Here is a 72,089-nt window from a genome sequence, read left to right on the forward strand (position 1 = left end):
AAACCAGGGCTTGTTAAAAAAGGAGCAAAGTGCGTTGCTCACCACCTGCTTCTACAAGGATTAAGTAGCAACCCACTGCATTTGCCCACCAACAGTGCACCCTGATGGGAATTCAGGGTGAAAACAAGGATGAGGCACAGTGTGCTTTAGATAGATGGTCCCTAGATAGTTAGATGCATATCTCAGGAAGAATTTCCATGACAGCTGATTCTTGCTTCTTCCCACAAGAGAAAGCACTAACATAATTAGCTTGAGATATTGGTTCTTTGTGATGAGCAGTAATGGAAGCAGATAGGTTGGGGGTCCTTGAAGGAAGGGGACCAGGCATGGCTTTCTTGACATGAGAAGCCATTTTGGCTTAAGCCATTTTGTGATCTAAGCCTGGCCACAATGCTTGCCCTTGAACAGGCCTCAGTGATCAATGATCTTAAGAGAATGAAGGAATGTAGCAGCAACTTAAAAAAAAAAAAAAAAAAAAAAGCACAACCTGAAAGTTGACAGTTAAATTTTGGGAGTGAATTAGGACTTGAGCCTGGCAGACAGCATCTCAGGTAGCCCTAAGAAACTGCTCAAGAAGGAGGCGAGGGGGGAAGCTAGGGTATATGAATTTTTGCAACAAAGGGAAGGTGACAGGAAGGAAAGATTTGCAGATAACCAGATTTATGGAAAAAGATTTATGGAAAACCAGTTTCTATGGGAAGATGTGAAGGTCTGGGCTTAGTGGAATCACTCCTTTGATGTGCACCTCAGCTGTGGGCCAGCTTTCTTTGTTTCTTTCCTGAGTTCCCTCAGGGCTCACTGGCCTACCCTTGGGAGTGGCTGTTCTCAGAGAGGATCGTGACATCTTTTGCTTTGTCCACTTAACTGCAGCCCAGGAGGCAGTATTTTAGAGCTATCTGAAATACTGCCCCAAAGAGGAAAGGGGGACTATTAAGATAAAAGTCATAAAGGTGAAGGAGGAGGACCATGCAGCCATGCTTGTATTTTACAGAAGTTTGCTGCTGGTCTCATGAAGGTTACTACTAGTCACGAGATGCAGACACCACCATGAAGGATATTAGTGTTTTTCTGGATATGAGGAGATGCAAAAGTGAGCTCATAAAATCTGCTAAAAACATCTAACTATCTGAAGACCTGCTCTTCCAGTTTTCCCAGAGCACAGAGTGCCTCACTCCTGGTCTCCACCCTGAATTCAACTCAGGGGGTGTTGTGGGTTGGCAGCATCAGTGGCATATGATTTAATCCATGTAGAGTCAGATGGCAAGTGCCAAAACCTAGTTCATAGTAGGAACAGAGAAAAGCCAGTCAAAGAATAATAGAGTGATAAAGAAGAATCCTAGTTCCTTCTCAAGGGATATGCATAATAATAGACCTTGATTTCTGCAGGAACTAAGCCTCTCCCCTTGCTCCCAATGCATCCTCCCCCCCCCCCCCATGGACAACTGAAAGATTATATTGACTCTTTTGACTTGGACTTGGATTCTGAAGCTTGAATTCTGTTGTCCTTGGCCCCAATTCTAAGCTGAATTCTCCTCTGCTCAAGACCCTTCATGAATATGAATATGAATGAATCCTTAGCTTAAAACTTCCCCAGTCTTTCTGTTGGGGGGACACTGCTTTTGGAAGGATTGCTGGTTGTCTCCTTACGGAAACCAGGCAGGACCCTACGGAGCTCCTGGGCACAAAAAACATTTTGTGTTCCCCATCGCTTGTTTGTGGAGGTAACAAACAAGTTACTCCTCATTCTGTGTCCCCCCATTACTTGTTTGTAGGAGTAACAAACAAGTTACTCCTCATTCAGCATCCATGACCTTCCCTGAGCTCTAAAGGGCAGGTTCAAACAGTTTCTAATCAGGGAAGGGAGAGGATGCAGAGACACTGGGAGAAGTCCGGAAACAACAGTGCAGCCTGGGGAAAGTGTCCTGGTTCCTCCTCAAGGGATATGCTAAACAATATCTTTGAACTCTTCTGAAGACATAAAACTCCCAAGAAATGGAAGATGCTAACAATGTGATGAAGACTTCTTCATTCCAGGACAACCAGAACCTGTCCCAGAGCCTCTAAACATCAACTTTGAAGAAGAACGAAAGCTTGCATCTACCCTGAACCTTATCTGTGGCCCTATTTTCCACTCTCAAAACCATAAAATCACCTCCTAATCTCTCCCAAAGTAGGGAAGGGGTGTGTACAACCTTTAATGCATTAGCCTGCTATAAGCTCCTTTGCCAGGCAAAGGAAGAAAACTATTTTATTTCTCTTTTGCCCCAAACTCTGTCTCTGCATTTCTATTCAGCACAGGAGGATAGAGGCTGAGTTTTGGAAGCATTGCTTGTTGCAAATAGTAAATCCTGCCTTCTCTGAATCTTTGGCTCAACACCCTCCAAGAGGTGAACCCAGTTTTTGGGTAACAGTAATTTTTTACCAGGATGAATTCTTAACAGCACATATTCCCTGGCCAAGAAATTCATATATATCTCAGGTCCTCCCCTACATTTTTGGCAGTTCCCTGGAGCTAATGAGTGGCTGTCTCCTGGGCTGTAGACTTCAGTAAGACCCTGAATAGAACTGAATGTCAAAGCTGTCATGTTGTATGTTTTTATTTCCATAAACACTTGTTTCACATGAGTCCCCTCAGTGTTAATCTCCTATAAGAAAGAAGGTCTTTCAGCAGTAAACCCAACTGGCAGGATCTGGATTGAAATCTCTTCTTGACTTTCTCAAATTCTCAGCTCATTGGTTTGCTCATTTAAAAAAAAATGCAGGAGTCCCTATCGTGGCTCAGTGGTTAACGAATCTGACTAGGAACCATGAGGTTGCAGGTTTGTTCCCTGACCTTGCTCAGTGGGTTAAGGATCCAGCATTGTCGTGAGCTGTGGTGTAGGTCACAGACAGGGCTTGGATCCTGAGTTCCTGTGGCTCTGGTGTAGGCCAGTGGCTATAGCTCTGATTCGATCCCTAGCCTGGGAACCTCCATATGCCGTGGGAGTAGCCCTAGAAAAGGCAAAAAGACAAAAAAAAAAAAAAATGCAAATAATAACAAACTGTCCTACAAGATTATTAAGGAAGAAAACTAAAAAATTCTTAGACCAAGGCCAAAGCCACTTAGGTGCTTATTATGACTTTTTTTTGGTCTTTTAAAAAATTATTATTTTAGGGCTGCCCCTGTGGCATATGGAATTTCCCTGGCTAGGGGTCCAATCAGACCCCTAGCTGGCCTATACCACAGCCTCAGCAACACAAAATGCAAGTCATGTCTGCAACTTATACTACAGCTCATAGCAATGCTGGATCTTTAACCTATTGAGAGAGGCCAGGGATTGAACCTGCATCCTCATGGATACTAGTCACCTTAACCTGCGGAACCACAGTGGGAACTCTGAGTGCTTATTGTAATTACAGGAATCCCTACCCTTCTCTGACCCCTGGCTTTCCCACTTCCAGGAGGAGCAAGTCATTGTGGGGCAGGGTCTCCATGGCCTCTCCCTCCCACAGGGGTGTGTTCAGTTGAACTGCATCACTGAGCCTCTACTGCAGGTAAGCGGAGATGGGGGTTGTGGGCACAGGAGGGACAAGCCAGGTCCTCTGGGTTGGTACTTGGTTCTCTGCTAGTGAATCCAAACTCAAGTGTGGCTTATTTTAGAACATATATTGTAGTTTCGAGGCCCTCCCTCGAAGAGTGTTGTCCAGAATTGCCTGAAATGTTTGCTAAAACACCAACAAAGTCAGTAGGTCTAAGAAAGAAATGGAAAATTTTATTCAAGCTGAATTGAGGATTATAATCCAGGAATGGTCTCTCAGAAAGCCCCAAGAACTGCTCTGATAGTTAGAAGTCAAAGCACAGTTATATAAGTTTTTGAGACAGAGGGCTGTATATTAAATGATGTATAACTGACATTCTGCACAATCCAGATCTGTAAGTACAATGTGGTGGGCCATTGTGGCCCCATACAAGATCAAGAATGAATACTATCTTTTAAAGATTTGTCTTGTTGGTGCCAGGAAAATGGTGCTGTTTATGGTTGAGCAGGTATTTCTGCCAGGTGAGGAGGCCTGGTGGATGCATAGTATAAATATGCCATGCACAGTAGAGGGGAGAGAGGAGGCCAATGGGCATAGAAAATGTTTGATGTTTAAAACTTTTCATGTCTTTCCATAAAATATGAATTTTAAGTCACATCTGGCAGGTCCCCTTTCTGATGTAATTTATAATTTATATAAATATAATTTATAATTGCAGATTTCCCCTACAAATGAGCCTGCTGCATCTTGACTACCTTCAACTCAAATACCTCATATGCTTAGAAGGCATATTTGGGGGTGCCATGTTCCAACCCCTTCAGGATGTAAAATAAATCCCCCCATGTTACTTGGACAGATGACCGAGTATGAGTTCTAATTTACAGGTGGCACATCTGTCCTTTAGCCTATGCCCTTTCTACAGGCACAGTTGGGTAGCTGTTAAGTTGATGGGATATGGGATTTTGGTTCCAAGTGTGTGGGTATAGATCAGCACAGGTAAAGGCAGGAGAATAAAAGATTGAGGTTATTCTGTGTTCAGCTGGCCTATAGCAGTGAGTAGGACCAGCTGAACTAAAGGTTTTTTTTTTTTTTTTTAGGAAGAAATACCTTTGCATCCACAGCAACTAATGATTTGAGGCAACAGCTGTTCTCTTGACTACTAAACCTCCTTAGTTTGGCTTCATTTCTCTGAGCTTCCAGATACTGGAGGAGTAGTTTGTCCAACTGAGCTGTAGACCACTGACTGCAGACCATGGGAAGGGCTCCTCTTGGCAGCTAGAATTAAAAGCTCTGAAGACTCAACAGAACTTTATGAGGACTGAGGTCCCAGGGTGCACCTGCACTCAGGGCAGAGACCCTGCAGCCCGGCCTCCAGAGAAACTTGGCTCAGTGCAGCCCCAGTGGCAGTGGCCATGGCCTTGGCTGGATTCCAGGCAGAAGCCATGTGTCCCATCTGTCTGGAAGGCCTGAGAGTCCCTGTCACCATCAAATGTGGGCACAACTTCTGCAGCTGCATCCAGTGGACCTGGGTTCACCTGGAAGACAAGTTCTTTTGTCCCGTGTGCCATCATCTGTTCCAAGAGCCGCAGATGAGGAGCAACACCCAGCTGGGCTAGATGATTGAGGTGGCGGGGCTGTTCCATTAACAGCAGGAGCAACAGGAAGAGGAGCCAGCAGCCTCACCTGTGTGAGTGGCACCACCAAGTCCTGAGTCTATTTTTTTTCTTTTTTCTTGTTTGACTACACCCATAGCATATGGAAGTTCCCACTCCAGGGACTGAATCTCAGCCACAGCTGTGATTTATGCCATATCTGCAGCAACACTGAATCCTTAACCCACTGTGCTAGGATGGAGAGAGAACTGGTGCCTCCACAGAGACAAGCTGGATCATTAGCCTACTGTGCCATAGTGGTAACTCCCTAAACCTCTCTGGGAGAATGATCAGAAAGTTCTGTGTCCCCTGTTCCCATAGACCCCTAAGGCCATGTGGTAAGGCCCCTCGCCAAGGCCACCACTGACCATTGGCAGAGGCTGTGTGGTTATGTGGAACCTTTGAAGAGGCATGTGGCAGAAGCCCCAAGCTTGCTTGTCATGCAGGACAGAAAGCTGATGGAGCTGTGGAAGTAGGTGCAGCATCAGTGGCTGGAGCTGGCCTTGGAGTTCGGGGTGCTAAGCTGTGGACCATGCGCAGGAGGTGGTCTTGGCCAGATGGTCCAGGAAGAGAAACATCTAGAAGCAGCTGGGTGCCAACACTGCCACCTTTTCAGACCACATTTCCACACTGAAAGGCCTAATTAAGGAAGTATAGAACTGCGCATTGTCCGGAGTGGAAATGATATCTCAAATTGACAGTCACTACAGGTAGAATGTGAAGATTAGAGGACCCCATCAATCTTTTCCATTGATAAAGAGAATCTGCAGCTTCCTTCTCAGTATTCTGCTTTCAGAAAATTCTAAGTAGCTAGAATTCTAGAGCCTGAAATAGTATATCCTAACCTAATCGAATATTAAAATGTATGAGATTTACAGAGACAAAATTCCTGATTTTTCTAAAAGAATTACAGTGGCAACAACAACAAAAAATTTACAGTCAACACTGTTGTCCTGGGTTTTCCATATTTTCATTTTGCAGGCAGTTCTGGGAGACAAGTCTGATTGGGCTGTTGGATTCTGCAAAGACTTCCCACAAAGGCTGGGGACCCCTCAGCCCAGCAGGGATATTTGAGGTTCAGCTGCAGGAATATGATCATGATGCACCTGATTTTTAGAAAGAAAAAATTTTATTGCAAGATCAACCAGCAAGGAGATCTCAATTTTCCCCATGTCTGCTCTTTCTTAGAAAATAACAAGCCTAAAATAATTTGCCAAAGACCCATATTTTGGAGTGACATAAATATGTCTCCTGACCCGGAGTTTGGTCATCTTTTATCAGTTAGGGGAGGAGGGCTGGTGTGCAGAGCTGCTGACAGACAGGTTCCCTTGGAGGGCTTTGGAACAGGGCCCTTTACAGTAAGGTAGGGAAAGGGGCTTCAGCACCAGATCTACTGGGAGACGGGCATTCGGGTGCCTGCTGTGTCTTGGTTCCTAGCAGGAACCCTAATTTCAGGTATGATTAAAGGTTGAAATTTTCTCTTCTGTGCATGTTTCAGCTGCATGACTTGCAGTTCATTCTGCTGTCTCTGAAAAACAGCTTGGTATCTTGTTAAAAACAGGATAGGGCCAGTTTGGACTTGTTCTGAGTTACACTGACCCTTTTATTGAATCCTTATGCCTTATTTCCACATAGGATTCAAAACCTCTCAGAATTGGGAGTTCCCATTATGGCTCAGGGGTAACGAATGCGACTAGTATCCATGAGGGCTCCAGTTCAATCCCTGGCTTCTCTCAGTGGGTTAAGGATCTGGTGCTGCTGTGAGCTGTGGTGTAGGTTTCAGAAGTAGCTCAGATCCCCTGTTGCTGTGGCCGTGGCATAGGCTATCAGCTGAAGCTCCGATTTGACCCCTAGCCTAGCCTGGGGACCTCCATATGCTGTACATATATGCTCCCCCCCACCAAAAAAAAAGATAAAAAAACCTCTCAGAATCCATACAGGAAGAGATTATGACTAAAAACTCCCTGTTAGGCTGGAATATTTTAATAGTTTGGTGGGTAGGCATTGCAATAATATACCCGTAAATTTTCCTTTTTTTTTTTTTTTTTTTGCTATTTCTTGGGCCGCTCCCGCGGCATATGGAGGTTCCCAGGCTAGGGGTCCAATTGGAGCTGTAGCCACCAGCCTATGCCAGAGACACAGCAACTCGGGAACGGAGCCGCATCTGCAACCTATACCACAGCTCACAGCAACGCCGGATCATCAACCCACTGAGCAAGGGCAGGGACCGAACCCTCAACCTCATGGTTCCTAGTCGGATTCGTTAACCACTGCGTCACGATGGGAACTCCAAGAAGAAATTTTCATTTTGTTTCAACCACTGTCTAGAAAAGGCTGCTAGTAATGACCCTCTCCAGGAATGTCCCAGAGGATTGCTGGGAATGAGGGTAGTTGTTGGAAAGTGCGGATGAGTCTCTTTTTTCTTTTGGGATGGTGGGCTTGTCTGCACCCACGGCTTATGGAAATTCCTGGGCCAGGAACTGAATCCTTGCCACATCAGGGACAAGAACTGGCTGCAGTGACTACACTAGAAACTTAACCTACTGAGCCACAAAGGAAATCCCAAACATGGGGATGAGTTTGCAAGGAATTAACCAAAAGAGAACTGGTGGGTTTCACCTCAACTAAAGGTAAAGGCTGGATGGTACTATTCCTGCCACAGACAAAGCTGTCTATTGGACAGAGAGCAGATTAGAGCTTAGTTTCACTGTAGGGCACAATTTGAAGGGGTGGGGCTCCTAGAGCTTTAACTTAACAAGTGCCTTTTTTTTTTTTTTTATGTTGTCCCCAGGGCCACCTCCTGGTGGCACTCACCACATCAATTTTCTTCAAAACCCTGTAGGGGAGCAGAAGAGGTCACCCCAAAATGTGTTTCTATGGCAAATTAATTATTTTAGGCTATTTATTTCCTTTTTTTTTTTCTTTTGCCCACACCAGGGGCGTGTGAAAGTTCCTGGGCCAGGCATCAAACCTGTACAACAGCAGCAACCAGAGCCTCTGCAGTGACAACATTGGATCCTTAACCCACTGTGCCACAAGAGAACATCCTAAGGTGGTTATATTCTAAAAAACAGCAGACATGGGAAACTGAAAACCAAGTAGGAGTTGCCCTTTCATAAGAAACATTGGCACAGCACACTCTCCCCATCTCCAAGTGCTCACCAAGAACACCTGAGCTCCATCCTTTGGGGGTTTTATGGAGGCATCATTCCATAGGCTCAAGGGGTGACATCGTGGGCCACTGGTAGCTGAATCAGCCTCCAGGAGCTCCTGCTCCCTTCCTGGAGGCTGCTAGGGAAGGGATGGTAAGGTCCAGCCCTCTAATCACTTGGCTGGTTTCTCAGGCAGCAAAGTCCCATCCTTAGGGCCTCATGTCACCTCATGAACCTCAGCTCAGCTGGGGTTGAAAGGGCTTGTTATCTTCTCAGTTCTATGGATGTGCAGCTATTCAAGAATGATGACAGAAGACCAAATATTATAACCAAAGGTGCTCCTATTGCTCTTATCACATAGGGAATTCCAAGGGTTTAAGGAGCTCTCGGAGTTCCCGTTGTGGCACAGTGGAAACGAATTCGACTAGGAACCATGAGGTTGCTGGTTTGATCCCTGGCCTCGCTCAGTGGGTTAAGGATCCAGCATTGCCATGAGCTGTGGTGTAGGTTGAAAACGTGGCTCAGATCTGGTGTTGCTGTGGCTGTGGTGTAGACCAGCAGTTGTAGCTCTGATTAGACCCCTAGCCTGGAAACCTCCATATGTCATGGATGCAGCCCTAAAAAGACAAAAGCCAAGGGTTTAAGGAGCTCTGTGTCAAGTATATATTTCTTATTATAAATCACACTCTCAGTCTGACTTGAATTATAAGTATTTTTTACCTAGTTTCTTTGTCCTATAACTTTTGTCTTGTTCATGTTACAACAGTCTTTCCCAAGGGGAAATATTTTTTATATAGTTAAATATATCAGGCTTTTTACTTATGGCTTCTATGCCTATCTTTTATTTGTTTTTTTGCTGTGCCCACGGATTGTGGAAATTCCTGGCACAGGATCAACCTGAGCCACAGCAGTGACCTGAGCCACAGAAGTGGCAATGCTGGGTACTTAAGCCACTGAGTCACCAGGGAATTCCTGTGCCAATCTCAATAGGTTTAGGATCAAGGGCTGACACTGCTATGGCTTAGGCAGCTGTTGTGTGGGTTTGATCCCTGAATCAGGAATTTTGGAATGCTACAGGCGAGGCCAAAAAAAAAAGCATAAAATTTTAAAAGATTTAAAAAAACCTACCCCATTTTTTATTTATAATACTTTTAATAATTTCATTTTAAGCTGTGAACTCCTTGAATCAGCTAGAATTAGAAGATATAAGTTGTAAGTTATAGGTAATAAACTAGGTATTTTTCCATGATGCTTTACCCAGTTAAGTTTTCTGGTTTTCTGTGTCACTTTCTTTCTTTCTTTTTTTTTTTTTTTTTTTTTTTGCTTTGCTTTTTAGGGCCACACCCATAGCACATAGAAATTCCCAGGTGGAATTGGAGACACAGCTGCCAGTCCATGTCACAGCTCACAGCAATGGTGGATCCCTGACCCACTGAGTGAGGTCAGGAATCGAACTTGCATTTCCATGGATAGTTGGATTCATTTTGCTGTGCCACAATGGGAACTCCCAGTGTCACCATTGTATATTAAATTTGCCTATCCACTTTTGTCTAGTTCATTATTTCCTACTTTGTTTCTTTGATCTGATTACTCATGGACAGCACCTCACTGTTTAATTATTACTGTCACCATAACAATGTGCCCAGTCTCCTATAACACTAGTCCTCCATGGATGGATTGAGAAGTGCCGTGTTTATGGTGTCGAATGTGCAGATGTCAGAAAGGACAGCCCTGGGAGCAGCCAGCTTGTACACTGAGCTAGAGCCAGAAGGTCAGCAAGGGTGAGTACCTGTGGAGAAGGGTCCAGGAGATACTGACAGTAAGAAAAGACCCTGCAGGGGTTCCTTTGTGGCTCAGCTGGTTAAAGATCCAGTGTTTTCACTATTGTGGCTCAGGTCGCTGCTGTGGCATGGGCTCCACCTCTTGCCTGGGAGCTTCTTTATGCCTCGGCACAGCAAAAATAAGAAAAAGATAAAGAGCCTCCAAAGGAGACAGGAGAGGAGACCAGTGAGGCTGGAGGAAAATTAGGAGTAGGCAGTATCCCAGAGGCAGAGTAAAGAAAATCAGCAGAGCACCTCCTAGAGTAATGACAATAAAAACAAAAATAAACAAGTTGGACCTAATTAAACTTCAAAGTTTCTGCATGGCAAAGGAAACCCTAAACAAAATGAAAAGACAACACACAGAATGGAAGAAAATATTTGCAAAAGAAGTGACTGACAAGAGATTAATCTCCAAAATTTATAAACACCTCCTACAGCTCAATACCGAAAAACCAACAACCTCATCAAAAAATGGGCAGAAGATCTAAACAGACAATTCTCCAAAGAAGACATACAGATGGCCAAAAACACATGAAAAGATGTTCAGCATCACTCATCATTAAAGAAATGCAACTCGAAACTACTATGATGTACCACATTACACTAGCCAGAATGGCCATCATCAAAAAGTCTACAAACAATAAATGCTAGAGAGGGAGTGGAGAAAAGGGAACCCTATTACACTGTTGGTGGGAATGTAAATTGGTGCAACCACTGTGGAAAACAGGATGGAGATTCCTCAGAAAACTAAAAATAGAATGACCATTTGACTCAGCGATCCCACTCCTGGGCATCTATCCATAGAAAACCATGACTTGAAAAGTGTACTCCAATGTTCACTGCAGCACTATATTCAGTAGAAAAGACATGGAAGCAACCTAAATGTCCATCGACAGAGGAGTGGATCCAGAAGATGTGGTACATATACACAATGGAATATTACTTAGCCATAAAAAGGAATGGAATACTGGCATTTGCAGCAACACAGATGGACCTAGAAATTATCATGCTGAGTGAAGTTAGTCAGACAGTGAGACACCAACATCATATGCTATCACTTATATATGGAATCAAAAAAAAAAAAGGATACAATGAAGTTCTTTGCAGAACAGATACTGACTCACAGACTTTGAAAAACATGTTTTCCAAAGGAGACAGGTTAGGGGATGGGGTTGAAAGGGCTGGGCATTTGGGATGGAAATGCTATAAAATTGGGTTGTGATGATTATTGTACACAACTATAAATGTAATAAAACTCATTAAGTTAAAAAAAAAAAGAAAATCAACAGAGGAGGGAGTGGGCACTTGAGGGGAAGAGTGCAGGCAGGCTGAGGGGGCAAACTCAGCCCAGGGAAGGGGTTCCTACCCCTGCCTGGATGAGAAGTTCCAGTGGAGCATCTGGGCAAAAAGATAGACTAGAGAGAAGGTGAGGGGAAGAATTAGAGACAGGCTTACTTGATTTACGAAAAACTATTGTAAGAAATGTTTTGAGATTTTTGTGATTTGTGATTGTCATATATTCGAAGTTTGTTTTTTCCAGATTTCAAGAGGCTGCCAGATGGAAGTTTTGTATTCAAGATGCATAAGAGCATCTCTGATCAGGCTGTGAGATCGTTGAACAGTGTCTTTTGCAAAAGAAATGGGATAGGACTTAAAGTTCATTTTTTTTTTTTTGCCATTCAACTTTCTAAATATTCACAGAACATGTAAGCTAAATTCTCTCCACAAGTCATGTTAGTATCAGAATCTCCATGAGGCCTAATCTACGGAAGAATCATGCTCATCAAACCTGATAGGTGGCTAATCTCTTTACTGTGTTCATTTCCACCTTCCCTCTAGCCCTCCCCCACCTTCTCCCCAACCACCATGTAGACTCTGTGAGAACAGAAACCTTCTCTGTCTGAATGACCCTGGTTCCCTCTCTGGTGGGTGGCAGGTCTCACTCAGTTAAATGCAAAGTGTGAACTGAAAGGCCTGTACATGGAGACATTCTTGGTTGTCAGAACTGGAGGTTGATCCTGGCATCCTAGTAGCTAAGAAAAATGATAAATATCCTACGACACACAGGACAGCCTCCACAACAAAGATTATCCACCCCAAAATGTCAATAGTGCCAAGGCTGGAGAACCCTGCTTAGAGTAAATAGGAAAAATAATTAATTCATATAAGACTTTGGTTTCAAAGGAAAAAGAAGGAGAAACGGGGCCTCCAGCAGAAGCCTGGATGTATTAAACTTCCCTCAAGCCACTGCTGGCTCCCACCTAGTGTGGCTTTAGGTATCCATTTGGGTGAACTTTCCACCAGGACGGAGGGGACAGAATCCAATCTGCAAGGTTTGAAGAGTACAGAGCAAAAGAACCTGAAGCAAATTAGGAAATATTTCCAACAAGTATAAAATGAAGGAAGATCAGGTTTATTAAGAAAAAGAATATCTTAGGAGGATAATGAGCAAAAGACTCAAATACGTACATCACGGAAGATTTATGAAAGGCCAAAGAATAGGAACGAAAGCTCAAATTTATTAGTAATCACAGAAATGGAGTTAAGGAGTTCCCATTGTGGTGAAGCAGAAACAAATCTGACTAGAATCCATAAGGGTGTTGGTTTGATCCCTGGCCTTGCTCAGTGGGTTGGGGATCTGGTGTTGACGTGAGCTGTGGTGTAGGTCACAGACAAGGTTCAGATCCCATGATGCTGTGGCTATGGTGCAGGCCGGCAGCTGCAGCTCCAATTCAACCCCTAGCCTGGGAACTTCCATGTGCCTCGAGAATGGCCCTAAAAAGACCAAAAAAAAAAAGGAGAAAGAAATGAAGTTGTCATGATGCTATTATCATTTGGAATAAAATCTCCAAATTAGCAGTACAGAAATACATCACAGATACAGATCTATGCTTAATAAAATGTTACCACACACGCCCTAGTTCAGCACCATGTACTCTGCCACACACTTTCCCACGTTGCACACTCTGATCCCCCTGAGGTGAAAAACAACCACCCCTTCAGTGGACTCCATTCCAGTGCAGGCCCCTCGGCCTAGAGAGCATCGGGGGTCCCGGAAGCTGCTGCTGGTCATCCCTCTTCCCAAGTCCCACCTCACACTTTGGGGCTCATGCTCATCTGCAGTGGTCACTCTTCTTGTTTACTTGTGAATTTTCCTGGGATCCTAAAGCCCTTCCCCAGGGAACTCTCTTATCTGCAGTCCCTGAGGTACCTTGGGCTTTTCTGCCATCATTTCTGGATGATGCAGAGCCTGGAAGTCCTTGTCTTCTCCTTAGAATGTGAGCGCAAACTAGGGCGGTCTTACTGAGTTTTGCAGCCAAGGTGCTAGCCCAGTATCCGCCTGGTGTACAGAATGATTTAAACTGTTTTCTTCTCTAAACTGGTACAGCCACTATGGAGAACAGTTTGGAGATATCTTAGAAATCTATACATAAATTGTTTTCTTCTCAATCTGTATCCTAGTATACACCAGGAGAGAGGTTCGATCCCTGGCTTCTCTCAGTGGGTTAAGGACCCAGGGTTGCCATGAGCTGTGGTATAGGTTGCAGATGAAGCTCAGATCCCAACTTGCTGTGGCTGTGGCATAGGCCAGCCGCTACAGCTCTGATTTGACCCCTAGTCTGGTAAGCTCCATAGGCCAGGGTGCAGCCCTCATAAGATAAAAATTAAAAAATAAATAATAAATAGTTTTCTTCATTCCTTTCTGCTAATTCTGATAGTTTCACTTTCTCTGTTTGAACTGTTCATTATAGAGTTTAGAAAAGAGTGTTGGTGATCCTACAAACATCCCATCAGAACCTGAATATTCCAGTGTTCTAACTATTCCTTTCTCTGTAAACCAGAGTTTATTCATATACCTTAGAAACTGACCATGGATCCAAAATGAATTTAAAAATAAAGTAGAATTGGAGGTCCCACTGTGGCTCAGTGGAAACGAATCTGACTAGAATCCATGAGGACGCAGGTTCTATCCCTGGCCTTACTCAGTGGGTTAAGGATCCAGCATTGCTGTGAGCTGTGGTGCAGGTCGCAGACACGGCTTGGATCTGGCATTTGCTGCGGCTGTGATGTAGGCTAGCAGCTACAGCTCTGATTGGACCCCTAGCCTGGGAACCTCCATATGCTGTGGGTGGGGCCCTTAAAAAAAGATCAAAAAAATAATAATAATAAAGGAGAATTAACTATCTACCACCAGTATTTTCCTCAAGTAAAACAGGTAAACAAAAAATTTGTTCCAGAACATAGAGACGGATCTCCATAGAAGGCAATGGCCTTGAGTTATACTTATTGAAAAGGAAGAAAAAATAAATACAAAATAAAAAGACAGGAAAGAAGGGAGGGAGGAAAAGTCAGGAAACTTGGATACAGTCTGAACTTTAAAAATACATTTTGGCTCTAGTTTGTCAATGTTGTCATTTTGGGGATTCAATGGTATTGGCTTCAGGTGACAAGACAGTCACCTTGTCCTCAGCAGGAAACCTTCAAAATGCTCTGCAGTGGCCATATCTGAAGGAAACCAATGTTTACCCTTCATAAGTGTGATATGATCAATAAATACATCCCTTGGCAAATGGTTAGGTGAAGCTCAAGGATTTTTATATCAAATATTGATTAATTGGCTAAATTAAAAAAAAATTAGCAGCATACTTAATCACAAATATTCCCTCCCTCATTTTACGCTTTCAACCAGAGTCTTTCTAAGGCAGCATGTAAAGGTGCCAAAAGCAAACTGATAGATTAAAAGGGCACAGTAGAAGAACTGTAGAAAAAATTCCATTTACTCATAAAAATGCTTCTTTTTATCTGGGAAATTATAATATGTTTAATAGCCATATATAAGTTGATAGGACATTTTTTCCATCATAATTTTTAGGATAATGCAGGAATTTTTTTTTTTTTTTTTTGGTCTTTTTTTAGGGCTGCACCTATAGCATACAGAAGTTCCCAGGCTAGGGGTCAAATAGGAGCTGCAGCTGCTGGCCTACACCGAAGCCACAACAACACCAGATCTGAAACACATCTGCAACCTACACCACAGCTCACAGCAACCCGGGAGCTTAGGATCCTTAACCCACTGAGCATGGCCAGGGATTGAACCCACGTCCTCATGGATACTGGTCAGGTTCCTTACCACTGACCCACAACAGGAATTCCTTGTTTTTTTGGGGGGAAGGGGGGTACTCCAGGACTAAATACTGTTGTTCTTTTATCTTTCAGACAAACTTAAAGCCACTAAAGACTCCTTTCCTATCCCTGAACTTATTGATCCAATGACAGTCCAGTCAATATGAAATACACGGCAATGTCTTGAAAAAGGGCCAAAGGAAAGTTAAAGCCTGAAGTCTTCCCTAAGTATTTCAGCTGCTGCCAGTGGCAGGCGCTGCTGCTGTCACAGCAGCACTGGTCGGCCTAACACTGGTGCAAGTGATCCTCAAGTCTTATTTCTGGAGAATGGAAACCCACAGGAGGTGCAAAGAAAATCCCCTATGGGGACCTTGGTCCTATAGTGAGGAAATTCACTAGAAAGGCTCCAAGGGCCAAGGTCACTCGGTACCACACACACATATAAGATCCACCTGGCCTCAGTGGAGAAAACACTAACCAGGAGAAAGAATGTCTTCACTCACCAGGATAAAGTGGGAAAACCTCATTTGATCAAAGCCCCACTTTAAACAGCTTGTCAGGTCAGACTTCCTCTCTAAAACACCAAATGATTACTGGCTGCTAAGGAGGATGCAAGGAGAGTTGCTCAGAGATATTTAAACTGTACCTTTGATCCTGGAATAAACCAAGCAGTGCAATAATTTCAAATGTGCAAACAGACCTTCCCCTTGAGTTAGAAAGGCTCTACAAAGTACCCTTTAAACACTCCACGGGTCCTGCTTATTAAACGTCCAAGCAGGTGAGAACCAAGTTCAGGTTTCCAACAACAATTGTAGACTGTTACTTGGCAAAGCTGCAGTTCGCTGGGACAGCTTGTCAGGCAGGCATTCAGTCTTAAGAGCAGGCAGTCAGTCTTAAACTACTCGGGCTCCTCTAGAGTTGCTGTCAAATCCCACTTGGCTGAGAGCTGAGGTCAGAAGTCGTGAGGGCCAATAGCCGCCTGCTGAGCAGTGCATTGTGGCGCTTCAGGTACAGGATGATGTCCCCCTGCTTCTCCACAATCTCCTCCAGGCTTGAGAGAGTCCTGCACAGAAGCAAATTGGCCATGGCTTTACACATGTTCAATAGTCTCTTCCCAAATGTATTCCTACTAGTTTTCAATACAGCAATGTTGTACTGTTTGTTACTTTTTTTTTTTTTTTTTTTTTGTCATTCCTATGGCATGTAGAAGTTCCTGGGCCTGGGATCAAACCCAAACTACAATAGCGACCCAAGCCAGAGCAGTGACAATGCTGAATCTTTAACCCACCGAGCCATGAGTGAATGCCTGTGGTTTTTTTCTTAGATTTTTAAAAATTTTATTTTTAGGGCAGAACCTGCAGCATATGGAGGTTCCCAGGCCTGGGGTCAAATCAGAGCTGTAGCTGCTCGCCTACACCACAGCCGCAGCAATGCCAGATATGACCTGCATCTGTGACCGACACCGCAGCTCACCACAGTGCTGGATCCTTAACCCACTGAGTGAGGCCAGAGATTGGACCAGCACCCTCATGGATACTAGTCAGATTTGTTTCCACTTCGCCACAACAGGAACACCTCATATGTTCTAAGCCAAGGCAATATCTCCAAATGAGATTCTTTCAACAGAGGTGGTTTCAGCACAGCCAAGAGACAGTAAACAAATCAAACATAATTCAAAACAAATTCTACCCTATGCAGAGTCCTCGACTCTAACCATGAGAATTGTCTCTAGAGTTCCAGAAGGAAAGACTTTTAATTCTTTCTCTAATCATTTGTTAGGCACTTACCTGAATCCCGTCTCTGAGGTCATATTGATGGGGTAAGCATAGATTTTTTCTTCTTCTAGTACATCAGGCTGTGGTTTGGCTTTATTAAATTTTCGAATTTTCACTAAAATAATAAGGTCATTATTGTCAGGTTATTCAATCATGATAGAGTTTTTCCATTTTTGCCAATTACATTAGTAATTAGCCATTCTTTTCAAATAAGTGAACACGCAAAAAAAAAAAAAATGGCTTCATAAAGGGGATTAAAAAAAAAAGTAGGCAAAATGTGCTGAAAGGAAATGGAAATTCTGGTGTGGAGAGGCTGGAGGGTCAAGGAAGAACTGGCAATGCTCCCTGCCCAGAAGAGAAGACACCTGGAGTAGCTGGGACTTTGGTGACCTGAAGGCCACAAATGAACTTGAAGCCCCAAACCCAACATGACTATCCTTGGAGACAGGACCACTGGTGAAGACATTACAGCAAAAACAAAGTATTGGGGGCAGGGGGTGTTGATCTGATGGAAGAGACACCAGAAGTATGCCTGCACAAAGCAAAGGCCACAAGAGGGCACAGGGAGAGGCAACTCGACTTCAATTAAAAAATGAAAAGGCTCTGTGACTCTCACCTGTGTACACAAGCAGGCACGTCAGGGAACAGAGCAGCTCCAGGGCCAGGGTGGCCAGAATGAGGTCCAGGTACAGGGTGCTGGGCTCCGGGAAGGAGTGCTGGAGGCAGAGCAGGAGGAGGAGAGCAGTGCTGCCTGCAGGGGGAGGGGGTGCACCAGTGGGTGTCAGGGGGCCCACACTCCCGCAGCAGGGGCACCACCACCAAAAGGGCAAAGGCTGAGAATGAAGATCAAACACAAACCAACAACATGGCTAAGAGCAAACGATACCCCATAACACAAATAGGTAAGAATCTGGGCTTAAAAACCAAGCAGTGAGTTTCTAGGAGGACCCAGTGGCCCTCTCTGCTGGTGCAGTGCCATCGAGGACTCAGGGAGGATCCAGAAGAACCCAGGACTCGCTGCTGACCTTGGGCTGCTGATCAAACACCTCTGCTCCTCCTCTGAAAGATGGTGTGACAGCACCTTCCCACAGGACTGCTGTGAGGAGTAAATGAGGTAGTGTATGCAAAATACTCAGAATGGTGCCTGGTTTGTAAGTATTCAGTAATTATGAGCTGTCTCCCCCTGCTCAGAATAGCCATTGCTCACTGTTGAAGACCATTTTAAACTCATTCTGAATTTTTCCTGTTTTTTTTTTTTTTTTTGCGACACCTGCAGCATGAAGAAATTCTGGGCCAGGATCCAACGCATACCACAGCAGTGACAATGCTAGATCCTTAACCTGCTGAGTCACGAGGGAGCACCTTCATTTCTGTGCTTTTATTGTAAAGGTTGCCAGAGAAAGGCCTAGGTGCAGAAGTCATTTCTGTAGGATTTCCTAAAACTTAACATACTTATCTAGGTCTGATCATGGTTGGAAGGGATGCTCATTTGATTCACCTTCTACTTCTTGGTAGAAAAGTGATGATTGACAGCAAAGAGCCCTGTTTAATTTTTTTTTTTTAAATTACTTAATTGAGAGTTCCCATTGTGGAGCAGTGGAAACAAATCCAACTAAGAAAAATGATGTTTCGGATTTGATCCCTGGCCTCACTCAGTGGGTTAAGGATCCGGCATTGCCGAGAGCTGTGGTGTAGGTTGCAGATGTGGCTCAGATCCCTCGTTGCTGTGGCTCTGGCATAGGCCAGCAGCAATAGCTCTGATTAGACCCCTAGCCTGGGAACCTCCATATTCCACAGGTGTGGCCCCATAAAGACAAAAGACAATAACTACCTACCTACCTACCTAACTAACTAAATAAATTACTTAATTTTTTGGTTGTACCCATAGCATATTGAAGTTCCTGGGGCTAGGGATCAAACCCATGCTGCAGTTGCCACTTTTGCCACAATTGTGGCAATGCTAACAACTTAACCCACTAGGGAACTAATGAGCCCTGTTTAAATTGATCGTGGAAGGACAGCAGTGAGTGAGAGCTTGAAGTGAGATCTTAACTCTCTGCTCAGGAATTGAACCTAAGCTCAATGTATAAATTACTTTTGTGTACAAGACAAATAAATATAACTGACAATATTGAGGGAGAGGAAAAAGCTAGGGGAAAACCTCCCTAGCTTAGAATGTGAACACAGTTTCCAGAGGACTTTTTTCTTTTTTTTTTTTTTCTCTCGCTTTTTAGGGTCGCACCTGTGGCATATGGAGATTCCCAGGCTAGGGGTCTAATGGGAGCTGTAGCCACCAGCCTATGTCACAGCCATAGCAATGCGGGTTCCGAGCTACGTCTGCAACCTATACCACAGCTCACGGCAACGCCAGATCCTTAACCCACAGAGCAAGGCCAGGGATTGAACCTGCAATGTTATGGTTTCTAGTCAGGTCCTTTCCACTGTGCCATGATGGGAACTCCTCCAGAGGATTTTTGATGCCCTGAGCATAGCCTGTGTCAGCAGGGTGTCAGATCACACATTGAACTTTCAGGTTGGAGACAGAGGCTGCTGAAGTATACAGGCCCCTGAATGGCAGCAGCTGGAGACATGATGAAGGCACACTCCTTCTAAGCCCCAGGATGCCCTGCCCAGCACTGTGTCTCAGTTCAGACAGCCATCAAGAGATGGCGCTGCTTTGGGCCACTGCTGCAGCCTCCTTATGGCTTTGCTCGACACAAATGCACTCTCCAGCCAAGGCCCACCCATCTTCCCAGTCTCACAGGTCTCAGCTGGCTCTCCCCTCAGGGTCTGGCCCTGGCTGAGCTCTCTAGCCTCCCCTTCACCATTGTCCACTGAGCAGTGTTTCTTACAGGATAACAAGGATGAGGTGGGCTTGTTTTCAAATTGTTTTATAACAAAGACATAAGCCTGTTTTGTGTACTATTCCATTTGCCATGTAAAAAAGGTTCTCAGAGTTAATGGGATACTTACTATCCATAAAAATCCTGGGAAGAAACCAGTTCCTGTGGGTAGGGGAGATAGTACAGTGTGAGGTGCAGGGGCTCTGAGAGGCTAGGCTCCAGGGCAGGACCTGCCACCTCTTGTAAGTGAAACCCAGCAGGACCCAGTGGGGCTCCTGGGCACAAAAGCCTTTCTGTGTCCCCCACTGATTATTTTAGGGAGGAAGCTTCAGCTTCCATGGATTTCCCTGAGTTCCAAAGGGCAGGTTTAGCCAGTTGCTAATCAGGACAGGGAGGGGATGCAGAGACAAGGCATCCCAGAGGCAGGGTCCTGGTTCCTCCTTAAGGAACACACACAACAGTACCTTTGAGCTCTACTGCAAAACGAAACCCCCACCAAATGGAAGCCAGAGAAGAGGACCACCAGAATTGGGGCCACGAAACACCAACCTTGAAGAATACAAGCTTGTGCTTACCCTGATCCTTATCCGTGGCCCTATTTTCTACTCCTAAACTATGAAACTACCTCCTCTTCTCTCCCAAGGGAGGGCACAATTTTTAGGGTATTAGCCTGCTGTGGCTTCCTTTGCCTGACAAAGCAATAAAGCTGTTTTTTTCCTCCTACACCCAAAACTCTGTCTCCACGTTTCTAAGGCTGAGTTCCAGCAACACAAGGTCCATAACTAAAACTTTGCCTCACCCCAGCCCCAGACACTCCTCCTCTGTAAAACTGCAGAAATAAACCCAAACAAGCCCTGTTGGAGGAGAAAATGAACAATTCCTAAGTAGGTGTTCAATGAATGGTAGCAAGTATCAACATTATTACAATAACAATGGTTTTACGGAATCCATCACAACTTCTCCAAGCAGGCCCCAGGGCAGACTTACAGTCACTACCCAGGCTCTGCTCCACCCACTGAGCCCAGGAGCAAGGGCACAGCCACAGCAGGACTTGAGCAGTGTTTCTGCTGAGGGGTCTGTAGGTCTCCATCTCCCTGACCTTGGGGCCCTGCAACTCCTCCAAGGACCCGCTCTTGCAAGCAATCTTCCAGAGCTGACTTTCTAGTAATTCCTTCACACTGCCCCTGGCCCATCCTCTGCCTCTGGGCTCACCCTTTCAGACCCAGGGAGGAGTCTTCCTGTGCACATCTGACGGGTTGAAGCTCACTGCTTTTCAGTGAAGGGTCAAGTGTTCATTTTAATGAGAAGAACAAGTACATATGCTACTTGCTACATAGGCAATATCAGACTTCGAGATGCATTTCAATCTAAGGAAAGAGAACACATATATACATATTTTCCACTTATGTGGAAGGAAAGTAAAGCCCCCTCTCCCATCTCCACAAAACAAGGCAAAATTGATTTATTTTTCTCTCTGCAGAGAATATCAAGGATCATGATGAAGCTAAACAATACTCAGCAATACTAGCACAAGCAGAAAAAGAAAGGGGACACCATTCAGATTAGCTGGAAGTTCTATGTCCTCATAGATGGATCTGTTTTTTTTTTCTTCAAATAAGAAGAAATAAAATAAAATAAAGAAAATGGAAACAAAGTAAACATCTGCCCCAATCTCTTGGATTTTCTGGATATTTACATGAGCAACATAAATGTGATGCCATCTGTGATAAAACTAAGGGTTTGGCTGTTTAGAAACAGACTGAGATTAAGGGTTACATGTTGATATAGAATCTGAAAGTCAGAATTGAGATAAAGATCAGACAATCTCTTGGTGAGCCTCAAAAATACTATTTCCATGAGTTCCTGTTTTGGCTCAGTGGGTTAAGGACCCGAAGTTGCATTCATGAGGTTGCAGATTGGACCCCTGGCCTTGCTCACAGGGTTAAGGATCTGGTGTTTTCACAAACTATGGCATACATCACAGAAGAGGCTCAGAACTTGTGTTGCCCTGGCTGTGACACAAGCCGGCAGCTGCCAGTCCCATTGGACCTGTGGCCTGGGAACTTCCATATCCTCAGGTGTGGCTGTAAGAAAGAAAAGGAAAGGAAAGAAAGGAGGAGTTCCCGTCATGGCACAGTGGTTAATGGATCTGACTAGGAACCATGAGGTTGCCGGTTCGATCCCTGACCTTGCTCAGTGGGTCGAGGATCCTGCATTGCCATAAGCTGTGGTGTAGGCTGCAGACACAGCCCGGATCCTAAATTGCTGTGGCTGTGGTGTAGGCCGGCAGCTACAGCTCTGATTGGACCCCTAGCCTGGGAACCTCCATATGCCACAGAAGCGGCCCTAGAAAAGGTAAAAAGACAAAAAAAAAAAAAAAAAAAAAAAAAAAAAAAAAAAGAAAGAAAGAAAGAAAAGAAAAATACTATTCCAGACCTTCACTGGAGAAACCAAACATTATTTTGTTTAGTACATAAATAGGCTTCTGCTTCTTTTTTCTGTGGGGGGGGTGGTGGTAAGAGAGGTTATAGAGCCACCTCTGGCCAAAAACCAAATACTGCACAATAGCAGGAGTACATAAGACTTCTCTGGGAGCAATAAAGGCTGCCTCTGGAGATGCATCAAGACCAGCCATCCCACTGCAGTGCTTCTCCCTTACTCTCCACCAGGCCCCCTTGCCACATGAGAACCTCAGTGATTAGATGAACTAGCAGCCTGTCCTTTAAGTAAATGCTCTACCACACCACAGAAAAAACATTCAATTCTATGGAGCTGTTTTTGTAGTGAAAAATTAATTTCTAATTTGGTTTCAAAATGTTCAAAGATTTATTCTGGACTCAAAATGAAAAAAGGATATTTTTGGAGTTCCCGTCGTGGCTCAGTAGTTAATGCATCCGACTAGGAACCATGAAGTTGCAGATTCGATCCCCTGCCTTGCTCAGTGGGTTAAGGATCCGACATTGCTGTGAGCTGTGGTGTAGGTCGCAGACATGGCTGGGATCCGGCGTTGCTGTGGCTGTGGTGTAGACCAGTGGCTACAGCTCCGATTAGACCCCTAGCCTGGGAACTGCCATATGCTGGGGCGCGGCCCTAGAAAAATACAAAAAAAAAAAAAAAAAAAAAGAAAAAGAAAGAAAAAAAGGATATTTTTAAAAGGTAGAAACTCTGACAACAAGGAAAATCACCTAAACAAGTTCAATTTAATTTCACTAAGCCTTTAAAATATCTGCAGCACTAAGAAAAGCAGGCACTTACACATTCTAAGTTCTGGATGTGTTCTGACTTTGTAACCAATCAGGGCCCCGTGAGGCTCCTGGGCACACAAGCCTTTCTGTGCCCTCCATTTCTTATTTTCAGGGAATAAGATCTAGCCTCCGTAACCTTCTCTGAGATCCAAAGGGCAATTGCTAATCAGGGAAGGGAGGGGATGCAGAGGCCAGAGGACAAGGAGGAGCAGTCAAGAGACAATGGTGCAGCCTTGGGGCAGAGTCCTGGTTCCTCCTAAAGGAATATACATAACAACACTTCTTTTTTTAAGTCCGCACTCATGGGATATGGAGGTTCCCAGTCTAGGGGTCCAGTTAGAGCTGTAGCCATTGGCCTATGTCATAGCCACAGCAACACAAGATCTGAACTGAGTCTGCAACCTACACCACAGCTCATGGCAATGCTGGATCCTTAACCCATCGAGCAAGGCCAGGGATCAAACCTGTGTCCTCATGGATGCTAGTCAGATTTGTTTCCACTGAGCCTTGAAGGGCCCTTCCATAACCTTTGAGCCTTTCCATGGAATCAAACCCCCCAACAAATGAAAGAAGTACTTGATGAAGCAGTCTCATTCCTGGAAGAAGGAGAGCCACCAGAATCAGTCCTGGGGCCACTAACCACCAGGTTTGAAAGATAATACAAACTGGCCTCTAGACTTATCCTTATGTACAGCCTTATTTTCCACCAAACTGTAAATCCACCTCCTAATCTCCCCCAAGGGGGACAGAGTCTTTAAGGCGTTAGCCTGCTGTTGCCCCTTTGCCTGGCAAAGCAATAAAAGCTATCTTTTTCTCCTTCACCCCAAACTGTGTCTCCATATTTCTATTTGGCACTGGTGGACAGAGACCAAGTTTTGGCAACAACTTTGCGTTCATATGCTCTTTTTCATGTTTTCTTTTTCTGTCTTTTTATTTTATTTTATTTTTTAAAATTGTAATCAATTGTTATTTCCCCAATGCATTTTTTTTCCTACTGTACAGCATGGTGACCCTGTTACACATACATGTACACATTCTTTTTTCTCACATTATCATGTTTTCTGTTTTAGATAATGCACCTTATTATGTACAAACTCTCTTACTGCAAGAAAAGCAGGGAGCATCATTTAAAATAAAATAATTCAGAGTTCCCGTCGTGGCACAGTGGTTAAGGAATCCGACTAGGAACCATGAGGTTGAGGGTTCGATCCCTGCCCTTGCTCAGTGGGTTAAGGATCCGGTGTTGCCGTGAGCTGTGGTGTAGGTTGCAGACGCGGCTCGGATCCTGCGTTGCTGTGGCTCTGGCGTAGGCTGGCGGCTACAGCTCTGATTAGACCCCTAGCCTGGGAACCTCCATATGCCGTGGGAGCGGCCCAAAGAAATAGCAAAAAGACAAAAATAAATGAATAAATAAATAATTCCCTCTTCTTCTGCAAGTATCAAAAAGCAATAGCTTTCCATCTCCTTGCGATCCAACTCCTTGAGATGAACAAGCCTGCCGGCGCCCAAAGGAGAGAAGACCCACATTTCACACAGGGACCATTACAAGGAAGGGGAACAGAAGATACCACCCCCAGAATATGCTTCTTGGTGGCATCAGGATTATTTTAAGGAAATCATAGACACAGATGAAGCTCTGAAAAACAAGTAGGAGTTACATTTCATGGAAGACATTTATATTTATAAGGGAAATCTCTATGTGTTAGGGTGTGCCCCTTGTTTTACTAGGAAAAGAAGGATGACTTGAAATTTCTAGAAACTCTTATCACTCAAAGAAAAGACAGGGCCTTAAATCTATGTAAAAATCTTACTCTTTTTCTCCTTCTTTTTATGGGGCGACTCAGATCCTCAACACACTGAATGAGGCCAGGGATTGAGTCTGCATCCTCACAGACTCTGTGCTGTGTTCTTAACCTGATGAGCCACAATAGCAACTCCAACAACCTTACTCTTGTTTACTGTGCTTTTCCTGAAAACCTCCCATAACTAGCAGCCCCCTTCATCTTTCTTGATCTTTAGCTAGAGATGTTATATAAGGGGACAGTGTAGGCCATTTCAGAGAGTTGCTCAATTTTCTTGAGTCTCTCCCATGTGTACAGGAGGTGCACATGTTATTGAACTTCTATTAGCTTTTCTCCTATTAATCTGTCTTTTATTAGAGTGGAACCTCAGCCAAGAGCCTAGAACGGTAGCAGGAATATTATTTTCCCTTCCCCAAAATAACAGACACAGATTTCAAAGGAAAATAGAAGAAAAGCTTCAAGACACTAAGGGGATTCGAATTTTAGTGGCCATATCATTGTCACAAAAAGCAGAGAATATATTTGATTATAAAATCAAACAAGCTTTCCCATCGTGGCTCAGTGGCTGGCCAACCCGACTAGCATGCATGAAGATGCAGGTTTGATCCCTGGCTCTGCTCAGGGAGTTAAGGATCCAGTGTTGCTGTGAGCTGTGGTGTAGGTCATAGATGTGGCTTGGATCCTGCATTGCTGTGGCATAGGCTGGCAGCTGTGGCTCCAATTGTACCCTTAGCCTTGGAAATTCTGTGTGCTGCGGGTTTGGTCCTAAAAAGACAAAAAAAAAAAAAAAAAGACTTAACAGAAATTTCTTTTTTTTTTTTTTTTTTTTTGTCTTTATTGTTGTTGTTGTTGTTGCTGCTATTTCTTGGGCTGCTTCCGCGGCATATGGAGGTTCCCAGGCTAGGGGTCGAATCAGAGCTGTAGCCACCGGCCTACGCCAGAGCCACAGCAACGCAGGATCCGAGCCGCGTCTGCAACCTACACCACAGCTCACGGCAACGCTGGATCGTTAACCCACTGAGCAAGGGCAGGGACCGAACCTGCAACCTCATGGTTCCTAGTCGGATTCGTTAACCACTGCGCCACGACGGGAACTCCTAACAGAAATTTCTATTGTGGCTCAGTGATAATGAAACTGACTAGGATCCATGAGGATGTGGGTTCAATCCCTGGTCTTACTCAGTGGGTTAAGGATATAGTGTTGCCATGAGCTGTGGCATAGATCACAGACAAGCCTGGGATCTGACATTGCTGTGGCTGTGGTGTAGGCCAGCAGCTGCAGCTCCAATTTGACCTCTAGCCTGGGAACTTCCATATGGAGTAGGTATGGCCCTAAAAAGAAAAGACAAAAAAAAAAAAAAAAAAAAAAAAGAAAAAGAAAAAGAAACCAAAAGTATTAAAATGCTCCAGCCTAACATGGAGTTTTCATTCATAATCTCTTCCTATATAGATTCTGAGAGGCTTTGAATCTTATGTGAACATAAGGTCTAAGAGTCCCAATAAAAAGGTCAGTGTAACTCAGAATAAGTCCAAACTGGCCCTATCCTCTTTTTAACAAGATACCAAGTTGTTTTTCACAGACAGCCGAATGAAACCACAGGTCATGCAGCTGAAGCATGCCCAGAGGAGAAAATTTTGACCTCGTATAACACCTGGAATTGGTATTTCCATTGATTTCTAGGAACCAAAGGACATAGACACAGCAGGAACCTGAATGCTAGAACGCTTTCAGAAGAGAAGGGTCTGCTCTCCAGTAGATCTGGTGTTGAAGCCCCTTTCCCTACTTTACTGTAAAGGACCCTGTTGCAAAGCCCTTCAAGGGAAACTGCCTGCACACCAGCCGTTCTCCTTTAACTCATAAAAGATGACAAAACCCCAGATCAGGAGAAAAATTTGTCACTCTAAAATGTGAGTCTTTGGCAAATTATTTTATACTGATTCTTTTCTTTCTTTCTTTGTTTTTTTGTTTTTGATTTTGTTTTTTGGTTTTTTTTGGCTACATTCACGTCATGCAGAAATTCCCGATAGAGGGATTGAACACTTGCCATGGCAGCCACCCAGGCCCTTGCAGTGACAACACTAGATACTTAAACAACAGTACCATAAGGGAACTTCCTCTACTTTCTTTTTTTTGTCTTTTTTTTTTTTTTTTTTGCCTTTTCTAGGGATGCTTCCCGCGGCATATGGAGGTTCCCAGGCTAGGGGTCTAATCGGAGTTGTAGATGCCGGCCTACGCCAGAGCCACAGCAATGCGGGATCTGAGCCTCATCTTTGACCTACACCACAGCTCATGGCAACGCCGGATCCTCAACCCACTGAGCAAGGGCAGGGATGGAACCCGCAACCACATGGTTCCCAGTCGGATTCGTTAACCACTGAGCCATGACAGGAACTCCATCTTTCTACTTTTTGGCTGCACTTATGACATATGGAAGACAGAAGTTCCCAGTCTAGCGATCAAACCCAAGCTAAGCTGTGACATAAGCCACAGCTGTGGAAACACCAGAACTTTAACCCACTTTGCCATAGCAGGAGCCCCTCTAGTTCTCTTAATTAGGCCTTTCAGTACGGAAATGTGGTCTGAGAAGGTAGCAATGTTGGTTCACAGCTGCTCCTGGATGTTGATCTTCTTCTAGACCAGCCTTACCAGGATGTCCTCATTCTCATGGTTTGCAGCCGGGCTCAGCTGCCCAAACTCTGAGATCATCGCCAGAGAAAATGAAGCCAAACTAAGTATCTTTCATGGTTGTGAGAACAGTTGTTCCCTCAAATCACTAGTTGCTGTGGATGAGAACATATTTCTTCCTAAAATCCTCTGAGTTTATTTCAGGTGGTCCTACCCATTGCCAGCCAAACACCGAGTATCCTCTCTTAACCCCAGTCTTTTATTCCCCTGCATTTACTATTGAGCCCCATCTACCCCCACATACTTGGGAACAAAATCCCACATCCCATCTCCTTAACATCAACATCAGCTATGCCTATGGAAAGGGCACAGGCTATGGGACAGATATTTGTACCTCATGCAAATTAGAACCCAGCCTTGGTCATCTATCCAAGTAACTTGGGGGGATTTGTTTTATATCCTGAATGTGTCACACCCAAATATGTCATCTTGGCATACAGCATATTTAGAGCTGAAGGCAATTGAGAAGCAGCAGGCTCAAGAAAATCCATTTACCTCCCCTAACTGCTAATAAATCATAAAATTCACCATTTGTGGGTGAAATCTGTAATTATAAATTATGCTTACATAAATTATAAATTATCAGAAAGGGGGCCTGTAGCAAGAAGAGTGCTATTGCCAGATGTGAAATAAAATTCATATGTATAGAAAAATATGAAAAACTTTTTTTTCCCAGCCGCTCCTGCAGTACATAGAAGTTCCTAGGCTAGGGGTTGAATTGGAGCTGCAGCTTCAGGCCTATGCCACAGTCATGGTGACGCCAAATTTGAGCTACATCTGTGATCTATGCTATAGCTTGCAGCAACAGCTGGATCTTTAACTGCTGAGTGAGGTCAGGAATCGAACCCACATCCTCATGGAGACTACAGTGGGTTCCTAAAAAGCTGAGCCACAGTGGGAACTCTGGACTTGAAAAATGTTAAACATTAAACATTTTCTCTGCCCTTTGGCCTCCTCTCTTCCCTCTACTGTGCATTGTGTATCTATTATGTATCAACCAAACCTCCCCACTGGCAGAAATACCTGCTTAACCATAACGAGCATCATTCTCTCAGCATAGACAAAATAAATCTTTAAAAGATAACATTCCTTTTTGATCTTGTAAAGGGGTACAATGGCCTACCACTTTGTACTTACAGATCTGGATTGTGCAGAATGTCAATAAGACACCATTTTTTTTTTTTTTTGACTTTTTGCCTTTTCTAGGGCTGCTCTCGCAGCATATGGAGGTTCCCAGGCTAAGGGTCGAATTGGAGCTGTAGCCTCCGGCCTACACCAGAGCCACAGCAACGCAGGATCTGAGCCGCATCTGCAACCTACACCACAGCTCACGGCAAAGCCGGATCCTTAACCCACTGAGCAAGGCCAGGGATCAAACCTGAAACTTCATGGTTCCTAGTCGGATTTGTTAACCACTGCGCCACGATGGGAACTCCAATAAGACATCATTTAATGTACAGCCCTTTGTCTCAAAAACTTATATAACTGTGCTTTGGCTTCTAACCATTAGAACAGTTCTTGAAGCTTTCAAGATGCTCTTCCTGAATTATAATCCTCAATTTGTCTTGAATAAAATTTTCCATTCTTTCATAGATATACTGATTCATTTTTTTTTGGTGACACAGAGATCACTTTTTTACTTGACGCATCTGCATGGCAGGGCAAACTTTGTTTACCAAACATTTCCTCTTCTCATTTTCCAGGGAACTGGCTCCTTACTCCCAGAAGCCCAGGCCCTGATCCCTTAGCTTAGCTCAGAATGGGAGAATGTCTCAGTTGCCTGATGCATTTGGAATTTTCATGACATTTCTGTGCCTAAAATTTAATTAATTTTTTTCTTTTATGTCATTTTGATTCCTATACCAACTATAGAACCTGGCAAGGTGTCAATTCTAGGTCCAAACCATACCCCTGTTCTCAGATAACCCAGGAATATTCTTCCCACTCTTTCTAATCCCCTCCCTTTTACATCAATCCTTCTATATATTTGATATCTCCGCCCAAATTAGGTTGAGGTATTGACTTGCAAAGTAGGATCTGCTTATCCATTCTTTGGCCATTGGATAAAACTTGTGCTGTTCCAGGCTCAGCATTGGTTTTGTTATTGACTGCTTGAATCCAATCAGAATAAGAGCCTCCTTGGCTTGGATATGGGATCTCAGCCCAGGCTAGAACCCTGGCAAGGGTCCAGGTGACCAAGTTGGTAATAATTGGAGGCTATGCCTAGGTTACATACAAATATGATGCTATTTCATATAAGGGACTTGAGCATCCATGGATATTGGCATGGTGGGGGAGGGCCTTCCTGGAAATGCTCTCCCATAGATACCTAGGGACTACTGTATTCCTAATGGCTCAGAGTACACATTAGCCACATTTTGTTTTTCTTTCCTCACCCTTGCTCTGTATAGAGGAGGGTATATTACTTCCCTTCTACCCTCCTGGATTGTTGACTAAGACGCCCCTGTAATAAACATAGACTAACAAGAGAAAACCTAAAAGAAGTTTGATAACATGTATACCTCTTATATACATAGGAGAGACACCATCTTCAAGAGTTACCTCTGTGGCTTAGTGGGTTGAGAACCTGACTAATATTCATGAGGATGGAGGTTCAATCCCTGGCCTCACTCAGTGGGTTAAGGATCCAGGGTTGCCTTGAGCAGTGGTGTAGGTTGCAGATGCTGCTCAGATCCTGTATTGCTGTGGCTGTGGCGTAGGCCAGCAGCTATAGCTTCAATTCGACTCCTAGCTTGGGAACTTCCATATGCTGTAGATGCAGCCCTGAAAAGAAAAAAAATATATATATTTTTTATGAAGATTTTATATATATATATTTTATATTTTAATATATTTAAAAATCTTCAGCTAAAGACAAAAGAAATATGTTGGGAAGGATGTGTCAGTTGCAGGAATTTGTTTTGTTTGTTTTTTGGTCTTTTTTTTGCCTTTTGTAGGGCCGCTCCCATGGCATATGGAGGTTCCGGGGCTAGGGGTCTAATCGGAGCTGTAGCCACTGGCCTGCGCCAGAGCCACAGCAATGCCAGATCCAAGCTGCGTCTGTGACCTACACCACAGCTCACGGCAACGCCGGATTCTTGACCCACTGAGTGAGGCCAGGGATCGAACCTGCAACCTCATGGTTCCTAGTTGGATTTGTTTCCTCTGTGCCACAATGGGAACTCAAGTTACAGGAAGTTTTTGGGAAAAGCACAGAAAACATGGGTAAGGTTCTTATGCATATTTCAGTCTCTGCCTTTTCCATTGATAACTGTGTCTAGAGGCTAGTCATCCTTCTCTTCCTAACACAGGAGAGAAACAGCCTCCAAGTATAATTCTTTCTAAATAAATATTTCCCTCACAAAAGGGCAACTTCTACTGTTTTTAGAGATTCTCTTGCAGGAGCAGACCTTCAAAAAAATTGGCCCCCCAAAATCCTTATGTCAAAGGGGCACATTTAAAAAATGTTTCTTTATAGTTGATTTACCTTGTTCCATCAATTTCTGCTGTACAGCAAAGTGACCCAGTCATAAATCCATATTGTCTTTCTCATTTTGTCTTTCATCATCACAAGTAATTAGACATAGTTCCCTGTTCTATACAGCTGGACGTCTTTCTTACACATTCTTTTCTTTTTTTTTTTATGTCTTTTTGCCTTTTCTAGGGCCGCTCCTGCGGCATATGGAGGTTCCCAGGCTAGGGGTCTAATCGGAGCTATAGCTGCCGACTCATGCCAGAGCCACAGCAATGTGCGATCTGAGCCGTGTCTGCAACCCACACCATAGCTCACGGCAACGTGAGATCCTTAACCCACTGAGCAAGGCCAGGGATCGAACCCGCAACCTCATGTTTCCTAGTTGGATTCATTAACCACTGAGCCACGACAGGAACTCCCATCATTGCTTACACATTCTAAATGTAATAGTTTGCATCTCCTAACCCCAAACTCCCAGTTCATCCCACTAACTCCTTATTTCCCTTGGCAACCATAAGGCTATTTTCTATGTCCATGAATTTGTTTCTGTTCTGTGGGTAGGTTCATTTGTGCCATATTTTATTTATTGTATTTATGTATTTATTTATTTTGCTTTTTAGGGCTGTACCTGCATCATATTGAGGTTCCCAGGCTAAGAGTCCAATTGGCTTATAGCAATGCAGAATCTGAGCCACATCTGAGACCTACACCACAGCTCACGGCAATGCCAGATCCTTAATCCACTGAGAAAGGTCAGGGATTGAGCCCACAACATCGTGGTTCCTTGTTGGATTATTTCCACTCCGCCACAGTGGGAACTCTGAAATTAGACTTTTGACAGTTACATCATTTGCAACTATTCTCTCCCATTCCCTAAGTTAATTATTATTATTTTTTTTATGGTTTCCTTTGTTGCACAAAAACTTGTCAGTTTGGTTAGGTCCCATTTGTTTATTTTTGTTTTTATTTCTATTGCCTTGGGAAACTTACCTAAGAAAACATGTGTATGGTTGATGTCAGAGAATATTTTACCTATGTTCTCTTCTAGGAGTTTTATGGTGTCTTGTCTTATGTTCAAGTCTTTAAGTCATTTTGAGTTTATTTTTGCACATGACGTGAGGGTGTGTTCTACTTTCATTGATTTAAAAGCAGCTGTTGTAAAAACAAGAATGAATAACGCAGAAAAATGAATTAGTGATGTGGAAGATAGAATAATGGAAAGCACCCAAACAGGACAGCAGCCAGAAAACCAAATGAAAAAACATGAAAGCAATATAAGAGACCTATGGGATAATATAAAGCGGGCCAATCTACACATGATAGGAATTCCAGAAGGAGTAGAAAAAGATAAAGGGATGGACAACATTTGAAGAAGTTTTCGCTGAAAACTTCCCAAATCTAAAGGATACTGGAGTTCCCGTCATGGCGCAATGGGAGTTTCCGTTGTGGCTCAGTGGTTAATGAATCCGACTAGGAACCATGAGGTTGCGGGTTCGGTCCCTGCCCTTGCTCAGTGGGTTGACGATCTGGTGTTGCCGTGAGCTGTGGTGTAGGTTGCAGACGTGGCTTGGATCCGATGTTGCTGTGGCTCTGGCGTAGGCCAGTGGCTACAGCTCTGATTAGACCCCTAGCCTGGGAACCTCCATATGTCATGGGAACGGCCCAAGAAATAGCAAAAAGACAAAAAAATAAAATAAAATAAAATAAAGGATACTGATTTCAAGATACAGGAAGCACAGAGGGCCTCAAACAAGCTGAACCCAAATAGACCCACACCAAGACACATTATAATAAAAATGGCAAATTTAATGATAAAGAGAGGATCCTAAAAGCAGCAAGAGAAAAGCAAAATGTTACCTATAAGGGAACCCCCATAAGGTTATCAGCTTATTTCTCTACGGAAACTCTACAGGCCAAGAGCGAATGGCAAGAAATATTTAAAGTACTTAAAGGAAAAAATATGCAACCTAGAATACTCTATCCATCAAGAATATCATTTAAAATAGAAGGGGAAAGAAATTTTTTCCACCAAACAAAAGCTAAAAGTATACAGCAATACAAAACCCAAGCTAAAAGAAATATTGAAATGGCTTCTCTAAACCAAAAAGAAAGGAAGGAAAGAGGGAAAAAAAAAGAGGAAGAGCTAGAATTGAGGAAACCACAATCAGAGAGCAGTCAGTCACTCAAATAAGCTAGCATACAGATTTAACCATGAACATGTTTAACACAAAATAAAATTAAAAAGAAAAAAGAGACATCGAAATCATAAAATGTGGGCAAGGGAAGTAAGGAAATAAATAGACTCTTAAAAAAATTTTTTTTCTTTTCTTTTCTTTCTCTCTCTCTTTTTTCTCTTCTTAATTTTAGTATAGTAATGATGTGTTTGAACCTGCAGGCTAAAACACACAATTATAGGAAGAAGTTAGCATTCTTTAAAAACAGGGCAACCACAAATCAAAACCAAACATGGCAGTCGCAAAAAATGAAAAGAAAAACACTCAAGCGGAAAATAATTGGAGACCATCCAACCAAAAAAAGAAAGGAAGAATGGAGAATCATAGAATCAACTGGAACACAAGGTTTAAATTGGGAATAAATAATCATCTATCAATTATCACCTTAAATGTCAATGGACTGAATGCTCCAATCAAAAGACACAGAGTGGCTGAGTGGATAAAAAGGCAAAAACCTTCAATGTGCTGCCTACAAGAAACTCACCTTAGGACAAAGGACACATATAGATTGAAAGTGAAGGGGTGGGAAAAATATTTCATGCCAATAGGAAAGCAGGAGTTGCAATACTCATATCAGTCAAAATAGACTTTAAAACAAAAGACATAAAGAAAGACCAAGAAGGACACTATTTAATGATTAAGGGATCTATTTAAGAAGAGGATATTACTATCGTCAACATATATGCCACAAATACAGGAGCACCCCGATACATACAACAAATATTAACAGATATAAAGGGAGAAATTGATGGGAATACAATCATATTAGGAGACTTTAATACCCCACTCACATCAATGGACAGGTCCTCTAGAGAGAAAACCAACAAAGCAACAGAGATCCTAAAGGAAACAATAGAAAAGTTGGACTTAATTGACATGTTCAGGACACTACATCTAAAAAAAATCAGAATACACATTTTTCTCAAGTGCTCATGGAACATTCTCAAGAATTGACCACATATTGAGACACAAAGCTAACCTCAACAAATTTAGGAGCATAGAAAGTATCTCAAGTATTTCTCTGACCACAATGCCATGAAATTAGAAATCAACCATGGGAAAAGAAATGAGAAAAAACCTACTACATGGAGACTAAACAACATGCTACTAAAAAACAAATGGGTCAATGAGGAAATCAAGAAGGAAATTAAAAAATACCTTGAGACAAACGATAATGAAGACACAACCTCTCAAAATCTATGGGACACTGCAAAAGCAGTGCTCAGAGGGAAATTCATAGTGATACAGGCCTTCTTCAAAAAAGAAGTAAGATCTCAAATTGACAACTTAACTCTCCACCTAAACGAATTAGAAAAAGAAGAACAAAAAAGACTTAAAGTCAGCAGAAGGAAGGAAATCATAAAGATCAAAGAGGAAATCAATAAAATAGAGATTCAAAAAGCAATAGAGAAAATTATTAAAACCAATAGCTGGTTCTTTGAAAAGGTAAACAAAATTGACAAACCCCTGGCTAGACTCAAAGAAGAGGAGAGAAAGAACCCAAATAAACAAAATTAGAAATGAAAAAGGAGAAATCACAATGGATATGGCAGAAATACAAAAAAACCATAAGAGAATACTATGAACAACTATATGCCAACAAATTCGACAATCTGGAAGAAATGGACAATTTTCTAGAATCTTATAGCCTGCCAAAACTGAATCAAGAAGAAACAGACCAACTGAACAGACTGATCAATAGAAATGAAGTTGAATCTGTCATAAAAACACTCCCTACAAATAAAAGCCCAGGATCAGATGGCTTCACAGGTGAATTCTACTAAACACGTAAAGAGGATCTGGTGCCCATCCTCCTTAAACTTTTTCAAAAAGTTGAAGAAGAAGGAACACTCCCAAAGACATTCTATGATGTCACCATCACCCTAATTCCAAAATCAGACAAAGATACCACCAAAAAAGAAAACTATCGGCCAATATCTTTGATGAACACAGACACAAAAATTCTCAACAAAATTTTAGCCAACCAAATTCAACAAATTCATACACCATGACCAGGTAGGGTTCATCCCAGGTTCACAAGGATGGTTCAACATATGCAAATCAATCAACGTCATATACCACTTTAACCAAAGAAAAGTAAAAAATCATATGATCATCTCAATAGATGCAGAAAAAGCATTTGACAAAGTCCAACATCCATTCATGATCAAAACTCTCGCCAAAGTGGGTATAGAGGGAACATTCCTGAACATAATCAAAGCCATTTATATAAACCCACAGCAAATATAATACTCAATGGGGAAAAACTGAAAGCCTTCTCACTCAAATCTGGAACAAGACCAGGATGCCCACTCTCACCACTGCTATTCAATAGTTTTGGAAGCCCTAACTACAGAAATTAGACAAACAAAAGAAATAAAAGGCATCCAAATAGGAAGAGAAGAGATAAAACTGTCACTGTATGCAGACGACATGATACTATACATAGATAACCCTAAGGACTCAACCCCAAAATTACTTGAACTGATTAATAAATTCAGCAAAGTAGCCTTATATAAGATTAACATTCAGAAATCAGTTGCATTTCTGTATACCAGCAATGAAATATTAGAAAAGGAATACAAAAATACAATACCTTTCAAAATTGCACCTCAAAATGTCAAATACTTTGGAATACACCTGACCAAGGAGGTAAAGGACTTATACGCTGAGAACTATAAAACTTTAATCAAAGAAATTAAAGAAGATGTAAAGAAATGGAAAGGTAATTCATGTTCATGAATTGGAAAAATCAATATGGTAAAAATGGCCACACTACCCAAAGCAATCTACAGATTCTATGCAATCCCTATCAATTTACCCATGACAGTTTTCACAGAACTAGAACAAACAATCCTAAAATTTACATGGAACAACAAAAGACCCAGAATTGCCAAAGCAATCCTGAGAAACAAAAACCAAGCAGGGGGCATAACTCTCCCAGACTTCAAGCAATATTACAAAGCCACAGTCATCAAAACAGTGTGGTACTGGTATCAAAACAGACAGACCGACCAATGGAACAGAATAGAGAACCCAGAAATAAAGCCTGACACCTATAGTCAACTGATCTTTGACAAAGGAGGCAAGAGCATAATATGGGAAAAAGAAAGTTTATTCAGCAAGCATTGCTGAGAAACATGGACAGCTGCATGCAAAGAAATGAAATTAGAATACACTCTCACTTCATGCACAAAAATAAACTCAAAATGGCTGAAAGACTTAAATATAAGACAAGACAACATCAAACTCCTGGAAGAAAACATAGGCAAAACACTCTCTGACATCAACCTCATGAATATTTTCTCAGGTCAGTCTCCCAATGCAACAGAAATAAGAGCAAAAATAAAGCCATGGGACCTAATCAAACTGAAAAGCTTTTGCACAGCAAAGGAAACCAAAAAGAAAACAAAAAGACAACTTACAGAGTGGGAGAAAATAGTTTCATGTGATGCAATGGACAAGGGCTTACTCTCTAGAATATACAAGCAAATTATACAACTCAACAGCAAAAAAGCCAATCACCCAATGGAAAAATGGGCAAAAGACCTGAATAGACTGTTCTCCAAGGTGAACAACAAGATGGCCAACAAGCACATGAAAAAATGCTCAACATCGCTGATTATAAGAGAAATGCAAATCAAAACTACCATGAGATACCACCTCACACCAATCAGAATGGCCATGATTAATAAGGCCACAAATAACAAGTGCTGGAGGGGGTGTGGAGAAAAGGGAACCCTCCTGCACTGTTGGTGGGAATGTAAGCTGGTATAGCTACTATGGAGAACAGTATCTCCATACCTTAGAAATCCATACATAAAACTACCATATGACCCAGCAATCCCACTCTTGGGCATACATCCAGACAAAACTTTCCTTAAAAAAGACACATGCACCTGCATGTTCATTGCAGCACTATTCACAATAGCCAAGACATGGAAACAACCCAAATGTCCATTGATAGATGATTGAATTAGGAAGAAGTGGTATATATACACAATGGAATACTACTTAGCCATAAAAAAGAATGACATCATGCCATTTACAGCGACATGGATGGAACTAGAGACTCTCATACTGAGTGAAATGTCAGAAAAACAAAGACAAATACCATATGATATCACTTATAACTAGAACCTAATACACAGCACAAATGAACATTTCCACAGAAAAGAAAATCATGGACTTGGAGAATAGACTTGTGGCTACCTGGGGGGAGAGGGAGGGAGTGGGAGGGATCAGGAGCATGGGGTTATTGGATGCAAACTATTGCTCTTGGAATGGATTTACAATGAGATCCTGCTGTGTAGCATTGAGAATTATGTCTAGATAAGTATATCCCAACAGAACAAAGGGAGGAAAAAAATGTATACATGTAAGTGTAACTTGGTCCCCATGTTGTATGGAGGAAAAAAAAATAAAAGCAACTGTCCATTTTTCCCAGGACAACTTGCTGAAAAGACTCTTTTCCCCATTTTACATTCTTTCCACCTTTGTTGAAGATTGACCATAGGTTTCTTGGTTTATTTCTGGGTTCTCTATTCTGTTCCATTGCTCTCTATGTTTGTTTTTGTACATGATGGAGTTTTCAGGACAGGGATCAGATCAGAGCCAGAGCTAAAACCTAAGCCATAGCTGTGGCAATACCAAGTCTCTAAACCACTGTGCTGGGCTGGGGATTGAAGCCATGTCTTGGTGCTCCCAAAATGTCTCTGATCCCATTGCGCCACAGCAAGAATTCCTTTTTAACTAATTTCCATTTTTTTTGGTCTTTTTTCCTTTTCTAGGGCCGCTTCCCACAGCATATGGAGATTCCCAGGCTAGGGGTCTAATTGGAGCTGTAGCCACCGGCCTACACCAGAGCCACAGCAACTCGGGATCTGAGCGTGTCTGCAACCTACACCACAGCTCATGGCAACGCCAGATCCTTAACCCACTGAGCAAGGCCAGGGATTAAAACCACAACCTCATGGTTCTTAGTCGGATACATTAACCACTGTGCCACGATGGCAATTCCTCCAATTTTAAATTAGTGACTGGTCATATTACGTTTGTCCCCACCCTCATTTAACCTTGATTAGTACTTGAAAGGCCCACCTTCAAGTACAGTTTGAGATGGGAAATATTCAGCTCACAACCATAACTGATGAATTTTATCAAATGATTTTTCTTCAATCCATTGAGATAATCTCAAGATTTCTTTTCTTTTTTTTTTTTTTTTTTTTTTTTTTTTTTTGCTTTTCAGGGCCTCACCTGAGGCATTTGGGGGTTCCTAGGCTAGGGCTGAATCAGAGCTGTAGCTGCCTGCCTATACAACAGCCACAGCAACACCAGATCTGAGCCAAGTCTGCAACCTACACCATATCTCATGGTAACATTGGATCTTTAATCCACTGAGAAAGGTCAGGGATTGAACCCCTGTCCTCAAGGATACTAGTCAGGTTTGTTAACCACTGAGCCATGATGGGAAATCCTAGTCTCTGGTCTTTTATCTGACTTTTCCCCCTATTTTTAAGAGGGCACATCAGCAGCATGTGGGAAGTTTCTGGTCCAGGCTTCTGGGACCTATGCAACAGCTGTGGCAGTGGTGGGATACTTAACCCATTGCATTATAGTGGGAACTCTGGTCTCTAGCTTTTTAGAATATATACATTATTGGTTGTGAAAATATGCATAGACCTCAAATAACAGGTCAGAATTTAATTTAGATGCACCATTGGTGATGAGAAAAACCCACTCCTGCATAAATGGCAGTAAATCTGCCTGACCTTTGCCCTGGAGGGAGAGTGGGCAGTATCCAAACCTGCCTGTGCTCTGGATGGAGATACCACCTCCATCTTGCAAGGCTTTTTTTGGTAAAAAACATCCTGGGAAACAGTCTGGAGCAGTCAGTTCCTTGCTTTGGGCACCCCTGGAAAAGCAAGAGGCCCACAGAAAACTGTCCTCTCCCCAGAGCTGTGTCTTCCCACTTGGAACGTGTAAAGCGCTTATAAAACAGGTAAATGTATAGATAAAGGAAAATGCGGGTGTCCACACCTTTACTGAAGCCATGCAATGAGTTTTATAGGCACCGACGTAAGAATATCACAAACATTTTAGAGTTTATCTCCCTGTCCCTCTTAGTTCCCACAGTATCTCTACTGCTGCTGAAATACCACCACCACCATCACCAAAACAGAAAAGAAAAAAAAAAATGAGAACTCTATTCGTGGCTTTAAGTCAAGTGAGAATTAAATTAAAAAAAAATAATTCTCTGTGCAAGATGTACTGACATCTATAAACATTCCTCCTACTGTCCATAAACTTCAGGAAGGAAAGGAGGCAAAGTCACTGACGCACCTTCGTGTTCTATTACTGAGCTAAGTGTACGAGGTCGAGAATCACATCCCACACAGAAGTAGGGCTTGAGGACCCCAGAAAAGCTATCAGTGAAAGAGTGGATGTGGGATCTGTCCTTCAAATTGTAGAAAGAAATCACTCCCAACTCGTAGTCCAGATACACGCCAATCCCGCAGGGATCCTCCTTAAGCTCCAGGGGGAGGATGCCTGCGGGCCCCCAAGCCTGGTAATCCCCCCTGCGCTGTCCCACTGTCCAGTAGCAGCTCTGTCCCTCCATGTGCCTGGAACGTGCCCTGGGGGCGGTGTCCATGCAGACGCCCACGGCCCAAGTGGCTCCATCCACTCTCACTTCCCAGTAACGCCTGCCATGCCCAAAGCCCACAGAGCCCAGCACCGCAGGCTCCAACCTGAATCTCCCAGCTTTTAGAACCATCTGCCTCATCCTCATGAACGTTGCAGACTTTCTATCTTCTGACACTAGCAGGTTGGGATGTGCGGTCTCAGGGTCCAGGATAACATCCTCTGTAAACTTCTGAGCGATTTTCTGCAGAACCGAGTACTGCGGAGAGAAACTGCAGCTCTGCTCTCTCATCTCCTGCAGGAGGCCCCACAGCTCCCAGATGTGACCTGAGAAGGCAGCAATGTTGGTGACCAGCTGCTCATGGATGTTGTGTTCCTCCTGGACCAGCCTGGCCAGGACCAACTCCTGCTCATGGTCCACAGCCCGGCTCATCTGCCTGACCTCTGAGGCCAGCTCCAGCTGTCGATGCTGCACCTGCTCCTGAAGCTCCAGTAGCTTTATATCCTGCATGGCCAGAAGGCCCTGAGTTTCAGCCACCTGCCTCTTCAAAGGCTCCACGTAACTGCTCACCTTCTGCAGGTGGTCAGCAGCAGCCTCAGCCACAGACCTCATTACATGACCCTGGTGACTAGGGGTCTGTGCACACAAGGGACACAGCACCTCCAGGTCATTCTCACAGAAGAGGCTCAGGACCTGGTTGTGCCACTCACACAGGTGAGGCTGCTGGCTCATCTTGCTGCTGCTCCTGCTGCTGTGGAGCAGCCTGGCCACCTCGATCATCCTGCCCAGCTGGGTGTTGCTCCTCACATGCGGCTCCAGGCATGGATGGCGGCACATGGGACAAGGGAACGTGTCCTCCAGCTCAGCCCAGGACCGCTGGATGCAACGGCGGCAGAAGTTGTGCCCACATTGGATGGTGACAGGGTCATGCAGGCTGTCCAGACAGATGGGACACTTGGCTTCTGCCTGGAGGCCAGCCAGGGCTGCGGCCACTGCCATTGGGGCTGCACTGAGCTGGATTTCTCACGAGGCTGGGCTGCAGGGTCTCTGCCCTGGGCTGCAGGTGCACCTTTGGGGTCCTTCCTCTTTGGAAGCTGGCAGGCAGGTAGGTGTCCTGAAAGGCTTCCTTCACTCCTGCAGATGATCACAACACAGCTGGGTGACACATTTGCCCTAAGCAGCTCCAAGGTTGAAGCCAAAGTCAGCAACTCTCTTGGTCAGAAAGTAGACACAACTCCAAGTGCCTTTTCCTTCCTGTGGATTGGAAAATAAACCTTGTGAAAAGGCTGCCCTGTGTCTTGTGGGCCTGCTCACTGTCACTTTCACGTATTCTCTGATTCTCCCCTCTTCTGCCCCCTCCCCCCACCACATGGACCACAGGCTGATGGACCAAGTCTGGGACTGCAAAGTCTGTAGGCTTGGGGACAAGAGCCTGAGTGGGAGGACCCCTCAGTCACCTGCTATCTGGGAACCTGGGGAAAATTACATAAACATCCCTGGTTCTAAGAGAATCTGATTAAAGGATAAAAATCCCAACTTCAAGTGATTTTGATCCTTGTTGAAAATCTTATTAAATAACCTGATACTTATTCGCTTAAACCTGATATTTCTGATAGCACTGAATTCATAATAAATGAAGATTTACTTTTCATTTAAGCTTCCAAACTACAGGGTATATCAACCTAAGTGGATGGGATTTGTACTAATTGAAAAGGACTCTGGGCCCCATGGTAAAACTTGAGTTTTCACATCAAGTACAGAATGAGACTGAGACCAGGCTTGCAATGTGAGTTGAAGCTGAGAAACACAGACATATACACATGTCTCCCTGATGATTACCCATTGAGGTGGTAAGCTATGAACTAGTGAGGATTTGTGTGGTCGAAATTCTAGAGAAGGTGTGCAGCTTCCCCTTAGCAAAGAAGCTGAGAAGGCAACTCCCAGGGCTGAGAACTCAAGAGTCAGACACTCACAGAGTGTCTTATCAATACTGACTTTCCACTGGAATCAGAGAAGTGATGCCAAAGCTAGAAGGGAGCATCCATGTGGGGTGGGGCAGGGTGGGGTAGCCAAGTCTACTGATTTAATCATCACTAGCCCTGACAGTTTCAAGACAATCTGAGTCCAGAGATCCCAGAATGTAATTCAAAGTATAAGGATATAAAGTCTAGAGCCCCTCCAGTTCCTCTGGGCTCCTGCACCAGCCTCTGACTGCCCAGCCCACCACTACTGCTGAGCCCCTCCAGTCTCCTCCCACCCACACCTGGACCCACACCTGGATCTAATCACAAGTCTCCTGCAGGACAGCTGTTCCCCTCATAGGATCTGCCTTTCCTCAGCTCCACCTTCTCCCAACACTAAGCTTTGCTATCACTCACCTTACTGCCCTCTGCCTGCAGGTTCACTTCCCTCTGGCCACAGGACATTTTCATTCATAGCCCTCCATTGTCTCCTGGGCTTGGAGCTCACTTATCACCTCCTCCTGAACCCAGCTCCCCAGACCCAGTGAAGGGTTACCTCCCCCAACAAAATGAGACTAAGCAGTAAGGACACCAGGAACTCTTCACTCTGATTGTAGTTAACTGACACAGGTTTGTAAGTCTGCATCCCACACTTAACTGTATCCTCCATGCTCCATCCACCACCCAATTGCATCTCCTCCTAATACAGCCTCAGTCCCAGCTTGCTGTTGAATGACTCAAATCCTGCCCAGGTTTCTGGGTCTCTTTTAGGAACTGAGTGACAAGGGCATCTGTGCTCTCAGGAAGCATTTAGGTGACATAGGAAAAGGCCTGCTGAGGGACTGGCAACCCTAATAAATGAGATGTCTTTACAGAAGCCAAATACCAGTGTGAATTTCCTCTGAGGTGGACCCGTAGCCTGGGCCCGGAGCAGGGGCTCAGGAAGGCCCCATTCGCCTCCTCCTGGATCCCTGCTTACCTGATTCTGAGGCTCTGACTGGGTTCGATGAGCTGGGTCCTCACACTGCTCTCCCACCAGATTGGATGGTCTTAGATGTGACCTGGGCAATTATATACCCCAGGAGGGCGGGGCTCTTGGGGTCCCACCCTAAAACCTGAGGCTCCTTCCCTGGAGGAGGGCTGGCACACAGGGCCTGGAGGGCTTGGTGGGAGGGGAGGGGAAGGCAAGACCCCGCCTAGATTAGATCAGGCAGGGTGGGCCCCTCCCCCCAGTGATAACAGGATCCCTGCTGCACCTTGGTGATCAGCCCCTGACCCTCTCAATGCCACTTAACCTCATCTTCCCTGATGAGGCCCTGAGACCTGAAAGGCTCCTTGAGGCTGTCCATTTCCTCCCTGGGGAGGGGAGATGTGGCTCTGGCGTGACTCCCTGAGCACAAGTTGGGGAAGGTGGTGGGAGCCTGGGGAACAGATGATATGTAGGAAAAGGAAAGTAACTGATGGGGGAACAGTGATGTTCTGGGGACTACGGGTCTGAGATAATTGATTGAGAGAGACTGTTTACTATGATGGTTTCCTGTGTGAATGACCCAACTCCCATCAGGCTCAGGCTCAGGCTCAGGTGCCTTACATCCCAGAGAAGAGGGCAGGTTAGCCTCCACCTTTTTTTTTTTTTTTAGGGCTGCACCCAAGGCATATGGAAGTTCCTAGGCTAGACGTTGAATTGGAGCTGCAGCTGCTTGCCTACACCACAGCCACAGCAACACCAGATCAGAATTGCATCTGCCTCCTACACCATAGCTCATGGCAATGCTGGATCCTTAACTCACTGAGCAGGGCCAGGGATCCAACTCATGTCCTCATGTATACTAGTCAGATTCCTTGCCACTGAGGATAGGATGGAACTTCCTGTCCTCCATCTCTTGAAAGCCATTTCCCCATTTGTAAACTGGGGACAGAAAAGTCACTTTACACTTAGAGTATCTGTAACTTAATGACAGAATTCAGTAACTATTTCAAGTGAGAATGCATGTAAATGCAGGCTATCCATGAAATGCCTAAGTTTTGATTGGCATTGTTTTCAGCCCTTCTGAAATTTCTAGTATCATTTTATTTTATGCCTGGAGAAAAAATACATCAAAACACATAAGAACAGGAACAGGGAGGATAATCAGCCATCATTCTACCACTTAGATAAATTAGGATTCATATTCTCAACTGTGTGCTTTCAGAATGTTTATATATGCACATTTTATATTTTTTATGTGATAGTCGATTTAGCATAAGTGGCAGTACATTTTACAAATAGTTCCTTAATCTGCTTCCCTCCATTTAACATTGAAATGGTGTCTTGGGAGTTCCCATAGTGGCTCAGCAGTAACAAAATCGAATCCAACCAGGATCCATGAAGATGCGGGTTTGATCCCTGGCCTTGCTCTTTGGGTTAAGGATCTGGCATTGCTGTGAGCTGTGGTGTAGGCCAGCAGCTGTAGCTCTGATTCAACCTCTAGCCTGGAAACTTCCATATGCTGTGGGTGCGGCCCTAACAAGCAAAAAATAAAATAAAAATAGGAGTTCCCGTCGTGGCGCAGTGGTTAACGAATCCGACTAGGAACCATGAGGTTGCGGGTTCGGTCCCTGCCCTTGCTCAGTGGGTTAACGATCCGGCGTTGCCGTGAGCTGTGGTGTAGGTTGCAGACAAGGCTCGGATCTCGCGTTGCTGTGGCTCTGGCGTAGGCCGGTGGCTACAGCTCCGATTCGACCCCTAGCCTGGGAACCTCCATATTCCGCGGGAGCGGCCCAAGAAATAGCAACAACAACAACAACAAAAAGACAAAAAAAAAAAAAAAAAATGAAATAAAATAAAATAAATAAAAAGTGTCTTTTAATATAATAAAACTGTTCTTTAACAGGAAGTACCAATTTTTCAAAAAGTAATATATATTGTTTAAATATATAAATTCAAAAAAGGAAGTCCACGAATGCCCCTCCAAATAATCTTTGTTAATAGTTTAATTTAAATCTTTCTGGAGTTCCCGTCGTGGCTCAGTGGTTAGTGAACCCGACTAGGAACCATGAAGTTGCGAGTTCAATTCCTGGTCACGCTCATTGGGTTAAGTATCTGGCGTTGCTGTGGCTGTGGTGTAGGCCAGTGATTATAGATCCAATTGGACCCCTAGACTGGGAACCTCTGTATGCTGTGGGTTCAGTCCTAAAATACAAAAAGACCAAAAAAAAAAAAAATTAAATCTTTCTGTACTATATAAGCACTCACAGCTTATTTACTTGTACATTGACATATAGTCACATGAGCATCAAATAGCAACTAAATATCCTACTGTTGGAGAAATTGCAGTGAATAAAGCCAAGCCTCGGCTCGCCTAGAGCAGCACAGATGGTAAACAAAAACATAAGTCTTCTGCATAAATGCAAAGGAGAAAAACTTTTTAATGTGTTTTCTAACATCTAGCCCCATACAAACATAATGTGTCAGGGGATGACAGCTGATGTAAAGAAAAAATCAGAATGGAAATTGGTCCAACCACCTTGGCAACCCCTCTGGTTCTTTTTACTTAAGCTGATAATGCACATTACCTACCCTTCAGCTCAGCAATTCCATTCCTGTTATTTACCTTTCAGATTTTTTTTCTGTGTGTTCAAGGATGCCCATAGCACTGTAGTTCCCAATAGGGGAAACCTGGAAACGACCCAAAGGCTTTCAACAACAGAATGGAGTAATGAAAAGGAGTAAAGGCACACAGTGGAATACTATTCACCAGGGAAAATGACCTAGAAAACCGAAAAAAGAAGGGTTAATTTCCCATCCCTTATATGGAGCTGAGGAGCCCAGAAATACAATAAAATATAGTGTATTTTTCCCCTGATATGAAGATCAGAGCCAGTCCAAAGCAGTGCATGGTTTAGCAGCACTTGGTGGTTATCTTTGGGGAGGAAAGTAGAGGCAGTGATGGAGAGAAGCCAGGAGGGGAAAGGGAACTGGACTGTTAGTTGCAGGCTTGAAGGTGGTTATAGGACTGTGTTCATTTTGTTACCATTCTCATGCAATCCAAAAGGACAGGTGTGTGTGTGTCTTTAGGTGTGTGTGGTCTACATTCATAAATGTTTACTTAACCATAAAACTGCTTCTCTTCTGTGCTCATAGAAGGACCAGTGAATCTGAATTTGCAACAAGCATTTTGGTAAACCCCAGCAATGGGAAACCAAGGTAAAAGGGATTGGCTCCCATGTGCAGTAAGAAGAAACTGAGTTCAGATTCCTGGTTGCTCACCGATGAGCTGTGTGATCACAGATCATACAGCCTCTGCCAGCCCAGTCTTTGGACTCTGGAACAAGACTCTGGGTTTGAGTCAGGCTCTGCCAGTTATTAGCCATAAGCTGGGCAGCATGGCATAACTCACCCCTCTGTGCCTCAATTTCCTCCTCTGTAAAGTGAGTGAGTGGTAGAACCCACCTCCTAGGGCAGTTGGGAGGGGAGAGCAGAAACAAGTGGTGAGAACAGAAAGTGCTGTATGACTCGTGTGGGGATGATGACCTTTGCCCTGAAGCAGGTAAACATCAATTTATGCTGTGCTGAGAGTAGTGAGTTGAGATGCTCAAATAAAGTGGTTCCTTGTCTCTTTGGACTTTAGAGTGATGACAGGGACAGAGGAGAGATAGAACCTGTGGGAAGAGAGGGAAGATCCAGGGGTCTGGGGGCAGTGGGCAGGTGGTTAAAAGAAACAAGATTCCCGAGTGTGCAGAATCCCCACTCTCAGGTCAGGGCTTCAGCTCTGTTCCCTGTGCTACCCTTAGCGGCAGGATAGGGGAGGGAAACAAGGGACTCATATCAGATGCACAATTTAAGGGGTGCCAGAACACTCAGGAGCAAGACCAATACAGCTTTCAGTATTTTTAAAAGTCAAAATTAATGTAAAAAACTCCACGATGAAAATGTCAAAATCTGGAGTTCCAAGGCTACAAGTGTACAGGATCACAGAGTTGAGTTTCCAGTTCCAGGTATTTCATGGGTGTGGTCTGGGCACATACAGGTGAATGTCTTCTTTTTTTTTTAATTTTTAATTTTTTGGTCTTTTTGTCTTTTAGGGCCGCACCCACGGCCTATGGAGGTTCCCAGTTTAGGGATCCAGTGGAGCTGCAGCTCTAGCCTACACAAGCAATTTGGAATCTGAGCCGTGTCTGTGACCTACACCACAGCTCATGGCAACGCCAATCCTTAACCCACTGATCAAGGCCAAGGATCGAACCCGTGTCCTCACGGGTGCTAGTTGGGTTTGCTAACACTGAGCAAGGACAGGAACTCTGCTGGTGAATGTCTTTAAATCACAATCAAGGGGACTCCTGTTTTTCAGCCTACCCTCCCACTCCTTGTCTCTTTTTGTTCACTTAATTTAGAGTCTTAGAAATTGTACCTGGGAGGTCCTGTTGTGGCTTAGTGAGTTACAAACCTGACTAGTATCCTTGAGGATGTGGGTTCAATGACTGGCCCCACTTAGTGGGTTAAGTATCCAGTATTGCCATAAGCTGTGGTGTAGGTTGCAAAGGCAGCTTGAATCCTCTGTTGATGTGGCTCTAGTGTAGGCTTGTAGCTGAAGCTCTAATTCAACCCCTAGCCTGGGGACTTCCATATGCCACAAGTGCAGCTTTAAAAAAAAAAAAGGGAAAAACCTTATGTAAGACAGGATTGGTACTACTGATTTTTCTTTCATAAATGCTTTATCACCACATTCAGGTGTAAGTAATTCAGGTATTATTAATACCTGTCCCCCCAACTTTTTTTGGCTGCACCCACAGTATATGGTAGTTTCAGAGCCAGTGATTGAATCCATGCCTTAACAGAGATGACATAAAATTCTTAACCCATTGCATCATGAGGGTAACTCCAATACCTGCTATATTTTGTCATATGTGATTCAACACTTTTATATTATGGAAAAAATTTACAGGTAATTTTGTGGTACCCTAGAACCATTCTTCATTCTTATTCCTTATGCAGCTGAATTTATTTTGTACCTTTCGGTGCACTTCAAAAATAATTATTATGAAAAACTTTAAAGATAGAAAGAAGCTGAGACAATTGTTTTAAAAATATTTCCATCAAGGAATTCCTGTTGTGGCTCAGCGGAAACAAATCTGACTAGCATCCATGAGGATACAGGTTTGATCCCTGTCCTTGCTCAGTGGGTTAAGGATCTGTCATTGCTGTGAGCTGTGGTGTAGGTCACAGACACAGCTTGGATCCTGTGTTTCTGTGGCTGTAGTGTAGGCCAGCAGCTTCAGCTCCCCCCTAGCCTGGGAAGCTCCATGTGCTGTGGGTGTGGCCCAAAAAGTAAAGAAAAAATTTTTTTCTGGCTAGAATGATTCATAGGTGAGGCAGTGTAATTCAGAAAACATTGAATAAGTGTACATGTGAGCATAGTTGCTTCCCTTTAGTGATGCTGTGGTCATTGGCTTATGGCCGTGAAGTTTGAGTACTCAAGGGTAAAATCCCCCTAAAAAGGTTTTGCCAGATTGATAAGAAGATGCTGAAAATGCCTTATGCAATAACAAAAACAAAACTGTCATTATTTGCAAAAGAAATAACTGTCTTCAGGAAACTTGAAGAACCTAAAGAGAAACTATGAAGAATTGGGGGATTTTAGCAAGATTATTGCATAAAAATTCAGCATGCATTTTAAGTATATCTACATTTGAGCAAAAAACAAAAATACTGTGTTTAAGGTGAATCTTTTACAATTGTATCCACATGTAAAACTGGTTTGAGTGAATCTAAACATGAAATACAATGATTTTATGAACAAAATAATGTTTAATGAAAGAGATTAAAGAATTCAGTGTAAAAGTAAACCACACCTCTGTGGATTGTGTGATTCAAATACTAAAAGTTTCAATTCTCTCCAAATTGGATTACAGAATCAATGAAATCCCAAATGGACATTATTTTTCATAATAAAATATGTTTTTACTTATTTTCTTTAGCAATGTTCAGGGAATAAACTAGACAGGCAAATCCTCAACACAACTATAGAGCAGTATAGTTGCTTGAGATAACATCGGTTCTATTTTAATAATTTCCTGAATGTAAAAACATTTTATTTATTTATTTATTTATTTTTGTCTTTTTTGCCATTTCTTGGGCCGCTCCAGAGGCATATGGAGATTCCCAGGCTGGGGGCCATATCGGAGATGCAGCTGCCGGCCTACACCAGAGCCACAGCAATTTGGGATCCCAGCCGCATCTGCAACCTACACCACAGCTCACAGCAACACGGGATCCTTAACCCACTGACCAAGGCCAGGGATCAAACCCGCAATCTCATGGTTCCTAGTTGGATTTGTTAACCACTGAGCCATGATGGGAACTCCTGTAAAAATATTTTAAAACAATGAGGTACAACCTGGGGTTGTGGGATGGAAATTCTACAAAACTGGACTGTAATGATCACTGTATGACTATAAATGTAATAAATTCATTGAGTATAATAAAAAAACAATGAGGTACATATGCTGATATAGGACAAAATAAGTGGAAAATAGGCAGTTGGAGATGACATAGATTGCCCTCACTGCAGATGTACACAGGGAATGTTTTATACACACAATGCATATATTATGTAAATGATGGGTTTTGGGGGGTGGGGGGATGCACTGAGGGTTTGGGATGGAAATGCTATAAAATTTGTGAGAATTGCTGTACACCTATAAATGTAATAAAATTCATTAATTAAAAAAATAAAAATAAATAAATGATGGGTTTTTTATGTATGGACTACGTGGGGAGGCTCATGCAAAAGCCATCAGGTGGGATTCCTCTAGAAATGGAAACAGAGGAGAGGAGGCCACCATGGGACCCTTCTACCTAGCAGGGTTTTCTGTAACACATCCTGTGATTTTACCTGTCAACACTGGGAAGAAAGATGGTTCTGGAGTGCAGGCATGTGTGCTCCTGCTGAAGAAAATGCTTCTGCTCTCCTGGGAGTGGATGCTGTCCTCACGGGGAGGAGGGAACCCCTTCACCCTGAGGTCCTTCTCCCTGCATGGGCACCACAGCTGCCCCCTGTGGGGAGTGTGCTGGGGTCCCCATGTCCCAGGCTGCTAGTCAGAGTCCAGGGACAGGGAGCAGGTGACAGTTTGATGGATGAACACAGGAATGATTGAGCTGTCAATGAAGGGGTCGGCATGTAGGCCTTCCTCACATATTAATACAAAATCCTTATTTCTGAGAGAATGACAATGTGAGAAAGATCACATCTGGAGGTGGAGATTTGTGATTACTGAGGGACTCACAGAACTTCAGGAGCATCAGGGAGGTTTATTTAAACTACAGTCCAGGCCTCTCCAAGGCAAACTTCTGATTCACTTCATCCACCTGCCCCACCTGGTGTCCTGGTGCTGCCCTGTCACAGCCCCTCCTCCACCCCTCCAACACCCCCTTGAAGCCTCAACTTCCTGAGGAATAGGAGCTGCTTGTTTGCTGCCTGAGGGCCTGCAAGGTTGAGAACCGAAAGCTTTGAGAACTTTTAGAAATCCAGAAACCGGAAACAGGAAAGACTCCAGAAATATCTTTTTTAAGGGGAAGATGGAGTTCAAATAATCATTAAGGAGAGACCAAGACTATTCAACAATTTTACTTGAGAAAAACAAAATGAAAACTTGACATAAAATATTCAATATAGCCAAAAATGAGTTCACTGATGGAATTTGAGAGGGAGGATTAAGATGGGAGTGTCTTCTGCCCCTGGACAGAAGATGCCATCAGGGAGGAAGAAGGGAGGCATCAGCAGCAGCCTGTCATCTCCTTGGGCTGATTGCCTCTTCAGTCTGCCCAATGGGAAGAAGGAAAGGAAACATCCTCCAGGCTTATAAGGCCAAGGGACCAGATTTTGATCCCTGCAATGAACAGAAAAGGTGGCCTGTGTCAAGTTTTCCTACCTGGAACCCTGGAAAAAGAACATTTTTCTTTTTATGTCTTTGAGGAATTGAGGGGCCCAGAGTCAAGGTCAGAGAGCTCGAGTTCCACCAGGCCTTGAGCATACAGAGCAGCTCCCCCAGCACAGAGCCAAGATCAAGAAGTAAGTGCAGGTAAGGTGGGTGCCCCCAAGGTAGAGGCAGATGGGTAAGCCGTTGTAGTCTAGGAGGTCCAAAAGGGATGGAGGTGCTAATTGGAATCACTTGGCTGGCAGAGTGGACAATTTCTATGGGTTCAGAGAAGGATGCAGCAGGGGATGGGAAACACCAGCTGTAGGTATAGAAGTTACCTGACATCCTCCTCTTAGCTGGACCACACATGCCAGAGGTGTGGGATAGTCCCACAGGCTCCTGGGTCAGGGGAGGGGAACCTTCTGTATGCCAGGCAACATGCTCGCTGATGTTCCATTTTCTTCTCAATATTTGGACTTCCTAGTTAAGTTTTTATGTACATGAATGTTGGTTACCTTATGGAAAATAGTAATTTGCTGGCTTTTGGTGGCTTTTTAATATGGACGTATATATAGACATTTTTCTTTTTATGTGTAGTCAACTGTGTAGAATTTGTTTTAGTGATCATCACATCACACAAGATTTTAAGTATTTTCAGGAACTTCAATGTAATTCTTCATGTAGTTTTGAGGATGGTGTTGGAAATAGGAAATCTAGAATTAATCCGCCCAAATAAGGATGAGAGATGTAAACACCCTGGAATTCTGGGTGACACCAATTCCTTATTGTTCAAAATCAAACTATTTCAGGAGGTCTGCTTGTATTTATATTTATGCCCACACACAAAAGCCAGGAAAGAGGACAGTGAGCCTTCCTCCATGTGTCCCCGAAGGGGTGTGGGGTCAAGGAACCAGCCCTGGAGGCCACGGGTGACCTGAGGTTCCGCCTGGATGCTGGCCCTCACAGCATCCAAGCAGATGGCCCCTTCGCCTGCCTCCATCTCCCCTCAGTCTCAATCTGGGAGGTTTCTGGGGGTTAGAGGAGTAGGCTTGGGAATGTGGGGGGTTGAATGGGAGGAGATGCAGGCAGAGTAGGATCAGCTGTGAGGAAGAAGAGAGAAGAACCGCCAGGAACCGAGGTCTCTGAGAGGGAGGGTAACTCAAAGAAGCAGGGGAGAGAAGTTGGCTTGGCTGGTGTGGGCAAGTGAGTAAAAGACTGAAGCTAAATTTCTGAATTGCTTTAGGAGAAACAGCTTTCGTTACAGAATGGGTCACTTAGCCAAGATTGGAGGGAGACTACCATAATAAATCTCCCCACGTACTAAGGCTTTCTGTACTCATGTAACTATAATTTATTTCCAACCTTCTTTACCAAGAGCCCACAAGCACCCCTGTACAATTAATTTGAAATAATTCTCTAGGCATCTGAAGATTTCATTTTTAAACATTTCCTCATGTATCGCCTTAAAGTTCATTTTTTAAAATGAAGATGTCAAGAATACCATGCTTGCCACTTAAAATAACTATCAGTTAAATTCTTCATCATCAGATAGCCTCCTTCCCTAGTGAAATTGTTACTGGGCCCTTTCTAGATTCTTGGACAGGAATCCTAGAGGAGTGAGAGAAGTGAATACCCTTCCATAAGTCTCTTGGGCAAGCAAAGCTTTCTGAAAAGTGATAGCTTGTGCACAGGGAGAAGGTGGGGAGAAAAGGGCCAACTCCCTAAGTGGAAGGGGCGCCTGAGTAGAAGGGGGGAGCTGCTTTAATAAGAGCAGAAAGGGAATTTTGTCTCATGATCACTGATAATTTCCAGAAATCCATCTTTGATCAGCAGTTTGAAACTGCATGGTGACCATCAGGACTAGGGCGTGCCTCTGGGTGGGGAAAGAGATGCAGGAGGATTATCTGCAAGAAAAGAGGAACAGAGGAGATTAAAACATATAGTTAAGCTTCTTGTCTTCTGGCAATTAGGTCTACACCTTAGTGTAACTGAGATAAAGTTAAGCTTTTAAGCCTGTTTCCTTTTCGTTCCCTCCTCCCCTCCCACTACTCTGGGACTCAAGCCCCAAGGGCTTTTGTTCTAAAGTCTGCAAAGCCCCTTTTGCCCAAGGACATTCCCCAGTCCTTTTCCAAAAGGGCAGTGCACTTGTCTTCTGGTGTAACTGATAGGGTGATATTCATGTTTGAATTTGCAGCAAACTCATATCAATGACTTCTGAGTTCCCATCATTGCGCAGTGGTTAACGAATCTGACTGGGAACCATGAGGTTGCGGGTTCGGTCCCTGCCCTTGCTGGATGGGTTAACGATCCGGCGTTGTCATGAGCTGTGGTGTAGGTTGCAGACGTGGCTCGGATCCCAAGTTGCTGTGGCTCTGGCGTAGGCTGGTGGCTACAGCTGCGATTGGACCCCTAGCCTGGGAACCTCCATATGCCGTGGGAGCGGTCCAAGAAATAGCAAAAAGACAAAAAAAAAAAAAAAATGACTTCTAACTGTTGGCTCATGTTTTGAATCTGCTGCTATCTCTACTGCGTTTCCACGAGACACAGACTGATGGGCTGTGGACACTTAGGGATGTAGGCAGAGGGCAAGTTGTGACTCAAAGAGCAGAGATGCAGGCTTGGCCTGGCTGGGCAGGAGCACACTGGGAATACTGGTCAGCCTTGGGAAAAATATTTCCACACAGAACATGTTAAGCTTATAAATAATAGAAAAATAGTTCAACAAAACCAATGTCTGTTTCCAACAGCTGCCATAACAAATCACCACACACAATTGGAGAGGCTTCAACAACAGAAATTTATGGTCACAGTCTGGAGGCTGGAAGGTGAAGATCAAAAGGCCAGCAGGTCCACTCTCTCCTGAGGACCCTCTCTGGCTCCCAAGTGGCCTCCTCCTCGCTGTGACCTCACATGATCTTTCCTCTGTGGGTGCCCATCCCTGATTTCTTTTCTCTTTCTTTCTTTGTCTTTTTAGGGCCACACCCTTGGGATATGGAAGTTCTCGTGTTAGGGGCCGAATTGGAGATGCAGCTGCCAGCCTGTACCACAGCTCATGCAACACTGGATCCTTAACCCACTGAGGGAGGCCAGGGATTGAAGCTGCATCCTCATGGATATACTAGTCAGGTTCCTTACCAATGAGCCAAGACAAGATCTCCTTTCTCTTCTCTAAGGACACAAGTGAATGTTGCATTATGGCTTCTTCCCAGGAACCTCATTTAAATTAATCAGGATTTTACAGGTCTTATTAAGACCTAGTTCCCATCTGAAATACCGGGTGTTACAGCTTCATCTTGTGAGCTGTGGAAGGGAGACAAGCTCAGAAAAAATCCCACATGTTCATCAAGGAAGTGATGCCCCCACCCATTCCTGCTCCCCATCTCTCTGAAGCGAGTCATTGGTATTGTAGGGTTTTTCATGTAAAGAGTGTGCTATGTAAGAGTTCCTGTCGTGGCTCAGCGGTTAACGAATCTGACTAGGAACCATGTGATTGCGGGTTTGATCCCTGGCCTTGCTCAGTGGGTTAAGGATCCGGTGAGCTGTGGTGTAGGTGGCAGATGCCGCTTGGATCTGGCATTGCTGTGGCTGTGGTGTAGGCTGGTGGCAACAGCTCTGATTAGATCCCTAGCTTGGGAACCTCCATATGCCACTGGTACGGCCCTAAAAAGACAAAAATAAATAAATAAATAAATAATCACTAGGGAGTTCCCGTCATGGCCCAGCGGGTTAACGAATCTAAGAATCATGAGGTTGCAGGTTCGATCCCTGGCCTTGCTCAGTAGGTTAAGGATCTGGTGTTGCCGTGAGCTGTGGTGTAGGTCTCAGATGTGGCTCGGATCCTGTGTTGCTATGGCTCTGGCATAGGCCAGTGGATACAGCTCTGATTAGACCCCTAGCCTGGAAACCTCCATATGCCGTGGGAAGTGGCCCTAGAAAAGGGGGGAAAAAAAAGAGTGTGCTATATATATATTTCAGGAATAGAATTACTTTTCAATAATGAAATCACAGCAATTAACCTTTAAAATCATCAGATATATACTATCCCAATTGACTATAATTATCTTTTTGTTTAGAAATGTATGTATTTGAGGAGTTCCCATCTAGTGGCTCATCCGTTAACAAACCCGACTAGCATCTATGAGGTTGAGGGATTGATCCCTGGCTTCGATCACTGGGTTAAGGATCTGACATTGCTGTGAGCTGTAGTGGAGGTTGCATACTTGGCTCAGATCCCCTGTTGCTGTGGCTCTGGCCTAGGCCAACGGCTACAACTCTCATTGGACCCCCAGCATGGGAACCTCCACATGCCATGGGTGCAGCCCTTAAAAGACAAAAAGACAAAAAAAAAAAAAAAAAAAAACCAACAAAAAAAATCCCCAAAGCCAAACAAACAAAAGAAATGTATGTATTTGGAGTTCTCGTCGTGGCACAGTGGTTAATGAATCTGATTAGGAACCATGAGGTTGCGGGTTCGATCCCTAGCCTTGCTCAGTGGGTTAAGGATCCAGCATTGCCGTGAGCTGTGGGGTAGGTCGCAGACGCGGCTTGGATCCTGTGTTGCTGTGGCTGTGGTGTAGGCCGGTGGCTACAGCTCCGATTTGACCCCTAGCCTGGGAACCTCCATGTGCCGCGAGAGCGGCCCAAGAAATGGCAAAAAGACAAAACCAAAACCAAAAACAAACAAAAAAGAAATGTATGTATTTGAATTCAGGAAAAAAAGACCTAGTGAAACACTCAAATATATATGTATGTATATATGTGTTTGTGTGGGTACGTGCATGCACGTGCACCTAATCTTTAATATATATTCTCTCCTCCTTGTTATCATTTTCTTGCAGGAACCAGGTGAGCTGAAGACCAGAAGCTTCTCCCTTGTCCATGTCCCTGGAGAGCCAGGTCTCTCTGAAGGAATGTCCTCACAAAGAAACCCTCCTTGGACAATGGCCCAGGCAGCCTCCCTGGCACAGCTCCAAGCAGAAGCCAGCTGCCCCATCTGCCTGGATTACCTGCAAGACCCCGTGACCACTGACTGTGGGCACAACTTCTGTCACTCGTGCCTCCTCCAGCGCTGGGAGGGTCTGCAGGGCGACTTCCCCTGTCCTGTGTGCCTCCAGCACTGCCCTGACAGGAGCCTCAGGAGGAACACCCAGCTCTGTCACATGGTTGATGTTGTGAAGCAGCTTCCCAACATGGAAGGTGAGGGGAAGCAGCAGGAAGAGAAAGCCCTGTGTTTGAAGCACCATCAGGTTCTCAGCCTGTTTTGTGAGGAGGACCTGGAGCTGCTGTGTCCCCAGTGCAAGATCTCTTCTCACCATGGTGGGCACCTCGTGGTGCCCATGGAACCAGCTGCAGCCTGTCACAGGAGGAGGCTCAAAGGCTCCATTGAGCCCCTGAAAGAGCAGCATGAAGTTGCTAAAAAGGCACTAGAAATGCAAGTCTCAAAAACATTTGACTTGATGCGAGAGGTGCAGAAGCAAAGGAGCAAATTGCAATCTGAAGTTGAGTATATGAAACATTTCTTGAATAAGGAGCATGATGCAATTCATTTCAGGTTACTAAACAATGGGAAGGATGTTCAGGATAAAATAATTGAGTCAAGGAACCAAATATCAGACCACAGTTCCAGATTAAAAAGTCTGCTTGATGAAATAACCAAGAAGTGTTTGCAGCGTGACCTGGATTTACTGATGGGCATTGAAAGGATCTATAGCACATACAAAAACCTGGAGAGCCCAGCAGGCTTCTCCTATGAATTAAAGAAGGAGATTTTCACTCTCCCCCCACAATATTTTGGCCTGCACAAAATGATCACTACATTTCAGGAATATCTGACTCTAGATGCTGGAACTGCTCACAACAGTCTCTTCATTACAAAAGATAGGAAAACAGCAACATTTCAAAGGATGAAACTAAACTGTTTTTATAACCCCCAGGCCTTTACTTCTCACCCAGCTGTCTTGGGTTCTGAGGGATTTAATGCTGGCAGGCATTTTTGGCAGGTTGAAGGAAGAGGCCTGGGTGAATGGTCCTTAGGTGTGTGTAAAGAATCTTTCCCCAGAAATGTTCCTATACCACCAACCCCAGACAATGGCTGCTGGAAAATTCAGGTCAGGGCAACCACATCTGGCACAGGGGATTTGGAAAACTCTCGTCGGATTGGTGTTTTTCTGGATTGTGAGTTGGGAGAAGTTTCTTTTTACAACTTGATTGAGAGATCTCTTTTATATTCATTCAGTGCCATTTTTACAGGAAAACTTATGCCCTACTTCTCTGTTGGATCTTCTTCCACATCAGTTACATTGAATCTAGTTGAAGATGAGGTCTGAGCCCCATGGGAAGGCGTTCTGTGTGTTCTGCTTTCTTCCTGTGTCCGGGAAAGTCCTTGTAATGAAGAATCTGAGTCCCTCTTCCATGTCTGAGTGGTGATTTCTTTTAATCTTCACCCTCTGGATTTACCTCTGCCCCACATCTGCCCCACATCTGGGCGAGCTCTCAGGACCCCTTCTCTGGGCTTAGGAAGGGGGGTTCTAACCCAGGAAGACTCTTCTTGCGGAGGCAATCTCCCCAACCACCAAACCCCCCAAGGTGGCTTTGCTTTCCTCTCTCAAGTCATTTTAGGCCCATTGACTGCCCGACTCCACAAAATGCCTCAGTGAGTTAAGATAAACCTTACATACCCTTTTGGTGTGTTGGTGGCTTTAGCAGACTTGACACCAGAAACAAATTTTGAGTAGCTTGGGTTTTGTCTCAGTGGGTTCACCATAACAATGTTTAGAATACTGTGTGATCTCAGTTTATTTTTCAGATATTTTGATTCCAGGAAGCATTTTTGTTTTTCAAGTACAATAAAACAGGAACTTTGAGTCTTTTTTTCCAAAATTATAATCTTGATTATGATTCTCCATTTCTCCTGAGAAAGTGAGAAAGGTGTAGGAATCTTTAAAATTTTTTTCTTTGCCACCCAGTGTCATGGATTTCTAGGGATCAGATTCGATCCACAAATGCTATCTACACAGCGGCTTCAACAATGCTGGATCCTTTAACCCACTGTACCTGGTTGGGGATGAAACACAGGTCCTGTCACTGCTGAGATGCCACCAATCCTGCTGCACCACAGTGGGAACTCTAATTTTCTTTTTCTTTTTTTAAATTCCACATAGAAAGGACATCATATTTGTCTTTGTTTGACTTTATTTAGTATGATAATCTCTAGGTCTATCCATGTTGCTGCAATTGGCATTATTCATTCTTTTTAAAAATTTTATTAGAGAGTTCCTGTCATGGCTCAGTGGTTAGTGAATCCGACTAGGAACCATGAGGTTGCAGGTTCGATCCCTGGCCTTGCTCAGTGGGTTAGGGATCCGGTGTTGCTGTGAGCTGTGATGTAGGTCGTGGATGCGGCTTGGATCTGGTGTTGCTGTGGCTGTGGCATAGGCCGGCGGCTACAGCTTCGATTGGACCCCTAGCCTGGGGACCTCCATATGCCATGGGTGCGGCCCTAAAAAGACAAAAGAAAAAAAAATTTTATTGGAGCATGGTTGACTTACAGCATTGCTTCAAGTGAATCAATGTATATGTATATACATACACATGTATACATATAGATTATATACATAAGTATGCACATGTCTATATGTATACATATAGATTATATATGTATATAATCTCCCTTTTCTCCATATAGGTTATTATATAGTATTGAGTAGATTTCACTGTGCTGAGCAGTAGTTCCTTGTTACTCACCTATTTATACACAGCAGTGTGCATATGTTAACCCCAGAATCCTCGTTTGTCGCCCCCCCCAATAGTTCCCTTTTGGTAACCATAAGTTTAGTGTTGAAATCTCTTGAGTCTATTTCTTTTTTGTGAATAAGTTCTTTTGCATCACTTTTTATTAGATTATACATATTTGTGATCTCATGTGATATTTGTCTTCGTCTGACTTACTTCACTTAGTATGATAATTTCTAGGTGCATCCATGTTGTTGCAAATTGCATTATTTTGTTCTTTTCTATGCCTAATTAGTCCATTGTTTATATGTACCACATCTTTCTAATCCATTCTTCTATCGATGGACATTTAGGTTGTTTCCATGTTTTGGCTCTGGTGAATAGGGCTGCTGTGAACATAGGGATGCATGTATCTGTTGGATTTGGAGTTTTGTCCAGATATATGCCCAGGAGTGGGACTGCTGGATCATATGTTATTTCTATTTCTAGTTTTCTGAGGAACCTCTGTACAGTTCTCCATAGTGGTTGTACAAATTTTTATATGCACCAACAGTGTAGCAGGGTTCCCTCTCCAGCATTTATTTTTTTAAATTTTATTCTTTTTGTCTTTTTGCCATTTCTTGGGCTGTTCCCTCGGCATATGGAGGTTTCCAGGCTAGGGGTCAAATTGGAGCTGTAGGTGCCGGCCTACACCAGACCCACAGCAACGCGGGATCTGAGCCTCCTCTGCGACCTACACCACAGCTCACAGCAATGCCAAATATGAGCAAGGCCAGGGATTGAACCTGCAACATCAAGGTTCCTAGTTGAATTCATTAACCACTGAGCCACAACGGGAACTCCCAATTGTTTGTAGATTTTTGATGACGGCCATTCCTCTACACATCAGAAATGGACACAACACTGTAAATCAGCTCTCCTTTACTAAAAATAAAATTAAAAAGAAATTAATGCTACTGGTGAGGAAGCAATGAAGTGCTGGACACTGGGCTGAGGTTTTTTTTTTTTTAAACAGCTTCACTTGCAGCATATGGAAGATCTTGGGACGGGGTGGAATTGAAATTGCAGTTGAGGCCTACACCACAGCCACAGCAACACTGGATCTGAGCTGCATCTTTGACCTAAGCCATAGCTTGCAGCAATGCTGCATCCTTAACCCTCTGAGGAAGGCCAGGAGTCAAACCTGCATCTTCATGGAGACAGTGATGGGTCCTCAACCTGCTGAGCCACAATGGGAACTCCAGGGTTGAGTTTTCCAGGGTGGCAGACAATATTTATTATGATCCTTTCAGATACAGATAACATGACCCAGATCAGGCTTATCTGCCTTACATCCCAGAGAAGGGGGCAGGTTATCCTCTATCCCTTGAAGTCACTTCCCCATTTGTAATTGGTGGATGGGAATAGTACTTCATACTTAGAATATCTGTAATCTAATGACCAGAAATTCTATAGTGACTTCAAATGGGAATACATGTAATGTGCATGGTGCCCATGATGTGCTGTATTTTTGTTTGGCATTATTTTCAGTCTTTTTTTTTTTTTTTTCTTTTTATGGCTTCACCCATGGCATATGGAAGTTCCCAGGCTAGGGACTGAACTGAAGCTGTAGCTGGCGGCCTACACCATGGCCGTAGCAACTCCAGATCTGAGCCACATCTGAGACCTATGCTGCAGCTTGTGGCAATACAAGATAAACTCACCAAGGGAGGCCAGGGATTGAACCCGCATCCTCACAGACATTACGTCAGGTTTTTAGCCCACTGAGCCACACTAGGAACTCCTATTTTCAGCCTTTTGATTAATATTATTTCTAATATTATTTACTTGATGCCAGGAGAAGAAATACATCAAAACACATCATGTAGGAGTTCCTGCCATGGCTCAGGAGTTAATGAACCCGACTGGTATCCATGAGGAGTGGGTTCAATCCCTGGCCTTGCTTATTGGGTTAAGGATTTGGTGTTGCTGTGAGCTTTGCCGTATAGGTTGCAGATGTGGCTCGGATCTCCCATTTCTGTGGTTGTGTTGTAGGCTGGTGGCTACAGCTCGGATTCAACTCCTAGCCTGGGAACCTCCATATGCTGTGGGTGGGGAGGGTTCCCTAAAAATACAGAAGCATAACAAAACACAACATGTGAACAGAGGGATAATCAGCCATCATTGGAACAGTTAGATGAATCAGGATTCATATTCTTAGGAGTTCCTGTTGTGGGGCAGTGGAAATGAATCTGACTAATATCCAGAGAATGTGGGTTTAATTCTTGGCCTCGATCAGTGGGTCAGGGATCTGGCATTACTGTGAGCTGTGGCATAGGTTGTAGATGCAGCTCGGATCCTGCGTTGCTCTGGCTGTGGTGTAGGCTAGCAGTTGTAGCTCCAATTCAACCCCTAGCCTGGGAACTTCTATGTGTTGCCAGTGTGGTCCAAAAAAAAAAAAAAAAAAAAAAAAAAAAAAAAAAAAAAAAAAAAAAGGCATATTCTCAGCTGTGTGCTTTCAGAAAATTTTATATATCCATATCATTATATATTTTTTTATGTGACAGATAATTTAGCGTAAATCGTAGAACATTTTACATATAGTTCCTTAATTTGCTTCCCTCCCCTTAACATTGTATAAACTGGTTTTCTTCACTATCATAAAACTGTTTCTCTAGGAGTTCTCCTTGTGGCTCAGTGGGTTAAGAACACAACATAGCATCAGTGAGAATGCAGGTTCCATCCCTTATCTCACTCAGTGGGTTAAATATCTGGTGTTGCCGCAAGCTGCAGTGTAGGCTGGCGGCTGCCACTTCAATTCGACCCCTAGCCTGGGAACTTATATATGCTGCAGGCTCTAATAAGGAAAAACAAAACAAAACAAAACAACAACAACCACAAAGATCCCTAGACCGGGAACTTCCATACACTGCAGGTGCCGATTTAAAGAAAGAAAAAAATTTTACTAATAGTCAATACAGTTTTATCAAAAAGGCATGTATTATTAATACTTGTATTTTGTCAATAAAGGATTAATTCATTTTATATAAAGGAAAAATTTAGTGTTATAGATAATTTTTATGTACTCCAGAGACTCTTCTTTTTCATATTTTATGCAGCTGGATTTAGTTTGTATTTTTCAGTGCATTTTCAAAATAATTATTATGAAAGATTTCAAAGATACAGAGAAGGAGAATTGAATTAGAAAACATTTCCATTAACACTCAACATTTATCAAAGTTTTGTTAGTTTATCTTTTTTCTTCCCTTTTTTTGCTTTTATTTCACTCCTATATAACTCATACCCAACAGAAAAAAATAGGCTTTATAAATAAAAAAATTATAATTCCAAGAAAATAGTCAAAACCTCCTTGATATAATGTAATACCTAACATATAGTAAAAATTCCCCAGTTGGTTCATAAATGTTTTTTCAAGTTGGTTTATTCAAATGTGGAGCCTAGAAATTTTAGGTTTCCATTTAGATTTTTTTTTTTTTTCATTTTCAATTCAGTATCTTTCCTTTTTGACCACATTTAGGTCACTGTCCTGTACAATTTCCCACATTGATGTGCTGTTGCTGTTAAGGTCAATAACTTATGCCTCCTCAACTCTCTACATTTACCATAAAATAAAAGATGCTGCAAATGCTTATTCTAGTCATATTCTATTTATTTATTTATTTATTTATTTATTTATTTTGCTTTTTAGGGCTGCACCCACGGCATATGGAAGTTCCCAGGATAGGGGTCGAGTCAGATCTGTAACTGCTGGCCTACACCACTGCCACAACAATACCAGATTCCAGCTGCATTTGTGACCTACACCACAGCTCAGGGCAACGCTGGATCTTTAACCCACTGAGTGAGGTCAGAGATGGAACCCGAATCCTCATGGATCCTACTTGGGTTCGTTACCGGCTGAGCAACGAAGGGAACTCCCAGATTCAGTGTTTTGTGGGTAAAATAATGCATAGGTGACGAAGTCTGGTTCAATAAACTTCACATAATTTTACACATATTTTACTTTTATTATTTTCCATGTTCAGGGAGAAAACTAGAGGGGCAAATCATCACCAGAAACCTTCTTTTACAGGAGTGGAGAGCTTGCAGCTGCTTCAGAAAACATAGATTCTGTTTCAACTATTCCCCTGGTGTGAAAACACAGTATTTATTTACTTATTTTTATTTTTTGGCTGCCCCGTGGCATATGGAGTTCCTGGGCCAGAGATCAGATCCAATCCACAGTTGTGACCTAAGCCACAGCTGCAGCAATGACAGATCCTTACTCTACTTTGCCAGGCTGGGGACCTAGCCTGCCACCCAGTGATCCCAAGATACCACCAATCCTGTTGCACCACAGTGGGAACTCCAAAACATTTTTTAAAAAGGAAGTAAAAAAAATAAAAATTAAAATAAAAAGGAAGAAAATGTGCTGATATTGGACAAATATAAGTCCAAAACAGGAAGCTAGGAGTTCCATCGTGGCTCAGTGGAAAAGAATCGGACCAGTATTCTTTAAGATACAGGTTGGATCTCCAGCCTCGCTCAGTGGGTAAAGGATCCTGTGTTGCTATGAGCTGTGGTATAGGTTGCAGATGTGCTCAGATTTGAGCTGTTGTGGCTGTGGTATAGGCCGGTGGTTCTCTGATTAGAACCCTAGCCTGGGAACTTCCATATGCTGCTAGTGCAGCCCTAAAAGACAAAAACAAACAAACAACAACAAAAAAACCAAACGCAAATTAGGAAGCTGAATAAAACATAAATTGCCCTCATTGCAAAAATACACAGGGGAATTTTCTATACACACAATGCATAATAATATAAATGTTGGATTTTATATGTATAGACTACTTGGGGAGGCTCATCCAAAAGCAATTAGGTAGGATTCCTGTAGAAAAGGAAACAGAGGAGAGGAGGCCACCATGGGACTCTTCTACCTGCGAGGGTTTTCTGTAACACATCCTATCATTTTACCTGTCAACACTGGGAAGAAAGATGGTTCTGGAGTGCAGGCATGTGTGCTCCTGCTGAAGAAAATGCTTCTGCTCTCCTGGGAGTGGATGCTGTCCTCATGGGGAGGAGGGAACCCCTTCACCCTGGGGTCCATCTCCCTGCACGGGCACCACAGCTGCCCCCTGTGGGGAGTGGGCTGGGGTCCCCATGTCCCAGGCTGCTAGTCCAGGGACAGGGAGCAGGTGACAGTTTTGACAGATGAACACAGGAATGATTGAGCTTTCAGTCAAGGGGACAGCATGCAGGCATTCCTTACATGTTAAAACAAAATTCTTATTTCTTCTGTAACAGATTTTAGTAGCATTTAACATATGTTCTCTCCTGCTGCTTGTTGGCATATAGATGTTGGTATGACCATAATTAACTGAGTTGCCTTTTCAAGCAACAGAAAATAATGTTGAAGGTTTAATCTTTTGGGTTTGCTGAAGATTTCTTAGATGTATTATTGACATAAATATGCAAGTGTGAGGTAATTAAGAGAGATTGAAGAGGGTGAAAGGAGGCAGAAGTGGCTTCTGCATTCAGTGCACACCACAGAATAAATGGTCTGTGTAAAGAACAGACACACCCACTGTGCTCTCATTATTTTTCAGTGGATTGTTTACTTAGAAATGCATGTCTTTTTCCCAAAATATTGTATAACCCAGAAATTACATACATTTTTGTGTTTCCCCATTTCTCTTAATATTTTATAAATTTTCTTGCAAAAAATAGGATGCATGTGTAGTTCACAAATCTTACATTTCAGAGACTTTAGAGGTAAAGTAACTTAAGAAACTGTCAATAAATGTCTTACTGCCTTTTTTTTTTGGTCTTTTTAGGGCTGCACCTATGGCATATGGATGCTCCCAGGCTAGGGGTAGAATCAGAGCTGTAGCCGCTGGCCTATACCACAGCCACGGCAATGCCAGATCCGAGCCTTGTCTTCAGTCTATACCACATCTCACAGGAACACCAGACCCTTAACCCACTGAGCGAGGCCAGGGATCAAACCTAATAGTTTGATAGTAGTCAGATTTGTTTCCGCTGAGTCACGACAGGAACACTTCTTACTGCTAAAAAAAAAAAAAAAAAAAAAAAAAAAAAAAAAAATCCTGGAGTTCCCATCCTGGCACAGTGGAAATGAATTTGACTAGGAACCATGAAGTTGCAGGTTCAATTCCTGGCCTCGCTTAGTGGGTTAACGATCCAGCGTTGCTGTGAGCTGTGGTGTAGGTCGCAGACAAGAATTGGATCTGGCGTCGCTGTGGCTGTGGTGTAGGCCGGCAGCTGTAACTCCGATTAGACCCCAAGCCTGGGAACCTCCATATGCTGTGGGTGGCGCTAAAGAAAGCCAAAAAAAAAAAAAAAAAAAAAAAAAAGAAAAAAATCCTTATTTCTGTGAATATAAAAATGTGAGAAAGATCAAATCTGGGGGTGGAGATTGAGGATTACTGAGGAACTCACAAAACTTCAGGAGCACCAGGGATGTTTATTTAAATTACAGCCCAGGCCTCCCCAATGCAAACTTCTGATTCACTCCATCCAGGGAAGCCTGCCCCTCTAAGTGTCCTGGTGCTGCCCTGTCACAGTCCCTTCCTCAACCCTCCCACACACCATGAAGCCCCCACCTCCTGAAGGAGAGGATCTGCTTGTCTGCTGCCTGAGGGTCTACAAGGTTGAGAACTGCCACCTTTGAGAAGCTTTAGAAATCCAGAAACCAGAAAAGGATAGATTTTGAAACATCTCCTTTAAGGAGAGATGGAATGTGTATATATATACATACATATATGTAAAATCTGTTTACAAAACCCTGTGGGAGGGCTGTCTTTCAAAAGATTGCAGTGAGGGAGTTTCTGTCATGGCTTAGTGGAAAAGAATCTGACTAGTATCCATGAGGACACGGGTTTGATCCCTGGCCACGCTCAATGGGTTAAAGGATCCAGTGTTGCCGGGAGCTGTGGTGTAGGTGGCAAGTGGCTCAGATCCCAAGTTGCTGTGGCTGTGGCATGGGCCGGAGGCTGCAGCTCCTATTCGTGGTTTTTTTGGTTTTGTTTTGTCTTTTTGCCTTTTTCTAGAGCTGCACCTGCGGCACGTGGAGGTTCCCAGGCTAGGGATCCAATCAGAGCTACAGCTGCCGGCCTATACCACAGCTTACCGCAACGCGGGATCCAAGCTGAGTCTGCAGCCTACACCACAGCTCACAGCAACACCGGATCCTTAACCCACTGAACGAGGCCAAGGATCGAACCTGCAACCTCATGGTTCCTAGTTGGATTCATTAACCACTGAGCCATGACGGAAACTATTGCAGCTCCTATTCAACCTCTCTCTAGCCTGGGAACCTCCTTATGCTGGGCCTAAAAAAAAAAAAAAAAGATTGCCGTAAATCAAGCTGCTCTTCTCTGTTAAGCGTGAAACCATGACCCAGAAGCAGATTGAGTAATTTTAGCATCAGGTTCCCCATGAATGTTCAGTGAGTGACAGGCAGGCAAGGGGGTGGCTGCCTTTCTGCTACACTCAAAGTCCCATGATGAAGGGCCCTTGTCATCAACCCTGATCCTGATGTAGGGTGGCCCACTGACAGGACAGCAGGGGACTGCTTATCTGAGACCAACAGGAATGACCACGGCCATACCGTATAGGTTTGTTTTTGCTTTTGTTTTTTTTTTGTCTTTTTGCCATTTCTAGGGCCGCTCCCTCAGCATATGGAGGTTCCCAGGCTAGGAGTTGGATCAGAGCTGTAGCCACTGGCCTACACCAGAGCCACAGCAACGCGGGATCCGAGCTCGGTCTGCGACCTACACTGCAGCTCATGGCAACACCCAGGATCCCTAACCCACTGAGCAAGGCCAGGGATAGAACTTGCAATCTCATGGTTCCTAGTCGGATTCGTTAACCACTGAATCATGACGGGAACTCCATGCGAATGTAGTTCTGACTGGACAGGATTCTGATTTAGAGTCTTTCAGTCATAATCCCACAGATGCTGGCATAGCCCCATTGTCTCCTCAACCAAGCACATACACCAAGGGGAAGATAGAGTTAAACAACCTTTGAAAGGAGAAGCCAATACTATTCAGCAATTTCACTTGAGAAAAACAAAATGAGGACTTTCTAAATTACTCAATGGACCTAGAAACAAGATCACTGATTGAATTAGAGAGAGGGGATTAAGGTGGGAGTGTCTTCCGGGCCCTGGAAGGAAGAGGTAATCAGAGAGAAAGACTATGAGCCATCACCATGATCAAGTCATCACCCCAGGCTGATTGAATCTGCAGTCTGTCCAATGAGAAGAAGGAAAGGACCCTCCCTACAGGCTTTATAAGGCCAAGGGATCCATTCTGACCCCAGCAGTGAACAGAGAAGAGGGGTTGGTCCTGGGCTCCAACCTGGACCTAGGAAGGCCCTCGGGCTGTGAGGAGTGAGGAGCCCAGAGTGACAGTGGGGGAGCCAAGACTGCCCCCAGGCCTCCAGGACACAGAACAGCTCCCCCAGCACAGAGCCAAGACCAAGCTGCGTGGACAGGTAAGCACAGACCTGGGGCAGGGCCAGACTCTTGGTTGGGACTGTGTGGGGACAGGTGAGCTGCCCAGGGTCATGGGTCACCCAAAGGTGGTGGGAGGTGGGATGAATTGGGGTCACCTGGGAGGTCTGACAGGGCTGGAGCAGCTCAGTGGGTCCATTTGGAACAGACTGTATGGACAGCAGAGTGGACAATTTCCAACCTTCTTTACCTGGAAGCAGCCCTGTACAATTAATTTGAAGTAATTCACTAGGCATCTAAAAATTTCAACTCAAATATATTTTTTTTTTTGTCTTTTTGTCTTTTTTGTTGTTGTTGTTGTTGTTGCTATTTCTTGGGCCGCTCCCGCGGCATATGGAGGTTCCCAGGCTAGGGGTTGAATCGGAGCTGTAGCCACCGGCCTACGCCAGAGCCACAGCAGCGCAGGATCCGAGCCTTGTCTGCAACCTACACCACAGCTCACGGCAACGCCGGATCCTTAACCCACTGAGCAAGGGCAGGGACCGAACCTGCAACCTCATGGTTCCTAGTCGGATTCGTTAACCACTGCGCCACGACGGAACTCCTCAACTCAAATATTTTTAAAAGAAGAAGTGTAATCATGGATGGGAGCTTGTAGTGGTGACATACTCAGTATCATAATGGGAGTCCCCTTGTGGTGCAGTGGGGTAAGGGTCCAGCGTCCTCACTGTAGGGGTTTGGTCCCTGCTGTGGCATGGGGTTCAGTCCCTGGCCCAAAAAGTTCCACATGCTGTGGGCAAGGCCAAAAAAAAAAAATAATAATAATATGAAGTCTAATACTATGTTTGCCTCTTAAAATAAGTATCAGTAGCCTTTTATGGGATAATTTATTATTAGGTATTTTATTATTTAGTATCATAAGTATTTTATTATTTTATTCTATTTTATTTTTTTTATTATTTTCCAAATAGAATAATAGTATTTTTTCATGTTTTTGAACTTGCACGCGATTCCCATCAATTACTTCTAATGGTCATCTATAGGTTCTGCCTCCTCTTTTGGTTCTGCCACATTTTGGTGGCTTTTGCTCTGTGGGTGTCCATCCCTGATGTCCTTTCCCTTCTAAGGACACCCATCAAGGTTTCCTAAGGGCTTTTCCACAGCAGTCCCATTTTAACCTAATCAGCACTTACAGATCTCATCACCACATAGGATCCTGTCCTGTCTTTTGGGAGTTAGAGCTTCAGCATATGAACTGTGAAGGAGACACAAATCAGCCCCCAACATCACATGTGTCCATCCAGGGAGGGGTGCCCCACTTCTTCCTGCTCCTCATCACTGTGAAGTGACTCATAGGTTTTTTCTCCCCCCCCCCCTTTTTTTTTGGTGGGGGAAAACACCTGTGGCTAGGGGTTCCCAGGCTAGGGGTCAAATTGAGGCCACAGCTGCCAGCCTACACCACAGCTACAGCAATGTGGGATCCAAGCTGCATCTGTAACTTGCACAGTTCACAGCAATGCCGGACCCTTATCCTATTGAGCAAGGTCAGGGACTGAACCTGCGTCCTCATGGATACTAGTCGGGCTTGTTACTGCTTAGCCACAACGGGAACTCTCATTCGTCGGTATCATAGGTTTTTATATATAAATAGAGTGCTCTGGGTCAAGTATAGGAACACTTATAATTACCCAAAATACGTTAATTAAAATTTTAAAAATCATCAATATCCATTATCTTAGCTGACTAGAATTATATTGTTGTTTGGAAATGACCGCATTTGAATCCAGACAACAACTTTGGGTAAATATTCTCAATTATATTATCTTTATCTCTTCCCTCCCTTGTAATCATTTTCTTGCAGGAACCGGGTGAGCTGTGCCATAGAGCTGCCCATGTCTGGACTGTGCTGTTGATGTGCATGCCTCCCTGGAGCTGTGTCTTTCTCTGAGGAAGAGGACTACCTAGCAAACTTCCATTTCAGCCCCTTGAGTAAAAGGGGACCAAAGTGACAAAGGAAGCAGAGAGTGACGGGGATTCTAAGTCCTCCTGGCTGCTTGTGTGGAGTGGAAGGGCAGGGATAGAAATAGTTTTGAGGAAGCACAGCTCCCTGCAGATCCCGGCCAACCTCCTGGCAGCCAGGAAGGAACAGAGAGAAGGCCGAAGACGAGAAGCTTCTCCCTTGTCTGTCTGAAGGAGTGTCCTCACAAAGAAACCCTCCTTGGACAATGGCCCAGGCAGCCTCCCTGGCACAGCTCCAAGCAGAAGCCAGCTGCCCCATCTGCCTGGATTACCTGCGAGACCCAGTGACCACTGACTGTGGGCACAACTTCTGTCACTCGTGCCTCCTCCAGCGCTGGGAGGGTCTGCAGGGCGACTTCCCCTGTCCTGTGTGCCTCCAGCACTGCCCTGACAGGAGCCTCAGGAGGAACACCCAGCTCTGTCACATGGTTGATGTTGTGAAGCAGCTTCCCAACACAAGGCGCAAGAGGAAGCGGCAGGAAGAGAAACCGCTATGTGAGAAGCACCATCAGGTTCTCAGCCTGTTTTGTGAGGAGGACCTGGAGCTGCTGTGTCCCCAGTGCAAGATCTCTTCTCACCATGGTGGGCACCTCGTGGTGCCCATGGAACTAGCTGCAGCCTGTCATAGGAAGAAGCTCAAAGGCTTCATCAAATTCCTTACAAAGCGTCTTGAAGAGGTTGATGAGGCATTAGAAATCCAAACCTCAAAAGCATATCACTTGATGGAGGAGGTAGCGAATCAAAGGAACAAACTGCAAGTGGAAGTTGAACATATGAAGCATTTCTTGGGTAAGATGCATGATGACATTCATTTCAGGTTACTAACGGAAGAGAAGGGTGTTCAAGATGAAATAATTGTGAAAAATAACCAAATATCAGATCACATATCCATGTTGAAAACTCTGCTTGATGACATAAACGATAAATGTGTGCAGCCTGACACAAATTTACTGATGGGCATTGAAAAGATCCACAGCACATTTGAAAACCTGGAGAGCCCAGCAGGCTTTTCCTATGAATTAAACAAGGAGATTTTCACTCTCCCCCCACAATATTTTGGCCTGCACAAAATGATCAGTACATTTCAGGAAAATCTGACACTTGATGCTAAAACTGCTCACGGCAGTCTCATCCTTTCACAAGATGGGAAAACAGCAACATTTCAAAGGAGGAAACAAAACCGAGCTCATAAATCCAAGGCCTTTACTTCTCACCCAGCTGTCTTGGGTTCTGAGGGATTTGATGCTGGCAGGCATTTTTGGCAGGTTGAAGGAAGAGGCCTGGGTGAATTGTTCTTAGGTGTGTGTAAAGAATCTTTCCCCAGAAATGTTCCTATACCACCAACCCCAGACAATGGCTGCTGGAAAATTCAGGTCTGGGCCACTACACCTGACACAGGGGTTTCAGGCAACTCCTGTCACATTGGTGTTTTTCTAGACTATGAGTTGGGAGAAGTTTCTTTTTACAACTTGTTTGATAGATCTAATTTATATACATTCAGTGCCATTTTTACAGGAAAACTTATGCCCTACTTCTCTGTTAGTCCTTTTGCCACATCACTTAAACTAAGAATAGTTGAAGATGAGGTCTGAGCCCCCTGGGAAGATGATCTGTGTGTTCTGCTTACTTGCTGTGTTTGGGAAAGTCCTTGTAATAAAGAATCAAGTCCCTCTTTGATGTCTGACTGGAAATTTCTTTTTTTTTTTTTTTTTTTTTTTTTTTTGGTATTTTTGCCTTTTCTAGGGCCACTCCTGCAGCATATGGAGATTCCTAGGCTAGGGGTCCAATCGGAGCCACAGACACCAGCCTACGCCAGAGCCACAGTAGTGCGGGATCCGAGCCACGTCTGCAACCCACACCACAGCTCACTGCAACACCGGATCCTTGACCCATTGAACAAGGCCAGGGATCGAACCCTAAACTTCGTGGTTCCTAGTCGGATTCGTTAACCACTGCGCCATGACGGGAACTCCTGGTGGTGATTTCTTTTAATCCTCATCCTCTGGCTTACCTCTGCCCCACATTTGGGCAAGCTCTCAGGACAGCCTGGTGCCCCTTCTCTGGGTTTAGGAGGGGGGTTCTAACCCAGGAAGAACCTTCTTATAGAGGCAGTCTTCCCAACCAGGAAAAGCCCCCACATTAGTGGCTTTTCTGCTTTCTCTCAGGCCTTTTTTGGACCAGTGACCACCCTGATTCCACAAAAAGCCACGATAATTGAAAATAAACCATTTCATTCCCACTTGATGTTTTGGGGCATTTGCAATCTTGATACCAGATCCAAAATTTCAATAGTTTATTTTTTTGCTTCAGTGGGTTGATCACAATCATGCTTAGAATATTGTATGATCCCAATTTATTTTTCAGATATTTTGATCTAAGGAGACATTTTTTTTTAAATACTAAAAATGTAGATTAACCCCTTTTTTTCTAAAATTATTATATTGTATTTGTGATTCCTATTTTTTTTTGAGAAACATATATTTATCTATTTCAAATAGATTTTCACTACATTTGGAGGTGCATCTGAAAAGATATTGGTATAATTTATGTCAAACTCTGTTCTGCTTATGTTTTCCACAAGTGGTGTTATAGTATCTGGGTTGATACTTAGATCTTTGATCATTTTGAGTTTATTTTTGTGTATGGTGTTAGAGAGTGTTCTAATGTCATTCTTTTATATACAGTTGTCCAGTTTTCCCAGAACCACTTATTGAAGAAATGGTCTCTTCTTCATGGTATAGTCTTTTCATCTTTGTGGTTATTTGACCAGAAGTGCTGGGGTTTAACACTTGCTTTTCTATTCTGTTCCATTGATCTATAGATCTGCTTTTGTGCCAGTACCCTACTGTTTTGAAGATTACAACTTTGGAGTATAGTCTGAACTCAGAGAGCCTTATTCCTCCAGCTCCATTTTTCTTTCTCAGTATTGAATTGGTTACTTGGGGTCTTTTTTCTTTCACATAAATTTAAGTTTTCTCTGTTTTAGTTCTATGAAAATGCCATTGGTTATTTCATTAAATCTGTAGATTGAATTTGGTGGTACAGTTAT

The 72,089-nt window shown here is 43.7% G+C and overlaps 3 protein-coding genes and 1 long non-coding RNA gene across 5 annotated transcripts; 2 read left to right on the plus strand and 2 right to left on the minus strand.

The window, feature by feature from the left end:
* Nucleotides 15,199–18,234, minus strand: LOC100737304. 2 transcript variants are annotated; one of them, XR_002346641.1, is made up of 4 exons: nt 18,071–18,234; nt 17,662–17,796; nt 17,058–17,160; nt 15,199–16,333 (listed from the first exon to the last, which is right to left on the minus strand). It is a non-coding gene; the product is annotated as an uncharacterized LOC100737304 (long non-coding RNA). The 2 variants fall into 2 exon arrangements; XR_002346640.1 differs by having other exon boundaries at nt 17,662–18,232.
* Nucleotides 39,623–40,972, minus strand: LOC100513415 (putative tripartite motif-containing protein 75). The gene has a single exon (XM_003128995.5). It carries the CDS (start codon nt 40,970–40,972, stop codon nt 39,623–39,625), a length of 1,350 nt encoding a protein of 449 aa, XP_003129043.2.
* LOC106507778 (tripartite motif-containing protein 60-like) lies at nt 55,773–57,158 on the plus strand. Its single transcript, XM_013989297.1, has one exon. It carries the CDS (start codon nt 55,773–55,775, stop codon nt 57,156–57,158), a length of 1,386 nt encoding a protein of 461 aa, XP_013844751.1.
* On the plus strand, nt 69,247–70,632 carry LOC100513607 (tripartite motif-containing protein 60-like). The gene has a single exon (XM_021100530.1). It carries the CDS (start codon nt 69,247–69,249, stop codon nt 70,630–70,632), a length of 1,386 nt encoding a protein of 461 aa, XP_020956189.1.

This window comes from Sus scrofa, chromosome 8 (assembly GCF_000003025.6).
Source record: "Sus scrofa isolate TJ Tabasco breed Duroc chromosome 8, Sscrofa11.1, whole genome shotgun sequence".
NCBI classification, from domain to species: Eukaryota; Metazoa; Chordata; class Mammalia; order Artiodactyla; family Suidae; genus Sus; species Sus scrofa.

What these genes read in the sequence shown, in the direction of transcription:
- LOC100513415 (XM_003128995.5), bottom strand. Translation starts at nt 40,972, where the DNA reads ATGGCAGTGGCCGCAGCCCTGGCTGGCCTCCAGGCAGAAGCCAAGTGT.
- LOC100513607 (XM_021100530.1), top strand. Translation starts at nt 69,247, where the DNA reads ATGGCCCAGGCAGCCTCCCTGGCACAGCTCCAAGCAGAAGCCAGCTGC.
- LOC106507778 (XM_013989297.1), top strand. Translation starts at nt 55,773, where the DNA reads ATGGCCCAGGCAGCCTCCCTGGCACAGCTCCAAGCAGAAGCCAGCTGC.